The sequence below is a fragment of the Clarias gariepinus genome, chromosome 7, assembly GCF_024256425.1.
Source record: "Clarias gariepinus isolate MV-2021 ecotype Netherlands chromosome 7, CGAR_prim_01v2, whole genome shotgun sequence".
Taxonomy (NCBI): Eukaryota; Metazoa; Chordata; class Actinopteri; order Siluriformes; family Clariidae; genus Clarias; species Clarias gariepinus.
Window position 1 is genome coordinate 28,118,068 of NC_071106.1, and position 72,089 is coordinate 28,190,156.

Consider the following 72,089-nt stretch of genomic DNA (forward strand, 5'->3'; position numbering starts at 1 on the left):
ATAAACCATGTCAGCAAAACCTGTATTTATCTATACAGTCCAAGTCTAAGTGGAAATGTCCCCAGAAGTCACATAAATTTATAAGCAGGCCATATATTACCAGTCTCAACATTAGGGCATCAGGATGGATCAGGCAGGTTCAAAGGGCAGAAGGGATCAGGATCACAGCTAATTCCTTAAAGGTGAGTCCCACCCATACTGAAAATGTAAATCTTTTGGCTTGAAATTGACATTCTAGTTCAGTTACTGTTTGCTACAACAGTATTTACTTTTCTTTAACAAAGAACCTGTGACCTGTCGGTTAACAAGCTGAGAACACAGTATAATAAGTATAAGTAGAAGACATATCTCTAACTGGAAATGTGACTAATATAAAACTAGACTAAAACATGATATTTTAATTTTAAAATGTAAAGAAAAAACTCTTATATCTTGCATTCAGAGTTCTTGCAAGGATTTGGAATAAGATCTGATTTAGAGGAACCCAAAAATAGAAGTGAAGGGATAGGATTAACTTTGTTACTTTGTCTGCTGTCTGCTATTTTGTTATCTCTTTCATATAAACTGAGATAGGATTATCACAGTGTCTTCTCATCAGGCTATGGCTCTGTTTCCTTGATTATAAAACATTGAATTCCACCTTGGGGAGGTATAACAATTTTCCTACACAGGAAAATGCAGCTATATTTTTTGGAAAATGCCCTGTAATATGTGGAAAAGTCCAGAATCTCTTTCCTCGTCTCCAGCACAATGTTTGCAGCAGCAGTGGATTTTTAATTAGATACAAACTTCAATAATATGGCTTATTGTTGTCTGGGGAAATTAGTAACACCTAATTATGGCTCATTTGTGCATGTTCACATCAGCATACAAAAGCAACACTGCTAGCATCCAGTTCTTATTAGAAAAACACGAAGCTGGAAGTGTGAGAACAAGTCTTTGGCCCACGTGTTATGTCCCTCTTGATTTTATTTCAAAGTAAGCTTTTTTTACATAACTTATAACAGTCTTTGTCCTCTCTTATCAACAATGGCTTTCCATGTGCAGAACTGCCCTTCATTTGACATGTTTTTCACATGATTTTTATTAAAGTCTGATTACCAGGCTGTTTCATGTGAAATTTTCTGATATTCAAATTTAATAAGCATTTAAATTTCACTATCATATTCCACTATTTTGCATGTAACTATGACTGCACTGTAATTTTCAGACGTATAATAATAAAAAAAAAAACTTCTTATTATTTCAATAAAACATGCTTAAACAGTTTAATTCATTACTTAAACATCGGATACATTATCAAATAAGTGCTTAAATAACTAACATGTCATTGAATTATATTATCTATACTCTTTATGAACTACTGAGAAGCGGTTCCTATCAGCCAATCAGGAATTAGTTCTTCTTCGCGTAGCGGAAATATCGTGTCTACTCTCGCGATAGCTGCTGTTACCATAGTGACACAAGTACACAGGAAATCGAGGCGTCAACTAGGTCAAATGAACTCACTTAAAAAAAAGCAATTGTACTTAAAAATAGGTTTTATCTAAGTTGTTTTTTTTCTCTCCCGTTTTTCAGGTGTGGCAGCCTTTTAACGGTATGCGTGCGACCTTGGATATCATGTTAAATGTAGGGCGCTAACTTAAGGCTAAAACCTAACGAGAGTTAAGTATTTAAAGTTACACTATTTTCAGGATTTATAGAGAGTTCCGGTTTTGTATTTGTTATTTATATTTAAATGTTGATACAGTGTGATATTTTATGTTGCACTGTACTGTTAAATTGTATTGCGCTTTATTATTATTTTTATTATTATTATTATTATTATTGAAAGTCACTTTTACAATCTTTATTTATTTTTTAAGGAGGAAAGCTAATCAACAACCATGAATTTGAACAACTTTTTGGCTCTGCCCAAGCCCAAATCAGTAAAGCTGAATGCCAGGTTGGATATTTTTTCCACTTTGTAATTTCTGGTTATGTTTTTAGTATCTTTATTACTGCAAATGATTTATTGAACCAGATGTGTTAATCATGCCGATGGTAATCTCTGGATTGTGTCAGATAGATCTTCATCTTACTCTTACAAATTAGCATAAATGAATTTGTCAGATGTGAAACTTATCCTCTCAAGCCTGCCTGATACATTGCTCCTGTAATTAGGATTTCATACATGTATGTATAAGTGTGTTGTGGGATTTACAGGAATTTGCGTGAGCTACGTATGGAGACGGCGCAGCTCAGCCAGGACAACAAAGAAATGGAGATTCGCCTGCAGCAACTCAAAGAGGTTATGAGCTATGAGAAAGAGGAGCGAGAGTGAGTGACACACACACACGGATGACAGTAGAGGAATGGAGTGGGAAAGAGGAGCCTAAGATGCTGTATTTGCTTTACTTTTTATAGACAGTACAATATATCTAGTACATCAAGGATCGATATCATAAAAAAAATGTGCTATATTTAAAAAAATGTAAAACATACATTTTAAACAAATTATCGATGTATACAATAGCACTTTAAAACAGAGACACATTATTGCAGAGATCTTACAACAAGGTTTATTAGTCAATGAGTATGCCACTTTCATGAAAGTCTGCATCTTTACCCGGTGGTTCCACTGATATACTTTAATTGCAGCTAGTGATGGACCTCATGCTGCCCACTCACTAATATAGCTGGTTATCATTACATTTTCTAAGTAGACCACAATGTTGTGCCATCTCAGAAATGGCAATAAAAACTTTAGGGCCAAGTGGATTGCTGCTGAGTCCTTGCATTGTTTCATTGAACAGGTGTTGTGTCAAAAAGTGTGGTTAAAGTTAACTCACTAGGCAACCTTAGCCATAGAGCCTGTTACAGGTACCTGCTGGATGGTCGTACGTACTAGCCTATCTAGATGTGTCTCATTTGTGGCTTGTATGTGCACAATGAGAAAAGAAGAAAAGGCAAAATTGGCTGTGTGATGCTGTACAAAACCATGTAGTTTAAAAGATCTGGAAGCTATACATAATTATTAGATTAGATTAGATTCAACTTTGTCAGTGCACATGTAGGTACAAGGCAACGAAATACAGTTAGCATCTAACCAGAAGTGCATTTTCACAGTGCAGAATAATTTGCATATATAAACGGTATATAGTGAGTTAGATAAATTACAATGGGTGCAAAAGAGCAAATGATTATAGGTTGTGCAATAACGAAGTCAGTATACTATGATAAAGAATTTGCATATGTATACACTGTATACAGTGAAGGAGGTAAATACAATGTGCAAATCAGCAATAAATAATAAGTGGGTGTAATAAGGAAGGTATTGTATACTATGATACATAATTTCCATGTAAAAAGTATACAGATGTACAAGACATGTAACGATTTAGGTGTATGCAAAGAAGAAAGATATATGGCATGTTAAAATAGCATGCATATGAAAATATACACAGAGAAAAGTTATGTACAATGAGTGCACTGGTTATAGATGAAGAAACAGATTGTATATGTGGTTGCGATATTGCAGTAGAAAAGGTTATATACATTTATGCAACTTGTTATTCCACAGAGTGGAATGAGAAGGTAATTTTTCAGAATATATAATATGTGCAACAGTTAGTGCAGTCCTGAGTGTTCAGTTTATGTTTAATAGTGAGAGCAGCAATTTGGGTAGTGCAAGGTAATCTAATGTATCCAGTCAATGTGTATGGGCTCGGGTGGAGGCAGAGTTCAGCAAGGAAACAGCTGTGGGGAAAAGCCGTTCTTGAACTTGCCTGTTTTTGTCCGGAGGCTCCTGTAGCGCCTCCCAGAACGCAGAAGGGGAAAGAGCGTATGAGCAGGGTGAGAGAAGTCCTTTGTGATATTGTGTGCTCTGCATATATTGTGATGATATTGTGATATTGTGAGACACCGCTTTTTGTAAATGTCCTCAATCTTAGGAACTAAAGCTCCTACAATGCGTTGAGCAGTTTTCCCCACCCTCTGCAGCTCTTTCTGGTCCGACACAGTGCAGTTTCCATACCAGACTGTGATACAGCTGCTCAGGATGCTCTCGATGGTGCAACAATAGAAGTTTACCAGGATGGCTGAAGAGAGAGTTCTTCTTCAGAGCCCTTAGAAAGTAGAGGCGCTGGTGAGCTTTCTTGACCAGACTAAAGCTGTTGGTAGTCCAGGAGTGATCCCCGGTATGTGTTTCACCTTGCTTCTTCCTGACGTTAACCATGAGCTCCTTGGTCTTTTGAGCCAGATGCTGGTCTGGGTGCTGTTGAGCAGCAGGTTGTTGCCAGTGTACCACGCAGCTAGACGGTCCACCTAGTCTCTATAAGCTGACTCATCACCATGGAATCATCTGCAAACTTTGTTGGAACCATTTGCAGTCAGAGGAGAAAGAGTAGAGAAAGGGACTCAGCACACAGCCTTGTGGTACTCCGGTGCCAAGGATGAGGGTGGAAGAGCTGTGGTGATCTATCCGAACATGCTTGGCCTTGAAAGTCCGGAAGCCAGTTGCATAGTGACGCGTTTATGCCCAGGTCTCTGAGTTTGGTGACTAACTTGGAGGGGATGATAGTGTTAAACAATGAACTAAAATTGAGGAAAAGCATTCTGACATAGGTGTCTTTATTGTCCATGTGAAAAAGGGGTGAGTGCAGCAGTCCAGGGTGGCAGGAGGACAGATTTTGAGGTGTGCCAGGACCAGCTGCTCAAAGCACTTGGTAATGATGGGGTGAGCACTACTGGGCTGTAGTCATCAAGGCGCGTTGCAGTGGAGTGTTTAGGTACTGGCACAATGGAGGTGGATACAATAGCTTGGGTTAGAGACATAAGTCTGTTGTGGGAACCCCGCCAGCTTCACAGCACATACTCTGAGAACGCGTTCGGGGAAACCGTCAGGCCCTGTAGCTTTCTGTGCATTAATCGCTCACATCATTGCTGAAGAATGTTAGTGGCTGGTAGTCTGCGGGGAGCTTTGATTGCAGGCTCCAGATTATCCCTTTCAAATCAAGCATAGAAGTTGTTTAGAGATAACAGTGGACGGGGCTGAGGGGTTGATGGGCCTGTAGTTGTTGATGGCCAGAATGCCCGCCACATCTGCTGGGGATTGGAGTTGGAAAAGTGTACTTCTTGTGCACTGCTTGGCCATCTTAATGTCCCGCCTCAGATTGGTCCTAGCTGTACTGTAGGCCAGTGCATCACCAGACCTAAAGGCATTGTTGCGAGTCTTCAGTAAGAGGTGATACTTTTTGTTCATCCAAGGCTTTTGATTTGGATACATAAACTATGCCATAACACCATCTACACTATGTTTGACAGATGATGTGCTGTGCTTTGGAGCAGGAACCCTTCATTTCCTTCTCCAATTCCTTTTTTTCAGTCATTTATTCCAGTCAAGTGAATCTTGTATGAGAACTGTTCGGGCTATTTTGAGGTGTTTTTACATAGTGTATCTGAGATTTTTCTTCTTAAGTGTTACCATCTTGAGGTAAACCCATTGTGATTACATTCATCAAAATGTCTCTTGATTGTAGACTTTGACAATGATACGTTTAGCTACTTCAAGATGTTTTTCCCTACCAAGGTAAGAATTCTGGCATCATCCATTTTGGCTGTTTTCTGTGGACTTCAAGGCCTTTAAGGCCGATCTAGTACATTCATTATTTTTAAGCATTTACCAAATTATTGATTTGGCCATGTAGAAAATTACACAGTCTGTAACGATGGCCTGCTTTACTTGCATCGGCACCTCTTTGGACTGCATTTACAAGTTTGTATGAAATACTACAGAATGCAAATTTAACAATGCCACATCATTTATCTTTTTAATTTGTCAGGAAATAACTAAAAACAGGCAACAAATAGCCATGAAACTGCTAATCAGTCAGTTGTTCTCTTACGTTTTGCCCTGTGAAAATGAAAGAATGTAATTGCTAAACAGCTAATAAAATACATTTTGTTAAGCCATTTGAGTTCAAGCTGAAAGTATTTATTTCAATCACATTGATTTCTATATTTAAAATCCATCAGTGGTGGTGCACAAAGGAAAAATCTGAAAATGTGTCACTGTTCATATACTTATGGACCTGAACATAGGGTAATTATACAATGTTATGAATAAATGTGTGAGTTTTTTTTTTTTTTTTCTGCTGGACTGGTATCCTGTTTTAGGTTGTATTCCTACTTTGTTCCTAGGCTGCACCTTTGATTACATAAGTTTAAATTTTTTTAAATAACATGTTTAAAACCATAGTCACATTTCCTATAATATAGACAAAAAGGATTTCATCCTTAGATTAAGGGTACAAAATGAAAACAAATGCAAGAGGCTTGTGGTTTGATTTGCTTTTGCCAGTAAACCAAAAATGATTAATTAGAGCCAGAATTAGTCAGGGTAATTAGCTTTCAATAAAAAAAGAAAAAAAAAAAGTTCCCTCCTCCTCAGAGTAACCCTCACAAAATTTCATTAATAACACTCTGATGTGACCTGGGTGTGGAATTATATTGTGGCTCTTTTAGGGGCTTAAATCAGGATATATGAGCTCATAACTCATCTGGTGTGAAGGAGAGACATGTTTGTGGTGTACACACTCCATCGTGATGAATCACTGCTGGGGTAAAGGGAGGGTTGGAATAAACGTAGCCATGCCTTAATATCTTGGCATACTGTGTGTTTTGCAGCTCATCCAGGAATTAAAATTGCCTAATGACATTGGAAATTTAATATAGCATAAAGAAAGATGTTTTCTGTATGTTGTTCTTCATGCACTTTGCAATGTCAATTATGGCCTAATGCATCATTTGAAATTTTTGCAGCTTTTGCTGGGTACTGTTCATATCAATAGGAAACCTGATGAGAACAGCAGGGTTAATTTATTAAAGAAGCAGAAACTGGCATGGCTCCTATTTGCTTTTAATGAAATATAAACAATCTTTAAAGGACCCAAATCTAAAAGTTTTAGATTCCTTTCTTTAAAAATCACAGCATGAGCTGGAAATTAAAGACATTTATCTATTTCTAACCTTAAAATTATTTAGATCAGCTGTGTCAAATATATCAACTGGTCCAATAAAACTTTTAATCCAGCCCAGCAAATTAATTTAAAATGTCCAAACCTCTTTTTCTTGGAACTGTAATTAAATTACATAATTTAGGGTTTTCACAGTGACTAAGTGTAAGTGACTTACTCAATCACAATTTATATTTTTAATTGTCAATGGATTAGTCAAAAAATTTTTATGAGATGTTCATTAAATTCAGATTTGTGCCATTTTTTGTTAAAAGGGGAAATCATATAATAATAGTGTCAGACTTAAGTTCAGTTGCTAGTCTTCATTCATTGTAAATGCAAAAAGTAAATGCTAGACACCAAAAACATCATAATTGGGTAGGTTTGCAGTAAATACCAACACGCACGCACGCACGCACGCACGCACGCACGCACGCACGCACGCACACACGCACGCACGCACACACACACACACACACTCTGTGTGTGTGTGTGTGTGTGTGTGTGTGTTTGTACTAATCTGCTTGATGATAGCACACTGTCGCTTTCCTGTGTTCAGCTCTGAGTGTCTTTAATCCTCAGCCTTAAATGAGCCTCTCACTCACTGAGGACTTGCTGATAAGCAGAGTGGACACACACACACACGCACACACACAGAGTCCTTCTCTCACCCTCATTTTCTGTTTCTTGCTATTATGTGTCATCTGCCATCTTTCTTGCCTCTCTATTCTGCTTTATTGCTTTCACTCTTCTTTTACTCTGATTTACTCTTTTAGCTTTCTTATTTCCACAAGAAAAACGCTTATTCTTTTCCCCTTTCTTCCTTTTTTTCTTCCACCATTTCTCACGATTCTTTTCCCCACTCTTTCTACTTTCTGATTGTTGTCCTCTGTCATATTCTCTCTACCTCTCTGCATCTTTATCTCTTACTCTCCCTGCTAGCTTTTTTCCTTTTCTATTCTGTCTCTTCCCTCCTCCTCTCCTTCTGCTTACCCTGTATTCTCATCTCTCTCTCTCTCTCTCTCTCTATATATATATATATATATATCTTTTGCTCTCATTATCACATCCACATCTCTTATTTTTTGTTATTTTCTATCTTCCTTCTATCTACCCTCACTCTGTCACTATCTCTTTCATTTCATTCAGTTTTTGATGTCAATGACTTTTATTTTTATTGTTATTTATTGAAGGTAATGGCTTCCGCTTTAACCGAGATTTATCTCTCTAGCATCTCGAGCACTCTGCTTCACGTTGAGCCTATCTTAAATGTGATTCATGACCCTGACCTGAGAATTTAAACGTTACATTGCCTTTGCATTGAATTATCACTTGGTTTAATATGTTCTAACAGGAAGAATGGTGCTTTTCACTGGAAATCTGCTCAGACCCAGGATGGGACAAAGGACAAAGAGAAAAAGTTTAAAAAAGTGAGGATTCACTCTGCCATACAGTCAGATCTGAAAGCCATTGCAGTTACTATAATGCATTGCTTTATACATGTGCTTGACTAGCTATCATAATTATCATGTTTTAAATAACTACTGGTTTGCACTTAATTAAAATTAGAGATCATGGCCTCATGGAATTTACTTGGATTAGCCAGTTTTAAAACAAAATAGCTGTCTTTTTGGTCCTGATTTACATTTATGGCATAGTGCAACTCCTGTTATGTGTCAGTAATTAAAAAAATAAATAAAACTGATTTTGATTTGCCAGTTGTTTTGCTATGTAGTCTGGACCGCATTGCCTTTCTCCATTCCACCTTTCACACAGCATGTTGAGGTATAATGAAGGCCAAACCATCCTGCCTGCTATTAATGAGCCTATTCAAGGTGGTATTGTTGCACCTTCAATTTTTCACATTTCTGTGTGAACGACATGGAGGTGGAGCTGTTGTTATACTACATAATGCTGTTGTATTACACGGCATGACTCTTCTGATTCCAGAATGCCAGGGTAGCATTAGGTAGCATTTTATGATTCCTGTGGAAAAATGACTACAGGAGCCCAACAGTAGTCTGACTAATCTTTTTTTATTTTTATTTGCAGTATTAATGTAATTTATTAGTTTATATTGATTAAAAGCCTACATTTTAAGCAGTTTTAAGCACAAATATTAAATTAATTAAGACAGTAAATTAACGCAAAAGAGACTTTATTCTATAATTACAGATGATAAATTGTGTGTGTTTTTTGTCAGAGTGCCCCCAGCAAGATCAAGATAAAAGTTCTGAAGAACGAGCCTTTGCCGGGTACGTACTGTATGTGTGTTTAAGCAACAACTATGTACTGTAATAGCATTTTCACATAAATTTTTCACATGTTCTTGGAAGTTCCCTCCAAGTTCCCCTACTAAATCCCCAAAACATGGCGGATTGATTAAGCTAAATTTCACCAGAGGGAATGATACTTGGATCCACCACACCCTGACAGTCAGTTACTGATGAATAATTTAAAGAATGAAGATGCAGTCCGAGTCAGTACAAGACTTTAACATTGCACCTTTGTCCGCAGAGCCAAACTTAGTCATTTACTTCATAGCATTTGCTTAATTTGGTTACTTCTAATTACAACAAATCAACACTATAGGCAATCAATAGACTTTGCTCTCATCATGGTACTGTAGCAGTACAAAATTACTAAAGGTTCTTTCTTTGTATGAACTGAATGTAGCAACTCAGGGCAGATTTCAATTCATTCTGTTACTGCTTTCATATAATCAGCGACATTTCCATATAACAAAAACATTGTTTAAAAATCAATCATGAACAGATGGCCATCCTTATGCTACCACCAGTTTCTTCAACCATTACAGTTTAGTCAGGATGACTATTCCCAGTGATGATTCTATAAAGTATGATAAATTGCAATGCAGCAGTTATAAATCTTGTGTAATTTCATAAACATTAGGCTCAATGAATGTCACTTTGCATGATGGGTATGCATGTTGAATAAACTTGTGTTGTGTTGTGCTACATTATAATGCTGAATGCTCTAGCCTTCATAAAAAGAAGCAAAATATGTGTTAATACAGCTGAATAGAGGTTTATTTTTCCCAAGGCTGCACCCAGTTTATTATTGATAAATGAAACTTTTTAACACGAGTCATGTTTGAACTGAACCTACTTTAACCTCTAATTCATGTCATGTCAATTTTACTTAGAAACCATCTAAAAAAACAGTCAAACAGTCAATATGATGACTATTACATTTCTGGAGGAAGTCTCTATTTGTCTGAAATGTTTGTGTGTAAGTACTTAGCTTGAAGGTATTTAACTACGTGTATGTATGTGCACATGTGTTCAGAGAGAGTTGAAAGGGTGCCTGAGCCTCCACCTACAAAAGGTGGACAGAGCAGAAAATCCAGGCTAAAAGGAAAAGCATGTGGCCAGTGTGAAGCTCGAACTGCTGGATTGGTGAGTCATCATTCATTCTTATTCTATTCAACTTCCTATTAAATGACATCGCTTAGGTAAGGTAATATATGCTTAGAAAGTACATCAGTTAAATTTATTTAAAAAGGCTCATATGAATGGACAATAAATACACAGCACACTTACTATATAAACAAACATTTAAATAATTAATATCTAAGTGGATTGGTAATGTGTTACAAAAATTATGGCCAAGGAACTTAAGGAAACATTTTCTAATTTTCTTAGAAAACAAGAACAACTTAGAATGAGTTAATTACAGTTTTACACTGTAATTCTAAATCCATCCATCCATCCATCCATCCCATCCATTTTATCCATCCCCAAAATACATATCCTATTTTTTTAACCCCTTTTTTTAAAATTCTATTTATATTAGAATAATCATATTTATCAATCTGTTCTCCCTCCAAATAATAGTTTTACTATAGTATATTACCATAGGGAAATACTGTACCCAAAGACAGAAAAAAAAGATTAAAATAAGAAAATTTCCTTAGAAGAATAGAAAATAATTTTTTAAGAATATAGTACAGAGTTGCCTTGACTGATTTTTACAAGACTATCTATCCATCCAGATGCTTCATCCATCCATCTGTCAGTGCAGTTCACATATATGAGTAACAGTGATGAGTCTGTGTATGAGCCATCCTGGCGAAGTTCAGGGACTCTTTGACTGTCTGACTCAGAGGAAATAGGATGAGGGATGCATGCTCTGTGAGAGAGAGATATGGCACTGCCTTTTTTCATCATTATGGTGTTGTGAGGCCCTTGTTCTCTACTACTACACCCACTCGCATACTCACACACAGCGTGATGATGGCACTGCACTTTTATCATTCTCACACGCTTCCACACTGCACCCTCCTTCTGTAGACTACTGATTCAAACCCTGTCACCTTCTTCACTCATAGCTATTGTGGAGCTCAATTTTCCTATTCGTTCTAAAAGTCAACACCTCATTCTTTACACTCGTCTTCTGTGTGTATGCGTTGTGTATGTGTTGTGTGTGTGAGTTTGTGTGTGTGTGTGTGCCTGCCTGCCTGTCTGTCTGTCTGTCTGTCTGTCTGTCCCTCTGTGTGTGTGTGTCTGTCTGTCCGTCTATCTGTCAGTAATGCTAACATTTGTAACTCATATTTAACCAACTTATTTATATGGGCAAAAGTTTGTGGACACCATCACTATTTCTCTTTAATGGAACTAATGGCCTCAAACCTGTTTCACTGTGACAATGATTCTGTTACATGAAAATTAAATCTCAACATATTATATTGCCTGTAAAAAAAAAATTAACATTTCAGTTTATATTTTTTCTTACCTTAGGACTCTTCTAACCTTCTCACTCAGATCCAATTCGAACGTCTCTAAATTAGTGCTTCTGTTGCTAGAATGAAACCAGATTATGCAGTATCACATGAGACTGTACACACAATCATTAAAGAACTCGAGTTGCACATTACAGGATCTCAGCTGGGAGTTATTGACAGATCTCCATACAATCCTGACCTTGCTCCAAGTAATTTCTGCATGTTTGCGCCATTAAAAGTACTGGACTAACTTACATTAACATTTAGGCATTAGGCAGACGCTCTTATCCAGAGCGACTTACATCTCGACTTTAATCTTATTATACATCTGAGCAATGAGGGTTAAGGGCCTTGCTCAAGGGCCCAACAGTGGCAACTTGGTGGTTGTAGGGTTTGAACCCGGGATCTTTCGAACCGTAGTCCAATACCTTAACCACTGAGCTACCCCTGGCCACTAACTTAAATCCTGCATAGTTTGTAACTTGAATTTTACTTTAGCAATAGCTTTGCAGATGTTTCCTTAATATGGCAGCGCCATAGTGGTTTGATTTGCAGTAAATGTCAATTATAATCAGAGTGGAATTTAACATAACACTGATGTTTGTATTTATAATAATCTCTTAATTCGAACCATTGAGTAGTTTTTGTGTGAGCTTTCCCCTCTCCAATAATTCCTAATTGAACACACTATATTATGCTAGTCCTCTCCCTCTTCAGGTTTAGCCCTGTGGCTCACCCTGTGGTGTTGACACTTTGACACAGCTTTAGCATGATAACAATCTCCATGGCAACATGCCCACCGTGCATTAAGTCATCTCCAGGGCACACCCACAGCACAATGACATCTGTTCTTTGATGAGCCACTCTACCTATCTGCAAACACTGGTGCTGCTGCTTTATCTTCAAGATCCCACAATCCCATCCTCAGCATACTGTGTGTCTTCAGTTTATCCGTAAAATCAGTTTTCAGTGAAGGATGGATGACCCATGCGATATATACACTCAACCCTAATTTTACAAGATTTCTTCTTTCTAGCACTGTCCAAGTGAGTATTTTCTTTTTTTGAAATCTCATGATCAGGGCATCTCATCTCTAGGGCTCTTTGGTTGTTTCCACTGTACTTCAAAATCAAGTCCCATCTCCTCAGCATCACTTCATTAGTCCGTACATAAACATTATCCAGCATGTGACATTTTACATATTGGTTTGGTCTTGTCTCTCATAAAGAGGCAGGCTTGCATTCTCCTTACTGGTTTTGCCAAAATCGTGCTTCAGGCAAGTCCTAAATGCTGTGGGCTGAGTTTATAATTTAGCAGTTGCCCATAAGGTCAGTAAAGATGCTCAAAAACCCCAATGCCATTTCTTTGCTCTTTTACTTGGCATTCAAAATGCATAGGCTTGGCTTCTGAATTCAACCAAACCGTGAACTTCATCCTGTGATCCAATAAGCGTGAGATGAAATTCTGAGTGGCGACATTGTGGTAGCAATGTTTCCTTACAGCTCCAGGATTTCTAGTTCTATAGTGTTTCTTACAGACTTTTTTGTGCACATTTTCAAGGTCTCCTGTTTCTAGTAAGTGTATTGCCTCGCTAATTTGCCCCATTTTGGTGTGTGTGTGTTTATTTTGTGATTTGTGAGGAACATATCTTCACCTCTTATCTAGTGTTTTCTGTTTGCCATCACAGCCCTGAATAGAATAAAGTGATGTTATGAGGATGAATGAATAAATGACTGAATAAATGAAAGAAAATGATTCTTGATGCTCCATAGACCCTATCCCCAAATGGAATTGGCTAGGAATGTGTCATTGAACCCTAAAGTTTTAGAATTACATTTGATTCATATCAGAAGACCTCAAGATCAATGCTGTATATCTCATAAATATTTAAAGTCTAAGATCACACAATTCACTGGGCACTCTTCTTCTATGCATATTACATCAATTTGTAGTCTGCATCAGTTTAGTCCTTATTTGATCTGGCTCAACAGCATAGTTTTCAAAGTCCTCTACTCTTTATAACACTTGCATATTTACTGTTTGTTTGATAGCCTCATTTGTAGGTGTGGTCTTTTCTGCTGTAACTGATTAAATGACAGTTATTATGGCTCTATTAATGTTGGTACTTGATCAGAAGGGGTTGTTATAAAGTACACACAGTACAAGCATGTCTGAGTTTCTATCTGTGTGTGTGTGTGTGTGTGTGTGTGTGTGTGTGTGTGTGTGTGTGTGTGTGTGTGTGTGTGTGTGTGTGTGTGTGTGTGTGAAAAGTGGATGCCCAGAGTTTCTCATTTAGAAAAGCCAGAGAGAGAGAGAGAGAGAGAGAAAGAAAGAAAGAGAGCATTGCTGTTAGTATGAAAAGTAATAAACAAAGTTCTGGCTGGCTTCTTTCATAACCATTTCGGCCTTGTCTCAAATCACATTCCTCATCTCATCTTTTTCACTCGGTTCCTATTTCAAAACAAATAATGAGCTCCCTGAAGATACTAACATCTAGTGTTTCCCCACATTTCAATATTTATTAAGGCCAAGCTGGAATGAAAGTTAAAAAGTTTTTGCTTCTTGTTAACTTGATTTTTAATGTATGCTTATAACAAAACACACACACCTGGCTGAAAGTTGAGACTGCTGAGGCTATTAAAGGTGTTTCTACCTTCCTTGCTATATAATCATAATCTAAGTGTCCTTTCCGGTTGTGGATTGAGTTAAGTAAATGGTGGATACTTGAAAATTTAAGAAAAAAAGGCTAGCATTGTCTTAGCAAGATGATGTGCTAGCACAAACTGCCAGAACGAAATCTCTCATAAGCGCTCAATTAGTTTGAGAAATGGGGACTGTGAAAGTCAATGTCAAAACACCCTTCCTGTTCTATAATTGAACTTTCAACCTTGTAGCACACTGTTATAGCAGAGATTTATTTATGGTTGTACTATCTGGTATCACCCAAACAAGGATGGTTCCCTTTTAAATCTGTTTCCTCATACGGTTTCTTTCAATTTTCATCTCAGGGAGTTTTTCTTTTCAACCTCATCTGCGGCTTGATTCCCAGGGACTAACTGATAGTTGTAATAATATAGAACCTTTTTCATTACTTTTTAAAAAAATATTTTTTCCATCCTTTTTTTTTCTGTAAAGCTGCTTTTCTTCAATAAATGCTTTTATTAATCCATTCAGCACCACTCTTACACTACCATTCTGAAAGAGACTACTGATGTTTATTATGTAAGTAAATAACAAATGATGAGATGTGCTGTCATAGGGAAGCAATGATAATGGTAAGCTTATTTATAATTATATTTAATGTGTCAAAACCTTTTTTCATTTTTACTTACTTCATAGAAATTAGTAAATATCATTTGCCCTCCAGCTTTTTCCCATTCTTGAAGTTAATAATAATAATAATAATAATAATAATAATAATAAAAACTTATAAAACAACAAATTAATATCTGTGAAGCATTGAAAAAACTATGCATTTTAAATGTTGCTGACTTTTTTCCTTCGGACATTTTTCATATTTTACCATTTGTGGTTATGTGTATGTTTAAAGGTGTGTGCAGAATGTGCAGAGGATTACTGTGTCAGCTGCTTTGCCAAATTCCATCAGAAGGGGGCACTAAGGTTCCATCACATCATACCCATGCAGGTGAGAGGCAATTCATGCACATGGAAAAAAAAACATATTCGCACACACATAACAAAAAAAAAACACACACACGGACAAAAGTCCACATGTCTTTGTGCAGGCACCAGCAGCAATTGTACTTGTCCTTTTCCATCTCGCCATTAGTGGCCTCTCTCCCTGCATCCAACTTTGATTACGCACACCTGTATATGGGACTGGATAGTCAACACACACATTCACAGAGACAGTCAGGCCATCAGAGGGGAGCGGATGAGTGCAAATACAAACACAGAGGCGTTTGTTTTAGAGATTGCAGAAACTACACAGTATTTGAACTGAAGCTTTTATTGACATGTGTCTGCAAGTTATTGTGACTGTGTGTGTGTGTGTGTGTGTGTGTGTGTGTGTGCGTGTGTGTGTGTTTATAGTCCAGCCCTGACACAAATATGTTTTTAGCTTTTAATGTTTAGAGTCCAGCCCTACAAAACCATATATTAGGCTTTAAGTTGAGGACCTCATATCCAATTAATGATGTGAATCCAGGGGAGTTTTGACATTGTGAAGATTTACATTGTACCTTTGAAGGGTAAAGGTTGAAACTGTTTCACCAGGGGACACTGTGGAACTGAAAGTTCATGGGACTCCTTGCTACTAAAGCTAATTAATCTTTAGGTTTTTTAACTTTGAATAAATTTGTAATTTGAGGTCTTAAAATTTAGCAATTCAAATATTTATTATAGATTTATTATATAATTTGAGTTAAAATACTGAAAATGCAATAGCCACTGCGTCAAGAGAGGAAAAAGGCATGATCTGTTGTTATGAGGGATTACTCATGCCTCTGTCAGTCACTGTGACACCAGCCAGGTGTGGGCATCTTTAAGCTTGTGTATATGGAAGAGGGTTGATAGTGCTTTCCTCGTGATATATTAAACTGTTCTGTGACGTTGCGTGGGTAGTGATTCCAAAAGATAAGAGATTTGCTACATGTGTCTTAAGAAAAATCAGAGAGAAAATAAATGGGAAAATCTTGGAACCATACTTTTAAGATGGACACCATTCCTTCAGATGATGTTCTTCCCAAAAATATTCCACTGTCAAAAACATTATTCCAAAATTTTTCACAGGTTTTCGGTTGGTTTGAGAAATTTCTTGGTTTGAGAAAAGAAAACTTGATTAACGAGCGAGGTCTTGACATACGTGTAGCATGCATGCCCTTTGTCAGTCAAGCATCACATGATCACAACTACAGTTTTTCTCTCTCGTGCGCTCCGTGATTACTGGTAATTGTCTCCCATGCTCAGTCTCAGTGTGCATGCGTCACTCGCATAGTCAACATGCATGCGCGTGTGTACTGTCTATTATTGTGACCACGTGTGTGCGCGCACGTAAAAGCATTTTCTTAATTTTGTGTCCAATTGTAGTGACTGTTCTTTAGTAACTGTACTGCAACAACAGCCCCTTATCAATAAAAGGTTAAAAAGGCTGTAGCAGTGCGGGATATAAATCTGTTTAATGAATATGCAACGTCACATTTCTGCGAAATCCTCAAAAGGAGGCAAAAGCAACTGTTTTTAGAGAGGTTCCTTGTTAAAGAAGTTTGCAGACAGAGCAGTGTTTCAATTAATGTATGTGTATGTTTGTGGGCGTGTGTGTAGAAGTCTTCCTACACAGTAGCCCCCCTCCCTCCTCCTCTTCTCTCGTCCTTCTCCAGCCACAATTCTTTTCATAGGTACAGTAAAGTGAAAGTTAATTTGTTTTATTTTTACTTTAGATTTTGTATTATTATGAATATGTTTGGGTTGTGGAATGCATCATCTGAGTTTACATTATTTCTTAAGGGAAAATTCACTTTGATATACGAGTGCTTGGATATGCAAGCATGCTTCTGGAACGAATTATGCTTGCAGAATTGAGGTTAAACTCAAGTGAGCCCTTGTGCATGTGGATAAAAGCAGAGTCATCCAAGAATAAACCACCAGAGGTAGAAATGTCTTATCATTGGGTTATGTTATTTAATCAGAATTACTATTAGTAGTATTTAAAAGTAGAAATAAATAAATAAATAAATAAATATCTTGGTAGTAAACTGTGATCACTCTACAAACTTTAAGTGTTCAGTAATAAAAAAAAACTGGTGTTATGCTGAAAGGCTGTTGCTGCAGTACCTACATTAATTAAATAGCTAAATAGCAGCATAAATATGTGTGTGTACATGCTTTGCTAGTAAAGTTACAACAGTAATTAAAAATAATGAAAACATTCTATCGTATTTCATCATTACAGAGACATTACCTGTGTGTGCATGTGTGTTGTATTACAGCATCATTATTGTGTGTAGTTACTGATGCAATCAAGTCCTCAGATAATATAACTGTATATTTGGACAAATGAACAGTGAGAGAGAGAGAGAGCGATTCTTGATGAACATACACAAAAACCCTCCATTTTTGACACATTGCACAAACACTGCTGGTGATGAAAGGGTTTTGTGGTGTGTGTGTAAGGATTAGGCTGTGCTCGTGCTAGTTGTGAGGTGGCTGTAATGAGCTGCTCTCCTCCCGCTGCTCTAGTTCAGAGCTGCTGATACCTCCCCCCAGACAACCCCCCCCCCCGACACATGCACACACACGTACACGCACGCACATTTCCAATAGAGGTAGTTGTCAGCTTCCATTACACTCAGTGATCCAGATACACACACAAATGTGAACAGACATACAGGTAAACAGGCACACACTCGCACTCACGCACACGCATACACACACGGGCAAACACACACACACCAAACAGCTTGGTTCGTAGTTTTACCTTCAGAGAACACAGCGCATTTCAGCCATGAAATCACTATATTCAAAAAATATGTTAGATATTTATGTACATTATGTGTGACAGACAATGGTGTATGTTTTTCATAAAGCTTGCCTGTGTCTTTCCAAATTAAATATTTGCATGGAAATCAATCACAATTTCAAAATCAACATTGCAACAACAGTCACTGGGCGTGTAGAACAATTTATTGTAGAATATAATAGGACAGTATGCAATGTGACAGCTTCATTTTACAAAATAAACAAGAATAACTAGATAAGCTGCTAGCAGGAATGAAATAAACTACATTTGAAGAAATATTTGCTTGGGGAATATCTGAAATGCATAACAAAATGGATAAAAGTCTGGGCTGTATAATAACACAGCAGCTTACTTCCTACCAGCTACTGGGTATAGGGCTCTATCCAGAAGCATGTGTTAGTGTCTGTGCAGTTCACATTTTCTCCCTTTGTCTGTAGAGGTTTCTTCGATGTATTGTTTTCCACACAAGTCCTTGATGCTGGATGGATTGGCTACTTTAAAATTGCCCCTAGATGTCAGTGTGTGTGCATGTGTGTACTGTAAATGTGATGCCCTGTTATGGACCGGCATTGCATCCCTGTCTTTTCCATGGATATGCTCCAGATCCAGCAGCATTCAAGCCAGGGTAAAGCAATCACTGAAAATGAATGAATAAAAATTCTGTTAGCAGCATTCAAGTTTCAAATGAAGCACTCTCTTGAGAATTGATGGTATGATTTTCACACCATGGCAGCTAATCACAAGGATTGGAATGCCATATCAGTGTGCTCTGTCCAGAGCTCCTGTCTGATCCATATTAAAACAATATCGTCAGGATTCATTACAGACCGGCCTGAATTCTAATGATAGTAAGCCAACTCTTTTTGGGCAAAGCATAAACAAATACAACACTATTATAAAAATATCCATTAAAAAAAGTGGCACTGGCAGATGCTGTACAGTTTTGGCTTGGACGCCTTTGTTAACAGCTTTTAAATCTTTAGTTGTACAAGATTAAAAGAAATATACCTACATAAACTAAGGTTTATATATAAATAACATGAATTAAATTATATTTAAATAACATGAATTAAATATATTAATACCTAATCTATGTCAATAAAAGAACCCCACGAGGATAGTTAGACAAAAGGTTTTTGTGTTTGTGTGTGTGTTTGCGAGCATGGTAGTAAGAGAGAGAAAGAGGAAGAAAGAGAGAGAGAGAGAGAGAGAGAGAGAGAGAGAGAGAAAGCTTAGCCAGAATCAAAGGTGAATGCTTGGCAGGCCACATTGAATCTGGATTAGGGGAATGTGACCACTGAGGCAGGTTTCTGTGCTCCTAATCCTGTTTGATTTGCCTTCATCAAAAAAACGAGCAAAAGGAAAGTGGGGAAAAAATAATCACAACACCGCCCATGGATTCGCTCTTGAGTTTGATCCCTGTAGTGCGAGTCGTGTTTCTGTAGAGATCCAGGCCTTTTCTTCACATCAGTTTTCTTTTCTCTCTAAATTTACATGCTACATTTATTCATGAATTATTGGCAGACATTTGTTATCACTTAAACTAAGGCAAAATTCAACCAAGCAGTAAAGCATTAACAGTGACTTTTGACCAATAACAAACCTTGGTGTTTCTGCCATTTCAATTCAAAACCTACTACTTACAGTACTAGTGGGTCACTGACAGGTACAGTAGTTAAGCTTAGCACCTTTCTCCCATTTGCCCAGTTTTCTTAGTTTTATAAATTTTAGCTCTTTGTGTATAAATGTCTACCTTTCCAGCAAAGATGCTTCACACAAATAGAAATGATGGATATAAATTAGAAGAATTTACAGAAAAAATATATAAATATCAGTTTGTTATTAATGAGCAAGCCAGAGGCCACTGGAGCAAGGAAAAACTCCATGAGATGACAAGAGAAACAAATCTTGGGAAGAACCAGACAGTATTACTATAAATAAATCCCAGCTATATCTCTGTGCTGTAAGGTTGAAATTATATAACAGGAAGGTGTTTTAGTTAGTATAAAATCTACTTTCCCTGATGGAGGTTTGTATACAACAGTGTGGTGATTTCAGTCCTTAAACTATTAAGCAATTGTAGTCCTAAGCCATCACAGATAATCTGCCTGCATCAGCCCACTTTCACATCATTTTCATAGTCATCAAGTCCAACATCCTCAGCCTGCAAATGCATCCCCAAGCACACCAAACGGGGCAATCCCCTGCAGCACCTAGAAGTCACCATGTAATGAGCGCGAACGTGAAGAGAGTGGGGTATCAGGATAAACCAGACTGTCTTCTTGTGATGAGAATAATAAGCCTGTTAAATATGAGAAATCTAATAGTACCGTGCTAGGTAGCTTTGCTACCCTTATATATTGGGTAGCATTATATATATATTCATATTTAACTTTTTTTAGCCTTTCCTTCCTGCTGTTATGTCACCATTTTTACAGCTGGAGGACTGAATCTTTCAATTTCTAAAATCACATTTTGAATAATGCCTACTGTTTTTGCTATTTGCATTGTACACACTATGTACCTACTCTTACTATGAATTTACCAAACTTAAATTCCCTGGATGATGGCTGTGGGTTGAAGGCAATGTGAATTGAAATGCTGGACTGCATCTGATTGGGTCAACATGTTTTTATTATGCAAATATATTACTTTTTATACAGGACACATGTTAATTCAATACTGATATAACATAACTCCAAGATCTTCCTAATTATTTAGTTTTCCATTTTGGATGAGGGTCTTGGAATAATCAAGAATCTTAATATTGTGCATAATATTCTGTCCAGGCCGAGCTTCATACCTCCATCAGCACACTGGATGTGGTGAATTGTTTTCAGAAAAAGACTGAAAAAGAAGAAGAGGAAGAAATTTGGTTGAATCACAGTGATGTTGGGGAAACACATCCAGAATGCAGAGCAACACCAGAATTCTTCCAGGCTGTTAATGATAACCAGATACACAACAAACAAGTAAGATGCACACACATACTCATGCACACACACGCACGCACGCACGCACGCACGCACGCACACACACACACACACACACACACACACACACACACACACACACACACACACACACACTTATGCACATATGTAAACATTTATGAACTTAACTTTCACCTTTCATCTCAATATAATTCTTGTGTTTCAACTGCACTGAAAAATCAAAAGCCTAACAACCAAACACCACTCAAAGTAAAGTCGATAGATGCACTTAGCTGAAAGAAGCACTTAGCTAATAGTTTTTATTCTGTACAGCATGCATTACGCAGAGGTGGATGGAGGAGTAGAAATCATTCTTAAATAAAAGTGGTCAGTCTATATTCAGTAATTTGTATTATGTTATACACTAGGTATTCTTCTTGTTTTGTTTAGCAGTTTTTGTTTAATATTTAGGTTACTATTAATTACAACGAATTAGTTATGCCATTTAGGTTAACAATATTGTGGCCCAAACTATCAAGTTGCAAAATTACATCCCAATTTTTTATATAAAAGATTTAATGTAAAGTTTTAAAGTTGCGTAGTTGAATAAGTGAGTTGCTCAGTCTGTCTGCTGTGCTTCGATAAGCTGTTCTAGCGTGAGAGAGACTCAGACAAACACGTTGTCTCAGAAACGTCTCTGTTTATTAACAACAAAAGATAAAAGTTTTATATGTTTGACCAAACGCCTGTGCCATTGACATGTATTACTATAAAGAACATAAACCATTGTAAAAGGTCCTGGTGAAATCCTGAAGAACAAAAGAGTGTAAGTTTGTCTCATGTCTGTTGATAAATAAGGACACAGGAGACGAGCTCTGGAGAGCCTGCCTTGACTCTTTTTATTTTACATTTTCTCCTCTTCTCAGCATTTCATTCAGTAACACACACACACACACACACACACACACACACACACACACACACACACACACACACACACACACACACACACACACAGTTCTGCAGCTCAGTTTGTCCCATATGCTTTCCTGTATCTCTCTTCCTGGAACACACAAGGAAAAAAACATGTTTATTAACTGCAGGTTCACGCCTATTTATTGAATCACTCAACTTCAACTTCTGGACACCACCCCTGCCCCCACACACAGTGACCTATATTTATATGACTGAAGTACCTTGATGCCAATAAGTGATCTGCATTTTGGCATTTTTCATGTGGTGGAGCCATTAGAGTGGAGCCTCGTCCAAAGAAGACATTGTGTGGAGTCAGGGCTGACGCTTTTTGTTTCTGCAGAATTAAATATTTATGGGCATCTGAAGATACTTGTGAATGTCCCTGTGCATGCACTTCACCTTCACCCTTTGTGCTTTTTCAAAATTACTTGACAAGAAACAGGTCTTGGTGGAATAAGATTTAATTACCAGCTTAATCCACTAGTACATGATATGTACTCACTTTACAGATATTTTTGACATCCCAGCTTGATGTCTCACTAGGGAATTTAGGAGGTGTTCCCAATCCAGAGATGAAACGCTGGAAATGCTTAGGCTTCTCAAAGCACAAAAATGGCTGTCTGGACCTTACCCTTGCACCATTGGTTTCCTGAGTGACCATTGGAGGCAGAAAATACATGGGATTGGAAAATGGAAGGTGATGTAAGTATCAGGAATGAAATGGCTGAATCAGAGCCTGGCCAAAATAAAGGATTTTGTAAAGACAAACCCTCACGTTCATGGAGCAAGGATGCATTTATAATGCAGTGGAGCTGACTATTCGGAAAGAGAATGTGGTTAATTGACACCGCATCCCCCACCCCAGCATCTAGAAGTCATCCGCCATACAACATGTACCCCTCCAGTGAGACCGGCTTGTAGCACTGGACAAATTACCCTGTCTCTTCTGTCTGTCTAGCAACAAACTGCTGCAACATCATGGGATCCACTACCTCATAGTTACTGTAGAACTTCTCTGCTTGCACCAGCTTCTCAACAGTAGTCTTGGTGCTGCCATGCAAAAGTAAACTATCAGCCAAACTTTATGGAGGTCAGTGATGGATTGCTATTTGGGCATGTGGCTAATCCTTCAGCAGGATCGCTGCTGAAAGTTGGTGAACCAGGATTTGGAATTCCCCCAACAGTAAATTAGGTGTAGTTCATGGATGGCCCCTGTGTTACTGGCCAGGCTCGCTGCTACAGTGCACACAAAAAGCTTCATGGATTCTTGTGGATCATTGTCGATCTATATCCCAATTTTTTTTCATGAGTGCAGTGTAGGTTGTATGTACTGTGGATGCTGGGGTAACAGTAAGAAATGTCACACTCACCTGCCAATCCTTGTTTGGCATCTGATGGAGAGCCTCAAAACCTTTTTATAATTCAGCGAACATTCCCAGAAGGAAAGGATGTTGGCTTTGGTGAATGCTACCAATGTTCTGAGATAGTGCGGTTTGGTGGTAAAATTTCTTTAAAATTTATTGGGAATTTTGGGCACTGCTGTAGAAACCTTTTTGGGCCAGTTTTGTAATGTATATGTAAATGTAAACCTTGATAGATGTGTTGAGAAACGAGGAAACAGGAGTCATGTTGAATTTAATCTTTTATTTGATCTTGCTGTTTACCGCCTGCTTTTCAGTGCCTTGTTTGGGAAATAACAAAAGCCACACACATACACAGATGCACAAAAGCACAGACAGACAGACAGACACGTGCACACACACACACATACACACAACACACACATTTCTGCTTCCTTGCCGCTCATCTTGTTCCATGCACTCTTGCTCAATTCTCTCTTCTCCTGCAGCAAACATAAGCAAAAAGAATCATGGTAATTATCCTCAATGCTATATTCATTCCCTATCTTCCTCATTATCAATGCCCTCAATTCAACAGTCCTCCTTTCACATGATTATGAATTTCAGTAACATTTAATTCTCAATCCATAGGGTATTATATGATTTTGGCCCACGCTTTGTAGCTATAACAGCTTCAACTTTTCTGGGAAAAGTCTCGGATTCTCTCCTCTAATTTATCTCTGTTCTATTGGGTTGGGGTCGGGAGTTCTTACAGGGCCATATTCAGTGTTGGTAAATTACTTGAGAAATTTATTCGTCACATATATTACTGCACTGGTAATCTATCTATCTATCTATCTATCTATCTATCTGTCTGTCTGTCTGTCTGTCTGTCTGTCTGTTTGTTTGTTTGTTGGTTGTCAGGTGCCAATTAAGTAAACTGCATAATTTCATGCAACAAAGATAATGTACAGTACATAAATTATACATTTCCAAAATGTTATTATGAAAGCCATGAGATGTTGTATTGTGTTGTATTTTTTTCAGGAATTTATTATTCTGATTTTAGTTTTTAAATAAGGGAAATAAGACAAATATGTAACAATGTCATTATTGTATTTAATATTGTTATCTAAACATTCCACAAGAGTGAATTTATATATAAATCCAAATCACCAAAAGTTTCAGGAGCAAATGTTGGGGTTATACAATGCATTTAACCAGTGGGAAAAATTTGCTACTTTTATTTGCATGTGTCAACATGAAACAAAAAAAGCAGAATCACACTTTACTGAGACACGCCTTTGGTTTCAGCAAACTAATGATATTAAACCTCTATTGGACACATATGCCTCTGAATACATCTCATTGTTTTCAGAATTAAAAAAGGTAAATTAAATCCTTAAAGTGTGTTACTACTCACATCCTATTTTAGGTGTTGTTTGTGAATAATGTGAATGAAGAGAATGAAGACTCTTTACTAAGAGGCACTTTTGATGAGGAGGAATCCTCCAAAAGTTTCCAGCAAGCTCTGAATGAGTGGAGAACAGGAAACATACATGCCAACAGGGAACATCAAGAATCCAACCAAAATTCACAAAGTGCTTCACCAGGTATTACACACACACACACACACACACACACACACACACACACACACACACACACACACACACAGTGATATATTTTTCTTTTTCAGACAGAAAAAGAAAGCTGACATCATATGTCACCTGGGCTATCCAAGATACAGAACTATATTTTCATCCACAAACAATGATCCATTTTTTTTCTCTGGTTTTTAATATCTTTCAGCATGCATACATTTGTTGGAAAGAGGATGTTAAGTCACTAATGACTCTTTGTGGTCCATTTTTCCCATCACTACATAGTAGTTTATGACATACCTCATCACATATTCTCTCTCCTGCCAACAGGGTTTTACTAATGTGTCTAAGGTGTCTTGTCTGTTTCTGTTTCTTTTCTCGTATCTTTGTTCACATTCTTTTTTCGTCTCTCATGGTTTGTTTACTTCCTGAATAACACATGTATATGCTTATAAAGCATATGCTTATATGCTTATAATGGCTTATAAAGCATGTTAATATTACTGACTAATAAAATTGAACAAAAGTCTGTAGGCAATGTAAAATTAGTAAACTTCCCAAAGACGTCAACATAATTAACTTAAACTAAAATATTTTTAGAATTTTATAATAAACAAAAAGTGAAAATCAATGAATATGTTGACAAGAGACAAATAAAACATATTAAACATAAGTACATTAAGAGGACCTGCTGTTTGCCTACACTGTAAACCCTAATGCTCGAAGTAATTAAACATATTAAGTGTTAACTTAAAGAATTACAATTAGTTCAAATTAATAGACCTTGATGAGTATTTAGAACTTTTTGATATTTTTGAGTTTGTAGAAATTACATTTGTCAAGTTAGCTGAACAAATTATGTTTTTTAAATTTTGTGTGTGACGTCATCAGGGCAATGTGGTAGGTGTTTCGCCTGCCATGCGAAAGGCTCGGGTTCGATTCCCAACAACTGGATAAAATGGAAGGGTTGTGTCAGGAAGGGAATCTGGCGTAAAACCTGTGCCAAGCTTGTGTGCGGACCGGATTGTTTGCTGTAGCGACCCATTGCCGGAAGCAGCCGAAAGACCGACAACAATTTATTTGATTTGCAACTAAATGAGTATAACAAACTCAAAAACTCATAGTTCCGTTTACCTAAAACTGGAAACATCATTACTTAAAAAATTTTACAGTATGTAACTGATTACCTCAATTTTTTTTAGTTTTGCCAACTTATTCGGTTTTACAGTGTACTGTACATGATCCAGTGTAGTTTGCTGATTCTCTTTCCTTAAAACTCTAAAATATTATAAAGAATGAACTTCATAGTGTATGCGCATGGACCTGCACATTTGTGCTTTTCACTGCTGCAATGTCAGGAAACCGTTTTTTGTTTCAGTAATAAAAATCACAGAAATAAACAGCATTTTTGGAAGCAGAAAAAATAATGCAACTTACACTTACTCTGTCTTTTATTTTAGCAACCATGGATGCGATGGGGACCCAGACTGGAGGAAGAACTCATGTACATATTGAATTTAGGGATCAGGGATTAAGCTACATGGAAAGGCTGCTACTAAAGAAACACCGCAGGTCAGAAGGGTTCTCTTTAGCCTATACATTCCTGTCCTAGGAGATGCTAAATAGCCTCATTTATCCTCAGCAGCCTTAATTAAGAAAGGCCTGTTAATGACTTTCCCCAGGCTTGGGGATACACTTGTATCCTATGATGTATCCCATGTTTTCCTTAAGAAATAGAAATCAGACCAGTAACAATGTTCATTGATGCTGCATTGATGCCGCATTGATGCCAGTGTATTATGAATTAGGGCAGAACATAAAGGTGTAATTCTGACTTAATTATTAATGAAGGTTACTGGGCATGCCTAGTTAATAAAAAAAAAAAAAAACTTTAATCTACAAAACCTTAGTATGTAAAGAATAATGCCATTAGATCTTCATTTTTCAGAGAATAAAATAAAATTAATTATTGCTACAACATAATTCTGAGAAATACTTGTGTGGGAGCCACTAGACTCATTACTGATTTTGATGCAATATATTTTTTATAGTTTTAATTAATTGATTGATTGTTCGATCAGCACTGGGGATTAATTCTTTTGAGTTTACACAAGGTATTTTTTATTATTATTTGGCAGACATATCAGACCATTCTCCAATTATACACATGTATTTCTTTTGCCATAACAAAAAAGTGAGTTTTGTTTAATTCATTGGTTTACATTTAATGGCTTGTTATTTTCATTTTTATATTATGCCACATTAAAAAAACGTTTTTACAATTTCTTCTGGATATTCCTAGTCCCTGTACTAGTGAACTAACATAAGGATGTGATGACCCCAAAGCAAGTCAGTTAGAATCTGTATAAAGAATTTGTAGTCAGTCAAGTTGAGGGTTGCATTAAGATTAATCCTGTGTGTACATTTTTACACAGAATAATAGTTTTTTTTTTTTATGAATAACATTAATTGTGTAAATACTTAGTACTACTATTTGAATGGATTAACTTTACAGATAAAAGATAAATGTTTTAGAATCAGAACCTACTGTAAGTAAAACAATGTTTAACACAAAGCTATAACATTTACGAATTAATCCTATCATTAAACCCACCTGCCAAATATTGTGTAGGTATTTCTTGTGCAGCCAAAACAGCTCTGATCCATCAAGACATGGACTCAACAAGACCTCTGAAGGTATGCTGTAGTATCTGGCATGGAGACAGTAGCGGCCCTTTAAGGCCTGTAACTTTCGAGGTCAGACCTTTATGGATTGGCCTTGTTTGTTCAGCTCACAGATACTGCAGAGGCTTGATCATCTTGTAAAAAAGACTAGCCCTTTTAGAGATTTGGAGTCATTTACTCATTACAACTTAAAGATCCTCACATGCTTACGCTTACCAATTTTTGCTGCTGTCAGCACATCTTTTAATTCTGTTTTTTTTGTGTGTGGAAAAATAGAATAAAAATAATCTGAAGCAACCTTATCCAAACAACAACATAATTTTTTCACTGTACCATTATCTATTAACAAAATGAAGCCAAAAATGCAATACTGACATGTAAAACATGTAAAACTAAGTACCCCTCATTTGATTTAATAGCTTGTAGATTCTTTGTCAACAATAACATACCAACCTAAAGACATAAAGAGACCTTAAGAGACCTTAAGCTCTCTTAAGGTCTCTTTACATTTCAGTTGGGTTGAGGTCTGGTCTTTTCTTTTCATCCATTTTGATGTAGCATTACTAGTGTGCTTTGGGTCATTGTCCTGTTCATGACTCAATTTCACCCAATTTCTTGAATACTGTGATATACAATACAGTGGAGTACATGGTTGATTCAGTTACTGTAAGGTGCCCAGGTCCTGTGGCTACAAAATGAGCCCAAATCATCACTTCTTCACCGGCGTTCTTGACAGTGGAAATGAGGTATTTCAGCTAAATCACTGTTTGATTTTTGCCAAACATAGGCTAGCCATTAAGGCCAAACAACTCTACTATAGTGTTATTTCTCCATTGGACATTGTTCCAGAAGCTTTGTGGTTTGTTCGGTTTTGTGAAACTCAGTTTGTGAAGCTTCATTGCTCTTTAGACTAAGGTTTATCCTTATTCTCTGGGCATTGCACAGTCTACCCTTGGGGTGATATCAACTCCTGGGAAGTTTGGCAACTGTCTTCAATGCTTCCCACGTGTGAATAATCTTTCTCACTGAAAAACTCTAAATTGTTTGGAAATGGATTTATAACACTTTATACCTCTTTCCAGATTTATGTGCGGCAACAATTGTTTCTCTACGACTATTGCTAATTTCTTTCCCTCCTGGCAATATGTTAACACACATCTGAATACTCCAAAAAAGCAAACTGCCCAAATCTCTGCATTTATAGAGGTCTATACACCTGCTGATAATGAATTAATCAACTTACCCTGCAACTTACCCTCTTAAATCTTACTTAGTATTGCCCATGTGTTGCTTCATTTTTGTTAAATAAATAATTGCACTGTGTAAAATGTTATACAGTACTAAAGACATTGAATATTTGACAAAACAAATATTAAATTATGTAATAAAAAATGTTTTGTTAAATAACCCAGAATATGTTTTATATTTTAAATTATTCAAAATAGCCACCTTTTCCTTTGAAGACAACTTTGCATACTTTTGTCATCCTTTTAGTCAGCTCCATGAGGTAGTTGCTTGGAATGGTTTTCCAACAATCTTGAAGAGGTTTCCAGAGGTGTTGAGTATTTGTTAGGACGAGAGATAAAATTTGGACTAATCAGCCCAAAGGAAAGTTTTGCACTGATCTAATGTCCATTCCATGCCCAAGCAAGTCTGTTCTGCTTGTTGAGCTTCTGAAGTACTGGTTTCTTTGCTGTAATTCGACCATGAAAGCCTGACTAACGCAGTCTTCTCTGAACACTGAATGTTAAAATATGTCTGCTGCTTAAAATCCAAGGAGCGTGTATGTGGGTTCTAATCAGAAGTACTGTAAATCAGTGGTCATTCTAATAAACTTATTCCCTACACTTGGTGGGACAATTAACGTTCTTGAAATTTTTTATTGACTACCCATAATTTAAAAAGTTATGATGGACTGTTTTCTTTACTTAACTGTTTTCTTTACTTAACTGAGTTACTTGACAAATCCTTGCCTTAACATGGGTTTGTACAATAGTTTTAATATCACTTTCACAGGGCTATTGACTCTGTACCCACCCTTCCTCTGCACAACTGGTAGTCTAAAGCATGCCTACAGAAGTCAAGAAATATCACAAATTATTTAGGCACATAAGGCACACCCGTGAATTAAAAACCATTTCAGGCGTCTACCTTGAGAATATAATGAGTGTTCCAAGTTGTTGTCATACTGTGTACATATATAGCCACTTTGTGCAATCTAAAACGTTATTATCTATAACGTTAAAACGTTAAAAGGTTATTTTATACTTTTTTGTTTACTCTATAATTCCATACATGTTATTTCATAGTCTAGGTGTCTTCAGTATTAATGCACTGGAAATTAAATGTTGGAAATAATAAAAGTAAAGAAACACTGATGGAAAGGGTGTGTCCAAACTTTTAATAGTGTATATACAGTACTACCTTCCACCCCTCATTTCTTCATATTTTGCTTCCAAAGAGACTCACTTATTAGACGGTATTTTTTTTTCATCCAAGGCTCACCCATCCAGTGGGACCACAGGCCAGCCCATTTGGTCCACTTCCGCAGAAAAGCCTATGATAAAAACAGGCAACAAACAGGCAGAGAGCTCCAGGCTGTCTGACCTGGCCTCCAAATTGCCCAGATCACAATCCAATCATGCAGCTATGGGATGCCCTCGACAAACAAGTCCGAGCCATGGAGGTCCCACCCCTCATCCCAGAGCATGCTGCCAATGTCCTGATCCCAAATACCACTGCATATCTGAACATTCTTTTTAGGATCATCTGAACCATTCTTCTCCTGTTAGTTTTGTATATCAATTCCTGCTTTTTGTTTCACTCAAATGAGGATGGGTTCCCTGTTGAGTCTGAGTCTGAGCTTCTCAAGGTTTCTTCCTGTTACCATCTCAGGGAGTTTTTCCTCGCCACTGTCGCCCTCGGCTTGCTCACCAGGGACTATCTGACCATTTTGATTCATGCACACTGCTGCATTGCGACAATGACAAAAGTGCTATACAAATAAAATTGACTTGAATTAAATTGAATTGAGTTTTGAAGACATTGATTTTGGTATGATTTGGGGTCTTGTAAACTGTGAATTTAGATAAAATCAATTTAGACTCTTACTGCCATTTTATTATTATTATTTATTTATTTATTTATTTATTTATTTATTTATTTTTCAGGACACAGATTGAATCTTACCAGTTGCTTTCCAACCCAAGATCCCTACAGGACTTAATTACAGAAACTCACACACAGCCTATTGAAGAGAACCATGAGACTAATGAACTAACAGGTCAGGACTGTTTCTTTTGATAAACAAATGCAAAGCTTGCAAAAGAGACCTACATGTTATACATGCAGTTGTACATAATTTGTGTTAGCCACAGACAGCGATTCACCCCTTCCCTGCTCCTTTAGGCCTTTAGAATTCAGTAACGTGCTGCCAATCCATCACACTTACACCACTAAAGGGCTTTCATTTGTGGGGAGAGGGTGCATAATATCTTGGCTGAGGCACCTGACAACCAAGAAACACATTACATTGTGAGATTCTGCAGGTAAAAATATGAAAAAGTGTGGAGAAAAGATGAATGATGAAGTCTCTGAAACTTATGATAAGGTCTCACTTAAACATCTTAACATTGGACTCCATAACACTTTTAAATTCTGTATGTATCCACTAAATGCTTTTCTGTGTCTGACCATTACTGTGCACTACTTATGATTGTCTCCAACACTATGCAGGTCTTTCTTATTCTAGGCTCAAAACATTTTGTGTTTTCTGAAATGGCCAGATTTTAGCATCTGCCAATTTGCCAGTATTTTGATTGAGCTTTTATTTTCCTGTAATCAACATCTGAACTCTGTGTTCCCCATTTGAATTCTGTGTTATTTAACCAGACTCTATTTATCTGACTCTGTAGTTTTTGGATGTTCCTGTGACACCATTAGTTTGAATCAGACATTACTAATGTGGTCTAAAAACCATAAAACTATTTTCTCTTTTTAGGTTTTGTGTACACATCTTTGTGTACACAAAGTGCATATTTTCAGTAAAAAAAAGAACAAAGAAGTTTAAAAGTACATAGTCCAAGACATAGGCTCTGGTTATTTCATTTCTACTCTGCTTTTGTTCATAGTACCCAATCATTTGTATCACCAGTCTAGTTGTCCCATTTAATTTATTTTAAAATTTCAGTGATCTTATTATTAAGTCTTGTTATTTTGCGGTGCTTTTTGTGTTCTGCTTTCTTTGTGCCTTGTTCTCCTTATTCCCAAAGTTGCGTTGTAGTATATGGGAAACAGGAACTAAATAGCCTTCATGCGCAGAAGGTTTATTAACAATAGACAGTGTATAGTATACAAACACAATTAATATAACAGCAGTCTCCTTAATGTTTGGACTGTACATAGTTATATACAGTAGTTGTGATTAGATTGTGATATTGCCACCGAAAATACATCAAAACAGTGATTGGGCTGTTTTTGAAAGTTAGAATTATGAATGACCCTAACATGGTTTGACAAATATGAGCTTAAACGAACAGATAATCAACATTTGTTCATTCATATTTCTTAACAAAAAAATACATCTTCATGCTTGTACTGCTGATGTTTTTTCCCCAAGCTGGTTTTCAAATTAAAGGTTTGTTAACCTGTAGTTGTTCAGTACATTTGACCCGCCATGTCCACAGTTTCCAGTTTGGTAAACTCAGCCAACTGCGCAATGGAAATGAATTTTTTTTTCAAAAATGAAAGTTTACAAAAAGACAATTTGAATATTGTCAAATTGTCACACACCAACCCCTATGCTGAATCCACACAAATAGACAGCCCTACTTGAATAACAAAGCATCTGATACAAACAAAAGCATCTGCCACAGTCACTCTCTCTCTCTCTCTCTCTCTCTCTCTCTCACACACACACACACACACACACACACACACACGCACACACACACACACACACACACACACACACACACACACACACATATCAATTTCCCCAATAGAAAATATGGGCTAATTGTACTTTTTGACTTGGGGGACTTGGGTCGGAATGATTGTTGGTTGCTGATGGAATACAGAGGGGCAAAAAAGCATTTAGTCAGCCACCAATTGATGAGAGAGGCCTGCAATTTCCATCATAGGTATACCTCAACTATGACAGACAAAAGAAGAAAAAAGAAAATCCAGAAAATTACATTGTAGGATTTTTAATAAATTAATTGGTAAATTCCTCTGTAAAATAAGTATTTGGTCACCTACAAACAAGCAAGATTTCTGGCTCTTACAGACCTGTAACTTCTTCTTTAAGAGGCTCCTCTGTTTCCCACTTGTTACCTGTATTAATGGCATCTGTTTAATGGAATCAGTATAAAAGACACCTGTCCATAACCTCAAACAGTCACACTCCAAACTCCACTATTGCCAAGACCAAAGAGCTGTCAAAGGACACCAGAAACAAAACTGTAGACATGCACCAGGCTGGGAAGACCGAATCTGCAATAGGTAGCAGCTTGGTGTAAAGAAATCAACTGTGGGAGCAATTATTAGAAAATGGAAGATATATATGACCAGTGATAATCTCCCTCGATCTGGGGATCCACGCAAGATCTCACCCCGTAGGGAAAAATGATCACAAGAGCTGTGAGCAAAAATCTCAGAACCACACAGGGGACCTAAGTGAATGACCTGCAGAGAGCTGGGACCAAAGTGACAAAGGCTATCATCAGTAACACACTGTGCCACCAGGGACTTAAATCCTGCAGTGCCAGACCTGCTTAAGCCAGTACATGTCCAGGCCCGTCTGAAGTTTGAAGAAGATTGGGAGAATGTCATATGGTCAGATGAAACTAAAATAGAACTTTTTGGTAAAAACTCAACTTGTCGTGTTTGGAGGAGAAAGAATGCCGAGTTGCATTTAAAGAACACCATACCTACTGTGAAGCATGGAGGTGGAAACATCATGCTTTTGGGCTGTTTTTCTGCAAAGGGACCAGGACAACTGGTCCGTGTAAAGGAAAGAATGAATGGGGCCATGTATTGTGAGATTTTAAGTGAAAACATCCTTCCATCAGCAAGGGCATTGAAGATGAAACATGGCTGTTCTTTTCAGCATGACAATGATCCCAAACACACCGCCCAGGCAATGAAGGAGTGGCCTAGCCAGTCTCCAGATCTCAGTCCCATAAAAAAATCTTTGTATGGAGTTGAAAGTCTGTGTTGCCCAGCGACAGCCCCAAAACATCACTGCTCTAGAGGAGATCTGAATGGAGGAATGGGCCAAAATACCAGAAACAGTTTGTGAAAACCTTGTGAAGACTTACACAAAAACGTTTGACATTGCCTCTGTCATTGCCAACAAAGGGTATATAACAAAGTATTGAGATAAAATTTTGTTATTTATCAAATACTTATTTTCCAGCATAATTTGCAAATAAATTCTTTAAAATCCTATTTTTCCTTATTTTGTCTTTAATAGTTAAGGTATACCTATGATAAAATTTGCAGTCCTCTCTCATCTTTTTGAGTGGGAGAACAATTGGTGGCTGACTAAATACTTTTTTGCCCCACTGTATATCTTAATTTACTAGCAGCCACAGCAAGTTCTGTGGTAGAAAAATTGTTAGCATTCAGCACTCTTTTTGGTTGGGAAAGCAACCCCAGCCTGCTGTAAAACTAAAAAGTAGTATTGGCTGTGTATGCAAGGACAGTATATTTCTAAGATGTATACTAGTTGAGAAATATGATTAAATGCTAAAAGCAACAGCTTAGACGTGCATACATTCCATTCACTTTAACTGGTTTATACTAATTAGTGATGCTTAACTAGCAAAACCTAGCTAAAAGTGGTGTTATTGATTAGATATTTTCATACATTCCTAAACAAGTTGAAAACAAAGTATCAAACCAGTTTAATGATTAAATAAAAAAATATATATTAAACATCTATTGAAGCATCAATAAATTCATTACACAAAAAGATATGCCAGAGACTGGGCGTGGCAATTACTAAAAGGAAAAAGCATATTGCGATGGCTAACTTTAAAGGAGCTGGAGAGATCCACACCATAGAAGATACTGTACTGTAGAAGTGTTCACAGGACTGCTAATGCTCAGACATGCCACAAACCCCAAACGCTTTATGGAAGAGTGGTGAAAAGAATGCAATTATTGAAGAGAGAGAGAGAGAGAGAGAGAATTAAATGTTCAGAAGATTTGGAAAAAAAGGTTCCTTGCTTTGATGAACTTGCCACAAAGCTGTTCAATTGGCAGAAATACAGTACTTTTTATCACCATGAGAAAACGATTTCCATTGTGAAACATGAAGGTGTTAGCATCATGTTCTCGATATTTAAACAAATGTTTAAACAAAATATTTTCTAATTTAAGAACTATTATGTAAATCAAATAGTAAAAATTCAAATTACATCAATATCAGTTCTTGCTTGTCAGATTACATAAGCAGAAAAGTCCAAGGGGTGAATACTTTTGCAAAATCCTGTAAATATAACTGAATATATTGTTGTTGTTTTTTTTGCATTATTGAGGCCCTATTGTATCAACTGTGTTGTCTGAAACATGCTTTTACCTTGGTTTTGCACTGATTAAATTTTACTTTGATAAAATATCCATCAAACCTCACTTGTCACATAATCTCTCTCTCTTTAATATGTGCTTCAGCTGAAGAGATGGATCTGCACCATTACTGCATCTCTCTTTTTGCTGTCTCCTGCTCAGCAGAAGCAGAAAAAGTGAATAACATTTTCAAATCATGCCTGAGTATCACAGAGATAGATGAGGTAATTGTGTGCTCTCTGGGGCTGCTGCTCATATCACCTGTAGGCATTGAGATATCCAATATCTAACTGGTGTTTGGCTATAAGCTATGCATTTGCATTTTAATCTCCTCTCTGAAGTCCAGATTTCTTCCATCAGTTGTTTTGTTGTTTTAATTTTATCCAGACAGCAGGTGACCCTCTGGTGGATATTTCCTTTGGAGTCAAGCTAAGAGATGATAAAAAGTGAGTCATGCTACATGTAGAAAAGAGATATTTAACAACAGAAACAACTTTTTAAGTATGACTCTTCTTGTATCGTGAATTTTATTTCAGTGAACTGAAATGAACTGAAGACTAAAACATAAAAGTTGTATTGGAATTTGTTTAGTTTTATTTGCTTTAGTAATTGTATTTTTTTGTGTATTAATTTACTTTCTATGTATACTGATAAATAACTTTTTACAAGGTAATGGGAAACATACTGTATATATAGTAAAATTATTTTAGCTTAAAATCATCAAATATTTATAGCATAAAGTGTAAAGTGTTGTTTCTGAATGTCTAATATGAACTAACGCATGCAAAATATAATGTAATGTACACTTGTGTGAATGTGACAAGGTATAGAGATCAGGTTAGATCTTCACAAAGAATGGAAATCAGGCAATAAGACATGGATATTAAATTGGAAAATGTCACAGGGGGCTACAGATCATATTTGATCATAATCTGCATAATGGATGCAGATTGTTATGAAAATTAATAAGTGGAATGTGAATTAAACATATTTATTATATAGTAAAAACAAAGGAGATCATCCTAAGGAAGATTAGCCAACTGACACATGTCAGATCAAAAAAAAAAATTTACTTTCCATTTGTATTCTTGGTTTTGATGTAGGTTTATCTGTATTTTTCCCCCACAGTCAAAGAGAAGATGCTTCAGCAATGGTTTCCCAATCAAGAGAAAGATTTTCAAATTCAGCAAAGCCACTCTTACAAAAATCCCAAAATAATGAAATAATTCTGAGTGAGTCAAAGGAATCATTCTTACAATCACAACCATCTGACCAGCACTTGTCAACACCTGCTTTCCATAACTTCCAAATATCTGTGGATACCAACACTTTAATAGGCTCTGAAATGCTTATTACCGAACAATATGAGGAAAACACACTTCAAGCAGCACAAAAGGAGGTTGAGTCACTCAGCATTTCACAAACATGTTTTAAATCTGCTACAGCAACAGCGCATAGTCAGAGACCCAATGAAATCCAAAAACCATTGATGCCTAAAGTGCCATTTTTATCCCAATCCAAGTCAGCAGTGGACCAGGATTCCTCCCTGTTTCTTTCTCGGCAATTCCACAGTCCACTGTCTTCCACATCGGCAGCATTTCCTGCTTCCTTCATGTCAAAATTTAACCCACAATCTCCAGGAGACCAGACCATTGTATACGAAGTTCCCAACTCACCATCGTCATTGTCCACATCAACACAGAGCTTAGATACGTTTTCATTCCCCCAATCCCAGGGCCCCTTTCCTTCCACATCATTTCAATGCCCCTTGGCAGGATTTTCCATTTCCTCCAGAGTAGAATTGAGTCCAACACCTTCAGAGCTCTATCATATCAGATCTAAAAGTATGACCCCATGGTCTACTAAATCTTCCTCTCAGAGCCAAAGTGATAACACTCCATCACAGTCACCGGAACCTTCAGAACTTCTGAAATCACCTTTATCTGCAGAGCAGTCATTCTCGGATGATGAGAAACCATATATTGTTTCTTTAGGATTGTCATCATCTTTGACAGACATCCTACAAAGCTCACCTCCTCTTCACCTAAGCTTATCAAGTAAGTATAGTTAGCCTCCTGTTTCCTTACTACTTTGTGATATTCCGTATTATTGTCATACTACCTTTAGATTTTATTATAGAACAAATTAGAGTAGAATACCAAGGAAATAATTTACAATATGTTTTTTTTATGTGTAAAACCCTAGAATAATAGATATAACCATGTTATATCATGTTAGTCATGTTTTAATATCATAGATAATTTAAATACAGTAGCTATCCAAAATGTTTACTTGGCAAAATCAAAATCTGCACATATGTGCATTGTTTTATTTATGTCCTGGATTCCACATGCTGTCTTTACTTTTTCTGCTTGCTTGCCAAAGTTAATTTCAACGAAGCAATAAAGGCCTTTTTTTCTTTAGATATCGATTAGGACATTAAATAAATACCCAATGCACCATAACTTTAAGTCAGGCAATTGCACACTGAGAAAAAACACAGGAATATGGAGGCAAGAACCCTATCAACACCATAACTTGGGGCTTCCGATAGTGGAGGCTGAAATGTGGATATGCACACAGCACAGCAGGGACTCTGCTGACTTGGGATATGCAAAGAAACACACATACTCACTAAGAAGCACACATACACTGCATTGTTCTCAAAAAAAAAAAAAAGGGCCATGCAAGCCTCAAGCTGTTGTTGTTTGGGGCAGAGAGAGAGAGAGAGAGAAAGTACCCCAAAGTTGGCAGCCATTGCTTTTAAAATAAATAACACATTCCAAAAACTATATTACCAGTACACTGCAAAGCATGGGAATTCTCTGGTGTTCTCATTTAAGAAGTATATTTTGGTTACGATTACAATTTTTGCTATTTTATGTCACCTTGTCATTTACTGGTATGACTATAGTAACTAATTTTTTATTTTTTTTATTTTGGATCCAAGAAAAAATGTTAGGGGAAATGTAGAGTAGCAGGTTTCCCCGTAGGCCTGGTTTTGAAATATGGACATTTAAGAACCTAGAGGAAACCCACACAGACTCAGGAAAAATATGTGAAACACCAAGGATTTTATGATGCAATGCTTTGATCCACTACTACTACTACTAGACAGACAGACAGACATAAGATGATGAAAATATTATTATTATTATTATTGATTGTTTTGTGGCGGCGCGTGGTGTACTGGCTAGCACTGTCGCCATGCACTTCCAGGGTTCAGGTTTGATCCCGTCTCTGTGTACATGGAGTTTGCGTGTTCTCTCTATGCTTGGTGGGTTTCCTCTGAGAAGGGGAGGGCAGTCTTTGCAAATTAAATAAGGTTTTTGTGCTTTGTTAGATAAATGTCATATCTGTCAGTAACTATCCTGACAAAAGTCACGTGGAGCTGGAAAGTTATGAAACATTCCTAGTGTGATGAGTATTCAAATCAGTATAATAGTGTTAAATGCATCAGGCTATTTATCTCCTGGTTTACCTATTTGTCTCCAGGTTTACCTTTTCAAAAAGGATAACAATGCTATACAGTGTGAAGGTTTAGTTTAAATCAGAATAAAATACTAGAGAATCTCATCTTTCATACATTAACAGAAAAATATACAAAAAAACATACTGTCAGATTCACAGAGGCTGCTGATGATCCGCTGCTAACATCCTGGTATAAGACATTACAGCACACCCCAAAAATCAGGAAAAAAATGGTATTTCTATATTGTTTGCCGCCATCCCTTGAATGCTCAATTGGAATTGGGATCTGGAAAAGCTGGACCAACAACTTATGCATGTCTGTCTAATGGACTGGATGTTTTAATACCTTTCTGTCATGGCCAGCAATAACTTTGTTGGCAGCTTGTTGGTGCTGCACTAGCCCCTTTAATTTGTATGTAATATTAATTTTGTTTTAATATTGTGTGACAAATCGGCAAAAAAATAAAAGAAAGAAAGGCAAATACTTTTTTACAGCATTGTTTAAGAAAATACTTTTTTGTCCAGATTCAGATATGTCAAGTGGAAGTGTTGGCATGATGCCCACAGATGAAGATTTTTCTGATGAAGAAATGAGGAGAGATGTACTGCATGACATGAAGGAAGAAGAGGAGAGAAACCTGCCCTCTTCTGCCCTATCTCTGTTTTCCACTGCAGATGCTTTTTTCCATTCTCAAAACCCCAAGAATGAAGAGAAGTCACGGTTATTTACCAAACCATGCCTGGTGAGAAAAGCAAATGTCTTAGTTTCACTACAATGTGCTTCAGTTCTTATGTGTTGATAGAAATGGAGAATGTTCACATGAAAAACCTGGATTGACATGACAGAAACAAAAAGTGAGACAAAACTAATTAAATCAATGTTCTTTTTCTACTAAACTACTTTTTAAGATGGATCTAGCTAGAATTCAGACCTTTGTGTACTTTCTACTTGATCTTTGTATACTATGTTGTATACTGTTATCTTCTATGTTGAATCAGGTCTTATTCCACTAGTATTGTTAATTCTGTAATGTTTTTAGGTGTCTGTTGGTTTATGCAAATAATTCTTTAATATTGTGTAGTTTCAGTCTCCCCTAGCATGTAAACCGTGGGCAGGGCTCACTAAGATTTTCAATTTTAGAATAAATTACTCAGTGAGTTTGTGGTAAAAAGCCTGACTGGTAAATTGAGGCAGAAAGTGGAAGGAAGAAAGCTAAAATAATAATTGAATATCTGCTCAGAGACCATTCATTGCTGCTCTTTTGTCTAGCTCATGTTCTGTTGGTATTTATCTCATCTAAAACCACTTTGTGTCAAATTAACAATTTTTACGCCCCCTTTAAATAACAATGACATAAAGTGTCTTGGAAGTTAGGCACCACTCTTATCGATCTCCTAGTGCTTTTTGTCTGCTGTCTTTTGGATTAAAGTGCATAGCATAATGTGAACATTAGGTATCCCTTATATGACAAAAATTCCCCCAAAATAATTTTAAACCCAGCAAATACTAATAACATAAGTAACATAGAGAATAGAAAATAAGCATAAAACTAGAATAAAAATATAAAAAATATGGGTATAAATAAAATAGGTGCATAAAAAAGGATATATATCCACATAGACTTATGCTAGAATATGAAAATAAAAGTATGCATGAAATATAGTATATACTTAGTCAAAACAATGTTGGCAATGTTGGCATACCAATGTCATTTACAGTAAGTGTTGTTAAAGCAATCTATCTCAGTTGATGATGCTGGAAAACTGCTAATTTTTGGTTCTGGGTGTAAGTCAGAACAAAGTTGCCCATGAGCAATGTTAATTAGGATGGCATTGGAATTTTGTTGTGTTTGTGTAAATCAGAACAATGTTGGCACACAAATGTCATTTTATTATATACAAGTCGTGGCCAAAAGTTTTGAGAATTACATAAATATTGGAAATTGGAAAAGTTGCTGCTGAAGTTTTTATAATAGCAATTTGCATATACTCCAGAATGTTATGACAAGTAATCAGATGAATTGCATAGTCCTTCTTTGCCATGAAAATTAACTTAATCCCAAAAAACCTTTCCACTGCGTTTCATTGCTATCATTAAAGGACCTGTTGAGATCATTTCAGTAATCATCTTGTTAACTCAGGTGAGAATGTTGACGAGCACAAGGCTGGAGATCATTATGTCAGGCTGATTGGGTTAGAATGGCAGACTTGACATGTTAAAAGGTGGGTGATGCTTGAAATCATTGTTTTTCCATGGTGACCTGCAAAGAAACACGTGCAGCCATCATTGTGTTGCATAAAAATGGCTTCACAGGCAAGGATATTGTGGCTACTAAGATTGCATCTAAATCAACAATTTATAGGATCATCAAGAACTTTAAGAAAAGGGGTTAAATTCTTGTTAAGAAGGCTTCAGGGCATCCAAGAAAGTCCAGCAAACGGCAGGATCGTCTCCTAAAGAGGATTCAGCTGCGTGATCGGAGTGCCACCAGTGCAGAGCTTGCTCAGGAATGGCAGCAGGCAGGTGTGAGCGCATCTGCACACACAGTGAGGCGAAGACTTTTGGAAGATAGCCTGGTGTCAAGAAGGGCAGCAAAGAAGCCACTTCTCTCCAAAAAAAACATCATGGACAGATTGATCTTTTGCAGAAAGTATGGTGAATGGACTGCTGAGGACTGGGGCAAAGTCATATTTTCTGATGAAGCCTCTTTCCGATTGTTTGGGCATCTGGAAACAGACTTGTCCGGAGATGAAAAGGTGAGCGCTACCATCAGTCCTGTGTCATGCCAACTGTAAAGCATCCTGAGACCATTCATGTGTGGGGTTGCTTCTCATACAATCTCAAACTCATGGTCAATCCTCAAGAGGCGGGTGGACAAACAAAAACCCACTAATTCTAACAAACTCCAAGAAGTGATTATGAAAGAATGGGTTGCTATCAGTCAGGATTTGGCCCAGAAGTTAATTAAGAGCATGCCTAGTCGAATTGCAGAGGACTGAAAAAGAAGGGCCAACACTGCAAATACTGACTCTTTGCATAAATGTCATGTAATTGTCGATAAAAGCCTTTGAAACGTATGAAGTGCTTGTAATTATATTTCAGTACATCACAGAAACAACTAAAACAAACATCTAAAAGCAGTTTAGCACCAAACTTTGTGGAAACTAATATTTGTGTCATTCTCGAAACTTTTGGCCATGACTGTATATAGCCCCAATTCTGTATAAAATGCACTGTTCATTAGTCCCAATCCTGTGATTTCTCATCACATTGTGCATGTACCGTATGTAAATGTTCTTTCTCTATTAAACATAGCTATGTTTTTTACTGTTGATTATGTGCACATTGGATCTCCTTCAGGTTAGCCCAATTGGCTTTTAGGAAATGCCAAAAGTATGAGTGTTTAAAAGAAATTGTGAGTTTGTGTGCTTGTGTGACCATCCAGGGTGTAGATCACCTCATGCCCTGTGCCCCATGGGATAGGCTCCAAGCCTCCTTTGACCATACAGGATAAGTGGTATAAAAAATGTATAGTGGGAGTGAAATTAATTAGGCATAAACCATGTTTGTGTGGTGCTTTCGAAAATTATTCTTGGACTGCGGTGCTGGGAAATTAGTTTTCTCAGCATGGTTTAAGTTGTTCGTTTAGATTCCAGGAAATATTGTATACGTTAAAATAAAGAAGGTATTAATGATATTAATGTTTCTATGTATTACAGGCTGTACGATCATTAGCGCAGAGACAAAACAATGTATCCACAAACTACCAAGGCCTAAATGGCTTTTTCATGCTGGGGCTAGCCTCCAGGTCTGTTCCACTGAGTCTGGCTGCATCACATTCATCACATCCAGAGATACATACACACTCTACAAACTCAGAGGCCTTAATGTCAGGTCAGTACTGATGCAGTCCAAATTTCTCTGTTAAATTATGTTTATTTCTGTCAGTTAGTTCAAAGTACATTATAATACTTTGTGTTATAAATTAGGGCATTTAGTTAACAATCAGTCTAGTTATGTCGTAGACACCATTGGTGTAGCAATTCATAGTGAAAAGTTTTTATACTCCTAGACAGTAAGTATAATGAATTATATAATAAAGTCCAGCTTCAAATTTGTCATAGGTGCTATCCTTTCATTGGTGTTATCGTTCTTTACAGTATAGAGCGGAGCTGTTTAATGAAAGACATTTATTCTCAGTCAAGAGGGACATATTATGTTCAGTGGAGACGGGAAACAATATTATGATATAAACAGAGGATGCATTAGCTGAGGGAGCTCTTCAAACACTTCATGTACTCACCTTCATGTTATTGAGTGTGTGTGTGTGTGTGTGTGTGTGTGTTTGTTCAAAAACCAACCTTGTGTGTGTTAGTGTTTCCTTTACTCTTTTCTTGCACAGCTCATTTCCCAAATAATTTTTTTTGGTTATTTTTCTAGAGTGCGAGTTAATAGAGACTTCTGTCTACCTGAGACTTGGGGCTTAATACAATAATACAGTACAGATGGAAGGTTTTTTTTCAGCCTTCACATATCATTGTTTCTCTGATTTTTTGTCTTTTAACCCAACAGTGCCATTATTGGGCTGGTTCTCATTCATCATAAAAATGTACTTATATGTGTTCACTCTCTACAAGTGTGGTTATAACCGTCTTCAATCTAGAGACTTAAGGAAAATTACTCTCACTCAAAGCCCTGCGGCAAAGTAGAAACTGATACAGGTGACACGCTGTATTGTTTCATACTTATTCCCACAGCACCCATTTACTCAAATATTAGTGTTGAAGTGTATGAAAAGTATCCATCTTGCTTCAGAAATTTATCACTTTTTATGAAACCACTTTTTGCCTGAAAAAAAAAAATCTTTTATGTGCTCACAGACTGCTAAGTTTCCAGTAGTGTGGAACTTGTCCATCTACAGTACTATACTGTATGTAAAATCTAACTGATAAAATTTCTCAACGTTGAATATGCAATACACAATATGCACACCCACACATGCATGCATTTATGCACAAAATTGTCTTTTGATGTCAGCAAATAACGGTATGTTCGGCTTGGTGGCCTAGTGGTTAGAGTTTGTAAGGTTCGAGCCTCGGGTGCTGGGTAACAAGCTTTTTACACACAGTTGCCTCTGTCACCAAGAAGTATGTTTTAGTACTAGGTGCAAGACTAGGAGTTAAACAGGTTGATTGCATGATACACTAGCCCCGTGGCCTTGTGGTCTAAGCCAGTGTAATTGTCTATACCACTTTATCTTATCAATTATCTTGTATTCTGGGTCGCGGGGGCCTGGAGCCTATCCCAGGAGACTTAGAGCACAAGGCAGGGTATACCTTGGACAAGTTGCCAATCCATTGCAAGGCACACATACACACACTCACTTCACACACTATGGGCAATTTAGGAATGCCAGTGAGCCTAATCTGCATGTCTTTTGACTGTGGGAGGAAACCAGGGTACCCGAAGGAAACCCACCAAGCACTGGGAGAACATGCAAACTCCATGCACACAGAAGCGGACCTGGATCAGGCCAGGAATCGAACCTGGACCCTGGAGGTCCAAGGCGACACTGCTAACCACTACATAAAAGATGATAACATGATAACATCTATAATTATTAATCTTAGCATTTAAAATCCAAGCCAATTAAATTGGCCAGGCAATGTAGTGGTATCCTATAATAAAAATAAAAACATGTTCTGTACTGGATATCAAGCCACATTTTCCTCCAGGTTTTTTTTTTATTTTATATTAGGTATAACAAAACTGACATTTTTTATAGCACATTTCTATTCAGATCCTAATTATTCTAAGTTTAGATGAATTGCCCAATAAAGTACTGCAGGGCAACTGGCACTGTGCAAATTATTCTGCTCTCTTATAATTATTTATTCCCCTGTTCACTTCTCCACACGCTTAATGACCTACTTTTAAGAGAGCATTAGTTAGAATGTAAACACTTATGTTTCCATTAGCACTTTCTAAGATTGCCAGTATTACAATACGGAGGAAGTCGATGGAGACAAACAAAACTCTAATGCCCTCATTTTTACATACTTTGTATAAAACCCTGGCTTTAATGAGAGGCACTAAAGGTCAGACGAGTGATGTTTTCCTGTCAGCAGTGTCTGCCTTTTCCTCCTGGTTTTTTTTTGCAGCATATATCCATCACTCCTATTTCTTATCCTTTTTTATTCCTCAGAGTGCCATGATCTAATACAATTTATTGGTCTGTCTCTCTAGCTCACATTCCCCTGAGCTCAGTGACAAGGGCAGCGACCAGTGAGCTGGAAAATGGCTTAATTATAGCCACCATTTAAGACAGAGAAAGGAGACATGCGTTAACCCCAGAGACATGTCTCTCTATATGCATCTCTCTCCCTCTCTCTTTGTCTATTCTGAAAGTAAACTGTGATGCTACCTGAATATAGTCTGGCCACGTTTTCAACTTTATAAAACTCATGGGAAAACAAAATATTTGTATATTCATGACTTTGCAACAAATTTTTTTTAGTAAACCTCAAGTACACTGATACCTTGGATTGCAAGTTATTTGGTCTGCGAGCATTTTGCAAGGTAGGCAAAATACATTTATTTTAAATACATTTTAACTTAATAAACAATCAAGCGCTTGGTATACGAGTACTATGCATATGCTTTGTTTGTCAAATGGTTCTTCTTTCTTACATGCTGCAGGATTATGGGTAATCATTTCCCATCATATAGTCGACATCAGTGCGCACATGTACTGTTTATTATAATATTGTGTGTGCGTGCACGTAAAGCAAAAGCAAGTGCCATTAGAGAGATTCCTTGTTAAAGATTTAATTAAATCTCAATTTTATTTTATTTGTATAGCACTTTTAACAATTGACATTGTCGCAAAGCAGCTTTACACAGTCAGAAGCATTATTCAAGTTTGTATGAGATGTGAACGTGTATTTATCAAAATTATAAGACTGTCCCTGATGAGCAAGCCGAGGATGACGGAGACAGTGGCAAGGAAAAACTCCCTGAGATTCCCTGGAAAGAATCTAAACATACCAGTTCACCGTAATACTGTACTCTACGTCCATGAGTCCCCCAGATCTGCTCTTTTACCTAAGGCAAATCTATGTACAAAAATGCTTGGCTAAATAAATATGACAAAGTCATATTGGGCTACTAGGACAACTTTAACAAGGAACCTCGCTAATGACACCTCGCATGCACACACACACACACACACTAACTGAATCACTCAGAATTATTTTTATATGAATATATTTGTGCTGTGGAATAAATCATATGAGTTTCCATTATTTCTTATGTAGAAATTTACTTTGATATATAAGTGTTTTGATATACAAGCATGCTTATGCGACCACAAATTATGCTCGCAATCCAAGGTTTAATGTATGTGTAATGCATTTTGACATTTTGCATTTTTAGTATTCGACTGTAACATGCAGAGCCACAGGGGGTTGGATTTAAATTTGTGGTATATTTATGGCTTTTTGCAATAAACAGCATCTTTACAAGCAGATTACCTTTAACAGTTCTTATAAAATCCTTAAGTAACGGGTTAACATGCTCAAAAAAAAAAAGCTGACTAGAGGGTGTCAGTATGGACAGCTTAGGAATTTAGTTCGTAGCCAGGCAAAATTGTTGATTGCCTCATGTTGTGTTTTGGGTAAAGATACTTTTGTAAAAGCAGTGATGCTACCTCTAATCATGCTTTGCTTAGATTCAACAAGTGGAAAAATATAATTATGAGAAGTTAATGACTATAGAGGATGAACTAGCAATGCTAACAGCTGACCTTGGCAAAATCAGATCTGACATTAAAGGTCTAAAACCACAACTGGGGCTGATTCAAGTCCTCTGGGTAGACAAAGTCAGTCAAAATCTAAAACTTGCAGACATGGTAGACAGAAGCAGAGGGTGTAACATTTATCTCACTGCCCTGAAAAGGGGCTAGGCTTTGTCTGTCATTTTATTTAGTTTCTTATGTACACTCTATTCAGTTGGTTCCCTGCTCTTGACAAGCTCGACATTGAAATTATGAGTTCAGCGGGTTACAGATATAACACCTTATAAATAATATTTGCAAATTGATTTTCAATGTGCTTGGCTTCTCAACCCAGCAGCACATAACATACAACACAACACAATTAACATAATCTGCATGTCTTTGGCCTGTAAGATGAAACTGGAGTACCCAGAGAAAACCCACCAAACATGAGGAGACCATGCAAACTTCATGCACACAGAACAGAGGTGGGAATCAAACCTGAATCCTTGAGGCGACTATGTTACCCACTAAGCCACCGTGCTCCCTAGATTTGCTGTTATTCTGTCTAGTCATATCTAAGCAATAATTATTGTTGTCATAGCCTAAAGCTGGGGTGAACATTTCCTTTTGTTTCCACATACCCGTTTTTTATTGACGGACCAATTCTACATTTTAGTACCGTTCCACATGTTGTTTATTTCCCTTTCCCATATTTAATTTTTTTGCATCTGTGTCTCATTTGTCTTATGTGTTGAGGGACTTTGCTTTTGGTGCACTTTTGTTACTCATACCAAAGTCTCTCCACCCTCAATCATGTGGAGGGTGGTGGTGATATTTTTCTTATGAATGAGTTGATAAGCAGAATTCCTTTTTTTTTATCATGGCTAAGGTACGCTTGTAAGAAAGAAATGTATAGTGAGCATATTCTTCTCTTTAAAAACGCAATGATCTTAGCTAATTCTGCTCACTACAATAAGCTGCGTGCAGGCTACAGTATAAGGTCATTTTTGTCCTCAGCCCCCCACCTCGCAAGGAAACCTGACCGGCGGTCTGTGGAACATAATGTGTTAGGTGAGCTAGCTAGCACCCACTAAAAACAGACCTAAAATCCGGCAGTTCAACACCGAAGATAAATATGGACCACCGAAATACTGTAACACATATTTATCTTAATTCACTGCATTTCTAACCTCTATCTGTACACTCTCTCATAACTTTATTTTATGTGGTGATTTTAACATTCATGTGAATGACACTGTAAATGGGCTTACAAAGGACTTTGTCATACCTTGATGGCTTTGGTTTACAACAATGTATTGATTTTGTGACTGACCCAAAAGGCCACACCCTGGACCATGTTTGTTGCTCAGGTGTTACACCTTTTGACTGTGTTCCACCTGAGCCGCCTACTTATATCTGACCATAAATTAATTAAATTCACTGTTTTTCTATTATACTGTACAGCCGAACTATGTCTTCAGCAGCACTCAAAAGACATAGATCTTTTCACTTTGTCCATTGCAATCAACAATCTCCTATGCAATCTATCCATAACCATCTATTCACCCCTGACGATCTTACTACAACTTGTATCTTACTACAACTCTGAACTACAGAGTTGTTTGACTGTGTTCCACCTAAGCCGCCTACGTATATCTGACCATAAATTAATTAAATTCACTGTTTTTCTATTATACTGTACAGCCGAACTATGTCTTCAGCAGCACTCAAAAGACATAGATCTTTTCACTTTGTCCATTGCAATCAACAATCTCCTATGCAATCTATCCATAACCATCTATTCACCCCTGACAATCTTACTAAAACTTGTATCTTACTACAACTGTAAAAACTCAAACTTGAAGCCTTACAGCTCATCTGCTGACTATCCTCTTACTCTTCTCTCCTCTTTGAAACATCTCATTGAATCTAAAATTTTAAAACCCCACTGATTAAAGGCTGTACCCCCTTACTTTCCTCTCTCATAACTCAAATTATTCATCCCACTTACGCTTGCTGCTTTGCAACAATGTCAATTGTTAAATGCAGCAAGTTTATACAAATAAAATTAAATTGAATTGAATTGAACTTCCGGCATTATCCTTAAAACAGCCGCAGTTTCTCTGATCCTTAAAAAAAAAAACTGGCGCTAAACCTAATGATCTCAACAAATTTTGACTGATTTCAAATCTTTCTTTCATTTCTAAAATATTGAAAAAAGTAATTGCAATACAGGTTCATTCTCACATCAGTGACAATCTTTTTGAATCATTTCAGTCCAGATTTTCTATTAAACAGTTCAGAAACCAATAATTTCTTGATGGCTGTTGATGCTGGTCAATCCTTGTCCTGATAGATTTCATTGCAGCTTTCAACACTATCTCTTACTCTATTCTTATAAAACATTTAGCCACAATTGGCATCACTGGCATCTCTCTCGCCTAGATGACTTTATATCTCCCTGACTGTACCCAGTTTGTGCAATTAAAAAAAATTCCCACCTCTCCCAGTCAGCTGTGGTGTTCCCTAAGATTCTGTCCTTGGCCCCCTTTTCTTCCTAATCTATCCTCTTGGTAATATCTTTAAAAGATTAAATATACATTTTCATTGTTATGCAGAGAATACCCAACTGCAATTTTCTTAAACTTAACAGCAATAAGACAGAGGTTCTCGTATGGTCAAAATCCACTTTATTCAAGTACAGCAGTTTCTCACTTATATCAAAGGTTTTCTCAGTTTCTACTTCTCCTGAGGTCAAAAACCTAGGGGTCATCCTTAATGACACTTTGTCCTTTGAGTCCAATGTAAACATTATCTGCAGGTCCAGAACTCTGCTGCCTGTATCGTAATTCAAATACCCTTAATGCATCACATTAATCCCACATTTCAACAACTTCACTGGCTCCCCATCAAATACCGTATAGACTTTAAAATTCTCCCTTCTCGCATTTAAAGCACTTCATAATCTTGCTTCCCCTTCTTTATCAGAGCTTCTTCAATTCTAAACCCCTTCTTGTACTCTTCACTTTTCTTCATGAAGGCTCTTGTTACACCCCCTTTCTGCCTGATCACCATGGGCTCTAGAGCTTGTACACTGTAAAAAGAATTTAATTAAAATATAATTAAAAATAAACCCTGAAAAATTAGTACCTGCAAGTAGCACACTGTTAGGTTTAAAAAGAAGAAGAGTGTCTGAGATAAGTTTTAAGATGAGTTAAAAGAAAAAAAGAGTTATTGCTTGCTGTGTCCGCCACACCAGATAGGAGAGGCGAAATACAATAGCATTCTCCTTTTTCCTTCTTGGATCTGGTTAAACAAAAGGGTTCTTTTGAACAAGAGCCATCTGGATGTATATTCATCTGGATGCAGGATATAAGAGGTGTTACCACATTAGGGATCAGGAAGCACAGTGAGGGGGTTGTTCTCGGGTCATAGTAATCTTCTTACTAGATTATAATGCCTTACAATATTATAATACCTTACACACACACAAATAGTTTTTTTTGTAAAGTTTAAACCAAAATATTGATTTTATTGGACACCCCCCTGCCCATTGCAAATTATTTCATGATTAGTATTTTTATGAGCAGGTTATTTAAAATAATTTAAATCTGATTTCAGGGATGAATAATAGACAGGTTTAAAAGGTGAATTAGAAACTCCGGCTTTAATATTAACAAAAAAAAAAAAAAAATCTCAAACAGTATGAATATTCACTATTCTTTGTCAACATCACTGCATCTTTTTTGTTCTCATTACTTTTAAGGTATATTAAACCACACTAGATCGGTAAAGTTCAGAACAGGTCACATTTTGTGTAACTTATTAGACACAAACTGTTCAAAATATATAATGCAGTTATCTGTTTAAAATTAAATCTCTGTAAGAAACATGGTTTCCACCATTTTAGACGACACAAATGAAACTGATTTCTTTTTCAGCAACCTGGAACCACAGAAGTGATTATATTAATAACAATCTCATTTTAAAACATGGAATTAGTTAACCTAATACTAGGGCTTGTTTGTGAATTTTTCACCCCTCAGTCCATGGCAATTAATATAGGATAAAAACTTAGTTATTAACCTAGTTAACCCAGTGTAAGTATGTATCCAATGTTGTAAACATTAAAGCACTTTTTGTAAGTCGCTCTGGATAAGAGCGTCTGCCAAATGCCTAAATGTAAATGTAAATGAAAACAGTTCAAGTTTGCAGAACAGCTTTTTGTTTCTTTCTAGGCACAAAATGTTCAAGAGAAGTTTCTGGAATACCTCCATAAGATCAGTGGTCGAATTGTAAAAAGAATGCGAGGAGGAGGGTGTGTTCATGGTTTTTTTTGGCACGTAGGACTAACCTTACAAAATAATTGCAAAATATATAATTTTTTAAAGAACAGATTCAATAACAAAATGTAATCATCAAATTACTTTTATGGCATATCATTACTTAAAGAATTTTTACAGTATTTGGGGCTAAAGGGCTGACCAAACAGGCTAAAGGAGAGGAGCAGAGAAGCAGTGTGTGCATGTGTGTGTGTAAGAGTCAGTGCTCAGCAGCAGTGTGTGTGTGTGTGTGTGTGTATGCACATGTATAGAAAAGTATGTATAGAAAAGCTCTGTGACGTAACGAGGGGGCAGGGTAAAGACGTTGGGGAATCCTCTGTGAACCTGGAAGGAAGCACGAGAACTTCTTTCGGGATCAGTGAGGGGCGCTAATTGCGCAAATAAACTGGTGTGATAGTTTTCCTGATGCCGGTCTGTTTTGCAAAAGCAAAGCCCTTCGGTTCGCTTTTTTGGGGAGTAGGAGACCAGCTTGCGGCGTAAGAACCTCTCTGCAATGTCAGAAGTATTTAGACACGAAGCAAAGAGTGAGACACTAGCCGTCGAGCAATGGGGAAGAATCAGTGTCGTTAGCCAGGTAAGGGTCGATAGCCGAAGTTCCAGCAGAGAGAACAAACAAATCCAGAGGAGCGAGTACAGAATCAGAAATCTGGCATAGGCAGGATCATACACAAAGATCAGTCCGAGAACAGGCGTGGTAGCCAGGGAGGAAGACGAAAGGGAAATCCAAAGGGCAAGCAGGGTCAGTAACGGGTCAAAATAAAAAAAAAACAATATTAAAGGTTTGAGGCACACGAGCGAGACACTGTGGTGCTAACTGACGCCCCCGGCATACTTTTAAGTATGTAAAGGAGCTGTGTCCTATAAAGATTAATGAGCCGCAGCTTCTTTAGAGCTTCACGTTAAGTAAGTAGTCATCAGGAATTTCTATTACCACCATGCTTACCGCCGCGGCAAAACGACAGTATTATTCAGTGTATTCTTTGTTATAATACGGTTATATATAATAAGTATAATACGTGTAATAATAATAATAATATTAATAATATTAATAATAATAATATATGTATAATACGGTATGTGACGCATGCTGCACTCTGAGTTTTAAACTCTTTGGTGGAGGCTGGTAATGTTTATTTATAATTTTTTTTTTGCCTTTGATGTTAACTACACAATGCTTGGGGTGTTGAGCTGGCATTGTGATCCTTTTCCTTAATTTCCTATGTAATCTTTTCAGTGCTTAACCGCCCGCGTAAAGTTTTCCAGAGCACGGAGGAATTTTGTTGTACTAAACAATATTTATAATCAGTATTATCAGGGACTCTTTTTCCTATTTATCTTTGGTTGTTGTTCTTTTAGTGTTACTGTGTGTGCTTTACAATGTCAGACAACATTCAAATGCAAATAATTCATCCTTCCCCAGGTGTGAATTAGCTGTTCTCACCCATACATTCAGAGAAACTAAAATGCACCCCTCCCTTTTGTATCTGAGGCCTTTCTGAAGACCTGCAGTGGTTCAGGTCTCTTCTATATTCTAATTTTTTTCTCTTGTTACTGTTTTTAATGGAATAGAAGAAATTGAGATTTTCCTTATTGGTACGGATTGACAAACTCCACAAACAGGGGTAGTGAAAACCTAAACGGGCGCTTTTATTAACAATGAATGTTAACTGTTTAAGATGAAATGTGGGTAAGCGAGTGAACTGGAAAGTCTTAGCTGATATGGTGCTGGAGCTGGTGGATGGAGGATTAGGAACAGCGGAGCTGGAAAACAGGACACAAAGCCTAGAGAGACGAGGAGACACAGGGACGAGCAGACATGAAGACGAGGAGGTACAGAGTGTAATGCAGAATTTAAGGCCAACCCATTCTACAGTATTTATTAAATGAGTGGAATAGTTAAGAACAGTTGAAATGCTTATTTTGGGTAGGATAATGATGGGTAGAGTAGTGATAACGATCGCTTGATGCAGGTAGCGCGTACAGTCATTGTCTGTAGTGACCAGATAACAGGTAAAGAGAAGTGAGGTGTATTTATATGTGTTGGTAATGAGGTTCTGGTGTGTGTGATTATAATTTGGAAGATTGAAAGTTTTGATTAGGGTTGGAGTCTGTCGTGTCCGTGACACCTATAATAACATCTAATATCATCTTAATCACTTTACACACAATAATTTTCTTTATTGTATTTGGTATTTTTATAGAATGTTTTCATTTTAGATTTTTATATAAAAAAATAATAAATAAACCAAATAAAATTATTCCATTTATAAAATAGCATAAAAATCATGTGTTGTGATAGAGAGTGAATAACACTAGCATCGCCGCACTAGTGTTAACTACTTTTAACGCAAAATACCGGTCATTTGACCGCCTATTGTTTTGAATAGGAAGCGATCGCTGAAACACAATGATCGCTAGATGGCACTTTTACCCAAAGCAAATAGTTTTGCTACAAGATCAACTTGCACTTGGACAATGCGCCATTCATTCCCGCGTTGATAATCAGCGATATTTTTTTTTTCATATTTAACTGAGAAAACCTACTACAGAGTCTCTGAGGGGACAAAGGAAAAGAAAAAAAATGGCAGAAGAAGAAAAACACAAGTCATGTTTTGCATTATAACCCAAAACGTTTGCGATATAACCCAAATCTTTTGCGCTATAACCCAAAACTTTTGACTTTTTTGCCATTTTTTCTCCTTCTTTGTCTATCTAGGGGCTTCGTACTACAACAAAAATGAAAGCTCTTCTTAATTGATTAAATTCATTATTTATGATAAGTGTATGTTGTCAAAGTATTTGTGGACATATATGTAACGTTGCGGCTTACGCGAGGGGCAGATCTGCGCATAAACTGCTCAGAATGGGCGGATCCGCAGGCTGCTACCATGCGGAGTTCTGAACAAGCAAAGGGGTGGACATTTAAACACGCGGTTGCCAGACAATGTCGCCGTCAGGCAATCAGCCTGAATGAGCCGTACCTGGCAGCGCGTTTATATAAATGGCTTTATATAATAAATTTTATCTATTTCCGAATGCCTTGGCCTCAGAGAGTGGATATTGCTTGATGTACACAGGTTGCGAGTGTTTAAATTTAGCTTTATAAGAAACGCAGTGTACTAACCCCACCTCGTCCTTGCGTTCAGCCCACAGACGGCTTGGCACACATTTAAGGGCAGCAGGAAGAGAGCTATTCTGTGAAGGAAGGAAACAATTACTTACATGCATATTTTATATAATACTTCAACAGTGAGTTTCGCGCCAGAAAAAGTCAAGGACATGTGTAGTCTGCTCATTAGATCGCGTCCTAGCAGATTAAAAAGACAATCAGGCATACAAACAAAACGGTGAGAAAGATTAATTTCCTTATCTAAAGGACATGTAACAGTTACCTGAGGAGTAAAATAATTTTATTGAGCAACCCCTTCAATTCCCACAGAGCTTATACTTTTATTCGAGAGCGGCCCCTCATAATCACAACTCAAAGACAACATTGTAGCTTCCGTATCCACTAGGAAAGAGAATACAGAAACATCTATACATAATTCTATAAAGGGCAACTCATAATAATAATAATAATAATGATAAGCAATTTCCCTCTGGGATTAATATTTGAATCTTGAATCTTGAATTAGCCTGAGGTGACTCAAAAGTACAAATTTATGTAGGTTGTAGGCTGGAACTTTTGCAGGCATGCCTATGCATCATATGCTCCTACCTGCATCCCCGAAAAGGCATTGGGTTTACAGTATATTGCTGCTGCTGTTGTTGTTGTTGTTGTCGTACTTGCTGTGGTGGCAGCTGCTGGGAAGGATTAGGAGAAAACACCTCATTAGCATCATGCCCCTGACCAGCATTTAATCGATTATACTCATTTTGTCCACTATGTTCCTCATCTTGGGCCTTCGTGCAATATTAACAAGCCCAATGACCTTCTTTATATAGCAATAACAATTACCAGACCTACGGGGTGTGCTCTGACCCTGCAGACCTCCTCTACCTCTGTATCCTTCACTCTCCACAAACAAACATGCAACTTGTTCATTTTCTAAAATACCATCTCCTTCCAGTGTTCTTACATGCTTGCCTAATTTTTTTTAATAGACATTGTAGAGTGATCTAACAATTGAAACCTTAACATTTTCATGATTTCTGGTTGAAAATTATTCAAGAAGGTGGTAAGGAAAAGTGGGTCAGGGTTTTGCTTCAGACAGAGGCATACCACCCAAAAGGGTCCAGGTCTCTCGAAACCTCTCGAGAAACTTGAATGTAGTCTCACTCTTTTCTTGTCTACAATTAGTTACCTGTGACAGATTCTGACTAGCTTGTTGACATGCGAGAAGATAAATAGTTACCTTTTAAAAGTTTCATAGCCTCATCAGAATTACTTCAAAGAAAGTAATGTTCCCTTTTTTTCCATCGTTCTCCTTCATCTATGTCATTAATTTTTCCACTACAGCCAATTTGTCTGTTTTAGGGTCAAAGCTAACCGTTTTTATCAAATCAGCCTCATCGTTCACATCTTCCAAAACCAATTGCAAAATAAAGCGATAATCCGCACCCACGAGCTGACAGTGCCTAGAAGTCTTTATCAGCATATTAACAAATTGCAAAGGTTTGTTTGGAGAAGGGAATATCTTAATAATGTCCTTCAGCGTGCTTGGGGATAGTGGAGGGATTTTTGGACCCTTTGGTCCTATGGAGAAAACAATTGCAGTGTTTTCGTGTCGAGGTTTGGGACGAGACCTCTCATCCGGACTTTCATCGTCCGAGTTATCATCATCCTTATATCAGTATTCTCGGGATCACCTGAAAGAGGGCTATCGGGAGTTCGTCCTGTCACCTTCTTGGGAGTCTTTCCCTTTCCTGAGGCACACCCTTCCGACGAAAGTGAGCAGGGTTTTGTGAGTACGGGGGAGACAGGCACAGATAGGCAGCTCACAAAAGAATTAGTGGGATTCAAATTAGGATAGATTTTCTCAATAATTTATTGGTTAGATGCTGATGTTGCTATATCAGCATGATATGGAGGAGGGATCGGAAAGGTTGAGTGAACGGGCAGCTTGAATTTAGTTTCGGGTGTGACCTTTGGAAGCTATTTTCTGTATTTTCTTTTCTTTTATGTCTAAGTACTTACCCCCAAAAAACTTTTATTTCTACCCATTTTATAATATGAATTAATAAGTGATAGAAAGGGCCAATATCTTCAACAAACAACAAACAATACAATAAAAAGGACAACAAAAGAGCTCAACAAAGACAACAACAAAGAGCGGGCAACAGAGTACAGTTTCCACACTATGCTTCAGTTCAAGGAACTTTTTAGAAGTGAGCGCGCGCTAAACAGGCGTAAAAGCCACAAGACAATCCTCCCCCATATATGGTCCAGATACCAAAAACCAGGGAGCATGCTTGCTCTATCCTTATAGAGAAAAATTAAAAAGCAGCACTCACCTGATTAGAGGTATCGGTATCCCGGACAGAGCCCCCAAATTGTAAGGATTTCTTGAATTTTGGTAGACCCCCTTTTGTCTACTCAGTGCTCAGCCTGTATTCTGCTTGTCCCGCCTGGCCAGGGAATCCCAATAAAACACACACAAGTCAGTGCTCAGTGAGATGTTCTAAGTTTATTGTTGGAGACAGGAGTATATATACGCACACACAAAGAACCAAAAAAGGTGGGTGCAGGAGCGTTTACAGTACATCTTGTCTGGAATGTTTATAAAAGATAAGGTGAAGAAGAACATAAACTTGGGAGTAGCTCTGCATTTATGAGCGTTCAAAAGTTTTACGACCTTTAACATAAACTACTATAGAACGTGTTTAAAAGTGCAGCTTGTGTTGAGGTAAAAGGAAAAAAAACACTCTGTTCTTACGCACTCAGAATATCATGAAACGCACTTAAAATCAAATATTTCCTACAACAGCTAAATGAAGTTAAATATAAACAATAAATTAATAATTGCATTTGCTTTACATTTGAGCACTTATGTGTAAATAGTTCTTTTTATTGTACATTCTACAGTTATATAGTATATACTATACTTTTGAGCAGTAGAGGACTGGCCATCTGGTGCACCATGAAACATTAATTAAACGCAATTCTTATACACAGAAAAATTTTTAATACACAGCAAAAATATTATGTTATGTTATATTATGACTTGAACAAATCAGCTCGCATCGGAGCACACTGGCGTGTTAAGGCTATGGATTTATACATGCCGATGAATTCATTTTAGATTAATTTTAAAGCATCTTTTTAGGCCTAAATATTTATTTTTATTTATGGCCATAGGTGTATAACAAAGTGTAGACCTGTTGTTCAGTTGTTCCCTGCATGGTGTATCTGCACTGAGAGATTGTTTGTTTGTGCGCAGAGAGTTTGTATTTGTCTGGGCGCGCGTCTCATACTGTAAGTCTGTATGCACGAAGAGTTTGTGTGGGTTTTTGTTACGTTATCTTCTCCTTCAAACATGCTTCCAACCAACCAACCAACCCTGGCGCCCAAACTCAGAAGGCTACGTGTTAAAGCCGATAACTGCTCCTTTAATCTGCTGGTTACAGCGGGACACAGACTGCTGATCACTGTAAAGTAGGCTGTACATACCTTTTTTTTTTTTTTTATGTGCTGGGTGTTCACACTTTTTTTTGTGCTTTGAGGCGACTTGTTCTTTTTTCCAGAACGCTTTACAGACAGTTACGAGTTAGGATACAAGTACAACAAAATCAGAATGGCAAAGTCTGTGTAGTAATCGGTAACTGAATAACTACTATGTATTATTAAAAGGCTTTCTTACCCTTTGTTTTTTGCCTGCACAAATGGAAACATTCTTTGTGAAATATATATTGCTTCCTTACTTCCTTACTTACTAACTAGCAAATGCTTTTAGTAAAGGGCTTTAAAACGTTTCATTCAATATATTTAGAATCCATTCAACTGCATATATGGAACGAAACCTGAGATAGTTACATATACACACTGAATGACGCATAGCTAGTATGCGCAATCCCTTGCGCCATCTGCTGAGAGAAATGGGAATCGCAGGTTGGAAAAGGTAGGAGACGGCATGACCGGCGCGCAGCTGTCAGCAATTTCATGTAAATAAGAGCAAAATAGCTTTATACTTGCTTTTACTGATGCGATTTTGAAAATGCAAGCATGCTGGGTGATTAAGCTCACAGATCTAGAAAAAGTCATGAAAGGAGGGTCCTGGAATTTGATCGATTGTGAAGTATTTTTTTTTCCCATTTGCGGTCAAATAACGTACTCGGCGCTTCTAGTGTTAAAAACAATACGAGGCATGTTATGATCAGGAAACTTTCTATCTCTTTCATTCTAGTGATGAAAAAATGGTAACATTGTCAATTTTGAAATCTGTAGAAGCTCAGTTGTCCGCACACAACCTCTCGCGGGCCCGACTTTCTCTGAATATTATATTCAATATTATTTATTAACGAGGGTGGGGCTAAGAAACATGCATCTCAATTTGGTAATCCTCACTCCTGGATTAGGTTTGGTATTTAGTTTTGTTTGTTCGGTTTGTATATCTGTTATGTTACAATTATATTATAACACTCAGAAAGACCTTTTTTGGGGGGGTAAAGTGACCTAGCTTTTTCTAGCACAGCCTCTGTTTCACTGAATAATCCATGACTTTTCATGAATATGTAAGACCTATTGACACCACACAGACACACACTCTCTTAGTTTACAGGATGCAGACCAAACGTCATCAGTACGTCCCTTCCCCAAACAGCGCAGCAATGAGCATTTACTTACATCTGAACAGAGTCATTTACATAAATTACTGATCAATAGCTTATGATACATACAGTTAAAAAATTTATTCATACAGATGTACATGTTTTACATAAACATATACAGGCTTGTCACTGAACGATTTACCCTGACTAAGAGCCATATAAGAACAGTGGCAGCTGGCACACCTAAAAGTGGATGCAGGGTTTATTTTTTATAATATAAATAAAAATGCTTTTCTAAACATTGGCTATTGTTGTTTACTTACACTATTTGTTAATTCAATTTAAATGAGATTTTGGCTCGGGATGTTGATCCATGATCGTTCTCTTTATTTTCCTACATAGTCTAATCAGCGCTTAACCGCACGCACAAAGTTTTCCAGAGCGCAGAAGTAGACTAATGATTATAAATGCGTCAGGGAAAAACAGCAAGGAAACTGACTCTGGCCATTTTAATAATTTTTGATAAATTTGTGACTTCTTTGTTTTCGGCTATAGTGTTGAAGGTTATCTATGGATATGCCAATAATTCACCCTTCATGCAACTTACATAATCTAAAACTTGTTTTCCATTAGTTTATATAAAAGCATGCATTTTTTTCTGCTTTTAGAAAAATTGTGTGTAAAAGCAATTATAAAGAAAGGCGCAACCTATTTGCATTTATAATTTTACAAAATCATAATGTTTTGTTGTCATTGTAAGTGCATTTAAATAAAAGGAGAGTCTTATAAAGGCTATGTAGCTTATAAAGTTTTATTATATAGTTTTTGCACATTATTCTGAAAATACCTGTGGCACATCCACCTTTTCTGATGCACACTCAGAGTTTTTTGTCTAGCAAGTGTTTAAATAAAATTTAAAGGCTCACTGTGTTACCATTTACTTCGCTTGGATGCAAATAAGAAATGCCTACAGTATATTTAATTTGAATTCTAAATTTGTACTGTAATTTTAGTACTGTGCTTGTAAATTAGTTTAATGTTTCACTTGGATTTTATAAGGTTTTGCCAGTGGTGGTACAGCACAATGGGGGTGCTACTGGGATGTAAAAATGTAATTTGTTGAAATGTTTTCATTATTTATTATAGAAAATTATGATGATCATAAAAGCCTACTGCATTTAATTCTTACAATAACGCAAAAAAAGATTGACATCTGACATCTTATATTAATTTAGTTTAATTTATTTCACCTAATAAATCCACTACAAATTTAAAGACAACAAAGTATAAGATGACACAAAGCCCTACACACATAGCTTTTCTAATTACACATGATAAAATCTAAAGGCTCACTGTGTTAATGTTTACTTTGCTTAATTCGATCCTAATAAAATGTTATTTAATTTTAATTCAAAATTTGTACTGTAATTTTAGGTGGGCTATGTAGCAAGACTACATACTACATAAGACTACTGGCCTTTATAAGACTCTACTTTTATTTAGATGCATTCATAAATCATGACGACAAAATGTTATGATTTTATAAAATAAACTGTTGAGAGCTGATTAGATTATGTAGGAAATTAAAGAGGAGGATCACAATGCCGGCTCAACATTCTGAGCCCAAACCGCATTTAAATTAAATTAACATATAGTGTAAGTAAACAATAGCCCACGTTTAGAAAAGCATTTTCATTTAGACTATAAAAAAATAATCCTATATTATTTTTATGTGTGCCAGCTGCCACTGTTCTTATACCGCTCTTCATCAGGGTAAATCATTCCGTGACAAGCCTGTAAATATCGATTTAAAACAGGTACATCTGCATGATGTATTTAGATTTTCTGTTTAGACTACATTGTCAGGTGGCTAAGACTCATGGGCTTGGTGGATGGATCCAGAAGCAGGTGCAGAAGCAGGACGCGAGTAGGTTTGGTCGAGCTCCGTAGGGGCGTGACTGCATCAGCAGGTGCACGAGCTTGGAGCCGTAAAATCCGTATGCGCGGAGTAAATGCAGAGGCGTGGAGGTGTGCCGTAGTCGGGAGAGCGTGAGCGTGGGTCTGATCCGTGAAATCCGTAAGCGTGGCGTCAATGCCAATACGTGAGGATAAGCTGTAGTCGAGAGAGCGTGAGCATGGGTCTGAGCTGTGAAATCTGTCAGCATTGCCTCATGCCTTGTTATCACTGTGCAGGTTGGTGGTGGTGGTGTAATGGTGTGGAGGATGTTTTCTTGGCACACTTTAGGCCCCTTAGTGCCACTTGGGCATCATTTAAATGCCACGGGCTACCTAAGCATTATTTCTGACCATGTCCATCCCTTTATGACCACCATGTACCCATCGTCTGATGGCTACTTCCAGCAGGATAATCCACCATGTCACAAAGCTCAAATAATTTCAAATTGGTTTCTTGAACATGACAATACGTTCACTGTACTAAAATGGCCCCCACAGTCACCAGATCTCAACCCAATAGAGCATCTTTGGGATGTGGTGGATGGGAGCTCTGTGCCCTGGATGTGCATCCCACAAATCTTCATCAACTGCTAGATGCCCTCCTATCAATATGGGCCAACATTTCTAAAGAATGCTTTCCGCACCTTGTTGAATCAATGCCATGTAGAATTAAGGCAGTTCTGAAGGCGAAAAGGGGGTCAAACACCATATTAGTATGGTGTTCCTAATAATCCTTTAGGTGAGTGTATTTGAACTTATCAGTATAGAAGAGACCTGTCCACAACCACAAACAGTCACACTCCAAACTCCACTATGGCCAAGACCAAAGAGCTGTCAAAGGAAACAAAACCCCAGAATGACCCCAGAAACAAAATTGTTGACCTGCACCAGGCTGGGAAGACTTAATCTGCAATAGGTAAGCAGCTTGGTGTGAAGAAATCAACTGTGGGAACAATTATTAGAAAATGGAAGACATACAAGACCACTGATAATCTCCCTCGATCTGGGGCTCCATGAAAAAAAAAAGATTAATTATATTTTTTAATCTACTGTAGCACAGCTTACTTTAGCACAAACTCACCACATACTCCTGCAAAAGATCGTCAGGATCCTCGTTGAGGTAGATGCAGAGTCCTTTTATGACACACTCCTTAACAGCATCTATATCATCCTTAATAAGTACAACAAAGAACAGAACAAATAAAATTTTCAGTACAGTAGCAACAGGGATAAAAAAACAAGCAAAGACAAAAGAAACTCCAAACAGTTAACTTGTGAGGCTGACGTCTACATAAACAATCTGAAAACCATATAAAATGCAGTCTCCCCTGTGTTCACCAATGGAAAAACTGACGGAAAAAAATTAACACATTTTTGCTTTAATCAAAACTTAAAACACAATGTTGCTGTTGACTTGTGTGACTAAAAAAAATGCCTCATTAATATTAACCATTGCTGAGTAAAAGTGAACAGATCATGATCTTATTTTATTTATCTGCTGCACAAAGCAGCAAGTTGTAATTTAGATGCAGAGGCATCATTGTTTTAGACATTTTGAATCCTCAGTTGAAGTCCAAATACAATTAATGGCGTTTTCATTTCATTACTTTTTGGATAACAGTGCATTTTAAATAATGCAATAATGAAATTATCCTGCATTAGAAGATGTGATAAAATGTATATACTGTAATATATATACCCTAACCAGCCACAACATGCCAGAGTAAGATCCCTAATTAGATCTGTAATGGATACTTAAATTTTTTACTGACCTAAAGGGCAAATGTTTAATATATACAGTGGTGTGAAAAACTATTTGCCCCCTTCCTGATTTCTTATTCTTTTGCATGTTTGTCACACAAAATGTTTCTGATCATCAAACACATTTAACTATTAGTCAAAGATAACACAAGTAAACACAAAATGCAGTTTTTAAATGATGGTTTTTATTATTTAGGGAGAAAAAAAATCCAAACCTACATGGCCCTGTGTAAAAAAGTAATTGCCCCCTAAACCTAATAACTGGTTGGGCCACCCTTAGCAGAAATAACTGCAATCAAGCGTTTGAGGTAACTTGCAACGAGTCTTTTACAGCGCTCTGGAGGCATTTTGGCCCACTCATCTTTGCAGAATTGTTGTAATTCAGCTTTATTTAAGGGTTTTCTAGCATGAACCGCCTTTTTAAGGTCATGCCACAACATCTCAATAGGATTCAGATCAGGACTTTGACTAGGTCACTCCAAAGTCTTCATTTTGTTTTTCTTCAGCCATTCAGAGGTGGATTTGCTGGTGTGTTTTGGGTCATTGTCCTGCTGCAGCACCCAAGATCGATTCAGCTTGAGCTGACAAACAGATGGCCAGCCATTCTCCTTCAGCATTTTTTGGTAGACAGTAGAATTTATGGTTCCATCTATCACAGCAAGCCTTCCAGGTCCTGAAGCAGCAAAACAACCCCAGACCATCACACTACCACCACCATATTTTACTGTTGGTATGATGTTCTTTTTCTGAAATGCTGTGTTATTTTTACGCCAGATGTAACGGGACATGCACCTTCCAAAAAGTTAAACTTTTGTCTCGGTCCACAAGGTATTTTCCCAAAAGTCTTGGCAATCATTGAGATGTTTTTTAGCAAAGTTGAGACGAGCCTTAATGTTCTTTTTGCTTAAAAGTTGTTTGCGCCTTGGAAATCTGCCATGCAGGCCATTTTTGCCCAGTCTCTTTTTTATGGTGGAGTCGTTAACACTGACCTTAATTGAGGCAAGTGAGGCCTGCAGTTCTTTAGATGTTGTCCTGGCTGTGACTGAAACTTTGACTGAAGAGACATGGTTGTGATGCGCTTGAATTCTGCGTTTATCTAAAATGCGTTTATCTTTATTTTTTTAAACACTGCCCACTGAGCAACACAGAAGAAATTTGTTTCATAAAAACTACACCTGCCAACCACATCACTGCATGTACTTTTTACATTTCATTTGATTTCTGCTGTAGAATATTTTGAACCACCTGCTCATAAAGGCAATCATTAGTCCAACAGTTGCATCTCTAGCACAAGTCATGAAATTATTAAAAGATTTTTTTTACTTACCTCCATTACATTAAAGAGAGCTGGCCACCTCTCTCTAGTACTTCTGTAATCATGGGAGCATCACGTATTATTTCTTGTCTTCTTTTTGCAAATGTTTTTTTTTTTATTATTTTGGCCCTAACTGTCAAATTCAAAAATTAATTTTTATTTGTCACATACACAGTCATACACAGTACGATATGCAGTGAAATGCTTATACGACCGCCGGTGACCTTAAAAAGAAAATAAAAAACTATATATAAGGAATAAATATTAATAAAAAGAAATAAAATACAAAGGAAAATAAATGTAACTAGTAAAATAAACAAACTGTACAAATAAGGGCATGTAAACATATCACAAAATATAGAATATAGGAATATGGGGGGGAAATATATATATAAAATTTTTTAAATGTTTTAAAGTGGCATTAAAATGTTTTAAAGTGGCAAAGTGGCAAAGTGTCATGTGCAATGGCAGATAAATATGTATTGCATAAAGTGACTTATGAAAAGTGACATGTGCAATGACTTCAGATATGTAAATATGTATTGCATGAATGTGTCCTTGATTGTCCAGTCAGTGTCAATGTTTAAAAGATATTACTCCTGTGTGTTGTGATGTGATTGAGAGACCTTATCGCCTGCGGGAAGAAGCTCCTTCTCAGTCTCTTTGTGTTGGCCATCAGGGAGCGGAATCGCTTCCCAGACCGCAACAGAGAAAACAGTTCATTGTTGGGATGTCTGAGGTCGTTTACAATCTTCCTGGCCTTGGTCCAGCACCGCTTGCTGTAGATCAAGTGCAGGTCAGAGAGCTCGGTGCGGATGATACGCTCAGCTGATCGCACCACCCTCTGTAGAGCTCGTCTGTCCTGCATGGTGCTGTTTCCAAACCAGGTCGTAATGTTTCCGTCAGTATGCTCTCTATGGTACAGGAGTAGAAATTCCTGAGCACCTTAGAGGGCAGTCTAAAGTCTTTCAAGCGTCTGAGGTGGTAGAGATGCTGCTGGGCCTTTTTATCCACGGTGTTCATGTGACAGGACCATGACAGGTCCCGCGTGATGTGAACACCGAGGTATCGGAAGCTGTCCACTCTCTCCACTGGGCTCCTGTTGATGATGGGGGTCTGATAGTTCCTCTCCTGCTTTGTACTAAAGTTCACCATCAGCTCCTTTGTCTTGCTGACGTTCAGGAGGAGATTGTTCCTCTGGCACCAGTTCTGCAGATTTACAATCTCCTCTACTTAGGCCGACTCATCATTGTTGGTGATCAGGCCCACCACGACAGTGTCGTCAGCAAACTTGATGATGGCGGTGGAGTTGGTAGTGGCCACGCAGTCGTGGGTGTACAAAGAGTACAGCAGGGGGCTTAGAAGACAACCCTGGGGGGCTCCAGTGCTGAGAGTGAGTGAGGCTGAGACATGTCCGCCCATCCTTACTGCCTGTGGTCTGCCAGTCAGAAAATTGGAGATCCACTGACACATAGATGAGCTGAGTCCCAGGTGCTCCAGCTTGGTGGTGAGAGTGGAGGGAATTATGGTATTAAATGCGGAGCTGTAGTTGATGAAGAGCATTTTAACATAATTCCCTTTCCTAGTGTCCAGGTGGGTAAGTGATGTGTGAAGGAGATGAGAGATTGCATCGTCTGTGGAACGGTTCTGGCGGTATGCAAACTGTAGTGGGTCGAGTGTGTCCGGTAGTGAAGAAATGATGAGGTTTCTGACCAGGCGTTCAAAGCACTTCATCACTACTGAGGTGAGGCCTACAGGGCAATAGTCATTGAGAGAAGCAGGATGAGGTTTCTTTGGGACAGGAACAATGATGGACTCTTTGAAGCATGTGGGGATCACCGGCTGAGATAAAGAGATGTTGAATATCTCAGTGAACACAGGTGCTAGCTGGTCTGCGCAGGCTCTGAGGATACGATCTTTCACTGCCTTCCTGACGCTATATGACGCAGCCTTGTATGGTTCCATGTCCCCCGACGCAAGTCCTGTGTTGTAGGCAGCGGTGCGAGATCTCAGAGCGTTGCGGATAGTTTTATCCACCCACGGCTTCTGGTTGGGAAACGTTTGCTAGTTTCCCAATGAATCCCACAACCGCTTCCATAAACACGCTGATGTCATCATCGGAGCTGTTTCGGAACATGTCCCAGTCTGCGTCATCGAGTGCGTCCTGTAACGAGGCCACCAATTGGTCCGTCCAGCGCGCGACCTCCCTCTAAACCGAAACTTCCTGTTTCAGCCTTTGTTTGTATTTTGGCATGAGGAAGATGGCGGTGTGGTCGGATTTACCAAACGAAGGACGAGATTATGCCTTGTAGCCGTCCTTGACCGTTGTATAGCAGTGGTCCAGTGTCCTTTCGCCCCTGGTGGGGCAGGTGATGTGCTGATAAAAGTCCCCCGCTACAATAAGCGCAGCGTCCCGTTGTTGTGTTTGGTGCTGTGTGAATGCCTCATGCAGCTCGCATAAGGCAGTGTCCGTGTCCGCTTGTGGTGGAATATAAACGGCGCTGATTATGACCGGTGTGAACTCCCGAGGTAGATAAAAAGGATGACACATGATGGACAGTAGTTCCAGATTTGGTGTGCAGGAGCGTGTGAGAGGAACAACGCTCTCGCTGTTGCACCAGCTGCTGTTCACCATTAAACACACGCCGCCTCCCCTTGACTTCCCCGCGTCCCGTGTCCTGTCCATGCTGTGAACCGAGAAGAACTCGGCCGACTCCATGGCGTGGTCCGGCACCGCTGGGTTCAGCCATGTCTCGGTGAAGCAGAGGAGATTGCAGTCCCGTATGTCTCTCTGGACCTTTATCCTGGCCCTGAGGTCATCAAGCTTGTTTTCCAGTGACTGGACGTTGGCGAGCAGGATGCTAGGCAGAGGTGTGCGGTGTGCACAGGCGCTCAGCCTGTTCCTGATGCTGGCTCGTTTCCCTCGGGGCCGCCGCTTCGCGTCGCGTCCATTGTTCTCCCTCAGGATCTCACTCGGCCAGCTCGGATCCGGAGTTAAAAACGTTGAATTGTGAGTACATTGTATACCAATAGAAACAAGAGTGTCTCTATCATAACTAATGTACTCCATGGTGGTAATTTAGCCGATTTTAAAACACTGAAAACTAACTTAAAAAACAAAAACAGAGAAAAAGTGGTCGAAGCAGTCGTGACGGCAGCCGGCCTCACCGGCGCGATCTTGGAAAAAGATGTCTCTCTGTTATCACGCTTCTTGGTATTTGAAAGGAGCTCCCCCCTTATCTTCTCCAAAGACTGGTTGTCAGTGAACTAACCTGGATGGACCAGAAGACGTAGCTTTAGCGGTTAGCCCTTTGTAGTGTGGATGGTAAACCCAAACGCAGAAGCAAGCCAGTAGGCAGGATAACCACGCAAATTAGTCTAAGGACTCTCACAGTTGGCTCGTATTCCAAAACACTCGTAAATCAAAGCATATTTTCCCATAAGAAATAATGGAAATTAAAATTATTTGTTTCACAGCCCAAAAAAATAAATACATAAAAACAATTAACAGAAAATATAAAGTAAAAATAAAACAAATCAACCTGCATGTTACCTTAAAAAAAGTACAAATAAATCCTAACCAATAAGTGTTTCCATTTATGTGCACAGGCGCTGTGTGTGTGTGTGTGTGTGTGTGTGTGTGTGTGTGTGTGTGGTTTTCTTTGCTGTTTCCACTGCTGAGTGTGTGTTATGTGTGTGCGCGAGCTTAATTTGACACCGTGCCGGTTCTGTGTGAGTGGAGCACCCCCTCAATTTTTCACACACACACACACACACACACACACACACACACACAAACACATTAAAGGCGAGAGAGAGAGTGTGTGAACCGGCAACGGTGTCAAATTACGCGCGCACACACATAACACACACTCCGCAAGCCAAGAGAAAGAAAAACACATACACATAACACACACACACACTCAAACACTGACACACAGTAAAGGCGGGAAAGAAAGAGAGCGTGTGTTTGTGTTTGAACAGGCGCGGTGTCAAATTATGCACACACATAACACACACACACATACACTCTGCAGCGCAAGAGAAAAAATAAACACACACACACACATAACACACTGACACACAGTAAAGGCAAGAAAGAAAGAGAGCGCGCGTGTGTGTGTGTGAGAACCGGCAGTGTCAAATTATGCGCACACACATAAAACACACACTCTGCAGCGCAAGAGAAAGAAACACACACACACACACACACTCGAGCACTTAGACCCAGCAGGGGAGATGAATACTTGCAGCCCCAGAGAGAGAAAAACCGTTGGCTCAGCTCGGTGTCAAAACAAGAAGCAACGTCAAAGGCAGGACAACATTTCCCATCTGGTTTATGACATCAGGACATTCTACTTTCCGAAGATCTGTGCGGTAGTTGGACAGCTTGTATTTAAGACTAGTCTTCCATCCCCCATAGCCAGTGGCTGAGCCTTTCTCTTGTAAACATGGATGCCTCATAATGAGTGCCTCTGCAACTTGGTCAAACTTCCTGTCGGAGACCTACACTTTGTGCTTAACAATTTCCTGAATCAACACTTCTAGTATATCAGACCTTAGCTTTGGATCAGAGATCAGAAGTGTACCCTTTTCTCTCAAAACTTCATGGGCCTTCTCAAGCTTCAATTTGGCATCATATGAAAAGCAGGGAACACGAAATGTATCTGGCCTGAAGACCATGAAGAAGTGGACTCTGGAGTTGTGAGAGGTAGAGTGCTGCCACCAGAGGATGGTGTGGTGTCATTAGGATGGCTGGTTAGTGGAAAGGAGCAACTGTCCACACCTTTATCTGCATCAGCATTAAGAGGTTTGCAGGATGCGTATACAACCTTGACTGTAGCTTTGTCTTAAATTTCTTCAACTGAAGTCAAGTTCATAAATTAATTGCCAAAAAGTTGGTCCATGAACTTTAGCTGAAAGGACTCAGTTATTTTACACTGACTCTTTATCTCTGTCTCCAGTTCAGTCACAGTTAAAGGGAGGCCAGCAGAAAAGACCACCCTCTGACAGCTGTCTGGACCAAGGATTACTCGGAGAATAGCTGATGTCATGGTTTTAGTTAAAAGTCTATTAGGAAAAAGAGAAAATAAACAAAATGATTAGAATCAGTTTTATTTCAAGAGATGTACTGTATATTGTAGCTTTTTACCGCTGGAAGGATCTTGGAGAGACGAGTGAGCTTAATTGCTGCCCAATGCAATGGCTGGGAGTACTTTATTTCACCGGAACAGTATAGCATGGGAAACACATTCACTTGAGAACCTACACCCAATTTAGCCTAAGCATGAACTGGAGCACATTTAACAGGTCACACACACTTAACACACACAACAACTTAAAACCCGCAATCAAAAAAAAAGCATGCAAACCCTGTTCAGCTGCCGCCCCGCCCACGCCACAATATGATCAAAATACACCAACACAGTCCATACTAACTAAGTCACTTTGCCCACTATTATATACAGTATACATCAATCAGCCTTTACATTAACATCTTGTTACACTGACACCTGTAGGGTGTGACATATTTTGCAGCAAGTAAAAAGTGCAAGCTAAACATTGCTGCAGACCAAGTTACACCCCTTACAGTATTTCTTAATGGAAGTGGCCTCTTTCAGCAAGATAATACACCTGACACTCTAAAAACATTGTTCAGAAACAGTTCAACGTTTTTCTTTTGGCCTCCAAATTCCCCAGATCTCAATCTGGGGTGTGCTGGACGAACAAGTCTGATCCACACAGTACTTACAGTATGTAAGTAAAGAATCTACTGCTAACATCCTGGCGTCAGATATTACAGAACACCATAATAGGATTTGTGGAGTCCATGACCCGAATTGTCAGCTGTTTGGGCAGTATGGGCAGACAAACAATATTAGGCAGGTGGTTTTAACGTTATGACTGATCACTGTCCACATATGTTGTGGCAAATCAGTGTATGTATTATATAATTTAATAAATAATAAGTAAAATACTAATTAATAAGTACAACTATTAACATATGTAGAAGTGGAAGAAAATGTGCCCTCCTTTTTACGGTTAGTGTACCTGTCCAAAGAGCATTTTATTTAACTTACCTCAGACACAGATTGATCTCTTCAATGTCACCATTCGCACAGATCTAACCAAATAGGTAGTTAAGGGATACTCATCAACCAGTTCACAGACTTCCACAAGAGCAAGTTCTCTTGCTCGTTCACTATACCATCCACACTAGTAGCTTCAAAACAAAAAGAGGCTCTGATGCAAAATACATATTTGACAGATTTCTCCAAATTCAGGCAGGCCACCGTCACACCCATGATCAACTACCATGCCAGTTCTGTAGTTTAATTCCCTTGCTCCATACATTTTTTTCCAGGTTGTAAGGGTCCACCACCAGAGGTCGCTGTTTTTTATTTGTAGTTTTTGTTGGCTGACTCAGTTTCCCAGAAGGCACCTCGGTCAGGTGATGCGAGTGCACACCTGAGCCAAGGTAGCCATTAATCCATCTATAAATAGCTGTTTAGTCTGGGATACTGGGTCAAGCATTATTAGTTTTTCTACTGTCATTTGTGTGGGCATTTTGTTTTGTGTTTAGTTTTTATTTTGATTTAAGTTGTGTTGACTTGGGCTCTCTTATTGGCAAGGTTTTCTGTAGATGTTTCCTGTGTCTATGTTGGTGGAGCTGTTGCAGTCATGTCAGGTGTGGTTGTTGTCCTCCTGTTTTCTTGTGTTTAGCTAGACCAGGTAAGTAGATAGGTGTGTGTTTGGCTAGGAGTGTGTTGCTAAAATTTATGTTGAGTTACCTATGTAACTAACATGCTTCTAGCCATAGCCCCTTTGTGTCTCTAGCCACTGGGCGTCCCCTAGCCTAGCCACTGGGCGTCCCCTAGCCTAGCCACTGGGCGTCCCCTAGCCTAGCCACTGGGCGTCCCCTAGCCTAGCCACTGGGCGTCCCCTAGCCTAGCCACTGGGCGTCCCCTAGCCTAGCCACTGGGCGTCCCCTAGCCTAGCCACTGGGCGTCCCCTAGCCTAGCCACTGGGCGTCCCCTAGCCTAGCCACTGGGCGTCCCCTAGCCTAGCCACTGGGCGTCCCCTAGCCTAGCCACTGGGCGTCCCCTAGCCTAGCCACTGGGCGTCCCCTAGCCTAGCCACTGGGCGTCCCCTAGCCTAGCCACTGGGCTGAAGACATGTTTAGCTAGGTGAATGTGTAGCTGACTGCCATGGTTAAGTACAGCTTAACCATGTTTAGCTAAAAGCCATTGCTAGCTGATTGCCATGTCTTTAGCCCTAGTCCCATCTCTCTCCCTCTAGTGTCCAGTTTCAGCTCCACGCATAGTTTGTGTGTCCTGTTGCGTGCTTGTCGTCCTTCTGCCTGTGTCTCGCCACAGGCTGTGTGGTATCCGTCCCTCGGCCTGTGTCACGCCACAGGCTGTGTGGTATCCGTCCTTCTGCCTGTGTCACGTCACAGGATGTGTGTTCGTCCTTCTGCCTGTGCTAAGCCACAGGACATGTGGTATTCGTCCTTCTGCCTGTGTCCTGCCAGAGAGTCCCTGTTAGCACAAAGTTAAGTATTGTTTGATTGTTCCTTTTGTTTGTTGAGTTTTTACTTATACTTGTGTTACTGTCATTAAAAGGCTTTTTTCTTTTTTTTTTTTTTTTTTTTAACACACAACCCCTCTGCCTCTATGCCTGCTCTCTACGCCCACGGCGATCAACACCAGCCATTACACCCCGTTCGTGACACAGGTTTATTTCAGATGGATCAGAATCTGTTTAAAAGCTACTAGCTCTTCCTTCAAGAAATCTAATGAGATATTAGATGCATCTGAGAGATTTAGAAGTGGTTTATCAATACTTGGGGATGACAAGTGGTACCCAATCATAAACTGATGTTTCAGTGCCAGAGAGGGGCACATTTTTAAAACAACTTGTGTGTTGTGACTTTTTTAAAGAAACTGTGTTTTGCCTTAAAACTGATGGTCCAAAGTCTCACGAGAGGCCTTAACAACCTAATTAGTTGCAGGTAATGTTTTAAATAATGGTCTTTTGGGCAACAGTCTTTCATTTGGAAACATCTCTTGATACCGTTGTCTATGATCTGAAATTTTGCATCGCTACCACTACCTCGTTACACTGACTGCACTGCTACTGACACTGCTATCTGTATACTGATACTTAGCAGCACAGCTGCTGCCGTTTTGCCAAAGGATTCTAATTCCTTCTCATTTACAATATTTCAGTTTGCATGAGTATCATAGATGTATAGGGAAGAGTTAGCCGAGTAAGAGTATACATTTAACTTTGAAAATATAGTAGTAAAAAAAACTCGTAGAAAATATACTCAAGTACAAAGTAATTTCCCTTAATAATGTTAAGTGAATTATGTTAAAAATGAATTATGTTTAAAAAAATTACTGTTACTTTACTCTGACTAGGAACAATGT

General features: G+C 38.1%; 1 protein-coding gene across 3 annotated transcripts; it reads left to right on the plus strand.

Annotated features, from left to right (window-relative positions):
* Nucleotides 1–1,512: 1,512 nt before the first annotated feature.
* zbbx (zinc finger, B-box domain containing) lies at nt 1,513–43,008 on the plus strand. 3 transcript variants are annotated; one of them, XM_053499880.1, is made up of 17 exons: nt 1,513–1,597; nt 1,866–1,945; nt 2,206–2,319; nt 8,350–8,425; nt 9,199–9,250; nt 10,305–10,414; nt 15,290–15,385; nt 21,007–21,189; nt 24,901–25,078; nt 26,530–26,641; nt 30,925–31,037; nt 35,432–35,550; nt 35,714–35,772; nt 36,455–37,383; nt 39,323–39,540; nt 42,518–42,692; nt 42,959–43,008. In XM_053499880.1, the coding sequence occupies exons 2-17, from the start codon at nt 1,887–1,889 to the stop codon at nt 42,961–42,963; spliced, it is 2,598 nt and encodes an 865-aa protein (XP_053355855.1). In that variant the 5' UTR covers nt 1,513–1,597; nt 1,866–1,886; the 3' UTR covers nt 42,964–43,008. The 3 variants fall into 3 exon arrangements, with proteins under 3 accessions (XP_053355855.1, XP_053355854.1, XP_053355856.1); XM_053499879.1 differs by lacking the exon at nt 42,959–43,008 and having other exon boundaries at nt 42,518–42,858; XM_053499881.1 differs by lacking the exons at nt 42,518–42,692; nt 42,959–43,008 and having other exon boundaries at nt 37,321–37,383; nt 39,323–39,477.
* Nucleotides 43,009–72,089: the final 29,081 nt, after the last annotated feature.

Coding starts and splice junctions, on each gene's coding strand:
- zbbx (XM_053499879.1), top strand. CDS start 1,887: ATGAATTTGAACAACTTTTTGGCTCTGCCCAAGCCCAAATCAGTAAAG. Junction 2,320..8,349: donor TATGAGAAAGAGGAGCGAGA/GTGAGTGACACA, acceptor ATGTTCTAACAG/GAAGAATGGTGCTTTTCACT. Junction 31,038..35,431: donor TGAGACTAATGAACTAACAG/GTCAGGACTGTT, acceptor TATGTGCTTCAG/CTGAAGAGATGGATCTGCAC.